Source organism: Myxocyprinus asiaticus, chromosome 36, assembly GCF_019703515.2.
Source record: "Myxocyprinus asiaticus isolate MX2 ecotype Aquarium Trade chromosome 36, UBuf_Myxa_2, whole genome shotgun sequence".
Taxonomy (NCBI): Eukaryota; Metazoa; Chordata; class Actinopteri; order Cypriniformes; family Catostomidae; genus Myxocyprinus; species Myxocyprinus asiaticus.
In genome coordinates, this window is record NC_059379.1 from 39,564,736 (window position 1) to 39,636,824 (window position 72,089).

Here is a 72,089-nt window from a genome sequence, read left to right on the forward strand (position 1 = left end):
TAGCCAATTAGCTTCTGATAGGAGGTGTACTGAATTGGAGGTGTAACTGTGGATGTATTTTAAGGCCTACCTTCAAACTCAGTGCCTCTTTGCTTGACATCATGGGGAAAATTAAAAGAAATCAGCCAAGACCTCAGAAAAAAAATTGTGGACCTCCACAAGTCTGGTTCATCCTTGGGAGCAATTTCCAAATGGCTGAAGGTACCACGTTCATCTGTACAAACAATAGTACACAAGTATAAACGCCATGGGACCACACAGCCATCATACCGCTCAGGAAGGAGACGCATTCTGTCTCCTAGAGATGAATGTAGTTTGGTGCGAAAAGTGCAGATCAATCCCAGAACAACAGCAAAGGACCTTGTGGCTGGAGGAAACAGGAAGACAAGTATCTATATCCACAGTAAAATGAGTCCTATATTGACATAATCTGAAAGGCTGCTCAGCAAGGAAGAAGCCACTGCTCCAAAACCGCCATAAAAAAGCCAGACAACAGTTTGCAAGTGCACATGGGGACAAAGATCTTACTTTTTGGAGACATTTCCTCTGGTCTGATAAAAAGGGAACTGTTTGGCCATAATGACCATTGTTATGTTTGGAGAAAAAAGGGTGAGGCTTGCAAGCCGAAGAACACCACCTTAACCATGAAGCATGGGGGTGGCAGCATCATGTTGTGGGGGTGCTTTGCTGCAGGAGGGACTGGTGCACTTCACAAAATAGATGGCATCATGTGGAAGGAAAATTATGTGGATATATTGAAGTAATATCTCAAGATATCAGTCAGGAAGTTAAAGCTCGTTCATAAATGGCTCTTCCAAATGGATAATGACCCCAAGCACTGGTGAATTCTCAGGGCCAGCAAAGCCTTCTCTGCTGGCCTAACATGCCAAATAAATAAATATTTTTCATCCTTTCATTCTCAATCACCTTTTTGCCTATGTATTTTTAATCGCTTTCCACTCTTAATTAATCTCCATACAAACAGAGAAAAATGAAAAGTTTATCCAGTCAGAATTTATTCCTTGATGCTTACAAGCAAAGTGTGATAACTGTTTCACAAATCGCATGCCCGAAGCCATGCTCCTTAGACGAAGCAACGCGTGAGTCTGAGCTCCACCACCTCAGGCCTTCAGAATTTCCACAGAATCCCTCAACAGTGCAAATGAATGCGCATCTAATGTCAGATTGTCAGATTCATCAGCCAATCAGATTGATTTATTTGTTCTTGGTGGGTGTGATCTTTAGGATATGTCCCAGTCGAGGCCTTCTAGCTGGCCTTGAGTGACGCAATCATGCGTTAAGTGATGTAATTTGAAAGCGAAGAGCGCGAGATCTTGCTGACGAGTCGGCTGTCATCACTGCTGTTATTGCCATTGAGAAAGAGATCCTTATGGATTTCAAAACACCAGATGTTCTGGATGACCATGTGATTGCTTAATTTATTAAACGGGAAAGGAGGACTGATTTTCACTTCAAGCAAATTGGTAAGTGCTTTTTGCATTGTTATAGCAACATCTTTGAAAAGTAGTGCTGCAATACATTCAACTCGGAAAGTTGGATTTTACAACTTCCTACTAGGAAAGTGCAATGGAATGCATCTTTAAGTCAGAATTACAACTTGTAGACTCGTGCAGAAATTCTCAACTCCGATTTCGCCGAGATGCAGGGGCATGATGTCACACAAATGTGTTGACACTCGGAGATATTCAAAGTAAGTGATAAACATTCACTTTATTAAGTAATATCAATAAATGTGTTTGTTTACACATTACATGATATTAAAGCTTGTTTAACAAACACCTGCAGAAACAGGTGTATAAAACATGGTAAATTATAATCTCTTTTGATAATCGTACACCTGAAGCGCAAATGCTAGCACTGCAGCATTGCTTCTCAGTTGGGTTGCTAGGAGACATCTCTAATGAGAGTCAAACCCCTGCTAAGCTAACGGGAGCATTGCAGTTTTGTTTCCTTAAACCTCATCTTCCAAATATCGGGGAATGGAATGCATTTATGGTCGGATATATCAAGTAGGAATATCCCACATATCAACTTAAATGGAACGCAGCATAACCGTGTACCCTGACGAAACGAAATTTATTGCAAGCAATATTTAAATCGCAAATATTATTAGATAGATTTTTCCAGGTATTATAGACCTCCTTGGTAGGTTCATATGAAAAATTATGATTTTTGAATGTCTGTTCGGGAGACGTTCATTTCACAAACAGTCATGCTGCAGTTAAAATTAGGCTTGCTTGAGCATTAAGTGTCATTTCAAGTTCTGGCTTTCATGCGTGGACGTATTTTTACATTGTCAATTGGTATTATTAGTTAGCTGCGACATAATTTATGTCTTATTCATTGTGAAACTGTGTTTTCTTAATGGCATGAATCACACTGAAGTCCTAGACTTTAAATGCACTGCCTGCCACTGACCGCAAGCATACCTCCAAATTTGTGGCAAAATGGCTTAAGGACAACAAAGTCAAGGTATTGGAGTGGCCATCACAAAGTCCTGACCTCAGTCTGCTAGAATATTTGTGGACAGAACTGAAAAAGCATGTGCGAGCATGGAGGCCTACAAACCTGACTCAGTTACACCAGTTCTGTCTGGAGGAATGGGCCAAAATTCCAGCAACATATTGTGAGAAGCTTGTGGAAGGCTACCCAAAAAGTTTGACCCAAGTTAAACAATTTAAAGGCAATGCTACCAAATACTAACAAAGTGTATGTAAACATCTGACCCACTGGGAATGTGATGAAAGAAATAAAAGCTGAAATAAATCATTCTCTCTACTATCATTCTGACATTTCTCTTTTATTTTTTTATTTTTTTGTGATTAACATATTTTATTGATTCATATATTATACAAAGAAAAGCAAAACATATACAAACAGAATTAATACTTAACCCCCACTATTACATTATAAAACTCTGAACCTTCAACCAAAATTCTTGGATCTTAACACACCACCAAAAGACATGGGTTGTGTCTCCATCTTCTGATTGACATCGCCAGCAGGTGGGTGTGTCTTTAAGACCAAGCCAATACAATCTAGAAGGGGTCCAATAGAATCGATGTAAAATCTATAAGGCACACCCTTGCATCTCTAGATGCAGACTTGACTTTTTTTAAATCCTAGCCCACACTCCCTCCTCCAATACCAAGTTTAAATCTTTCTCCCATAATCTTTTGATAGAAGTTAAAGCTTCATCCCCCAGACTCTGAATTAGCAGGGAGTAATACACTGATGCCTCATGACCTTTTCCAAAAGCCGTAATCACCACTCCCAGAGTGTTTGCTGCTTTAGGGGTGTATGCTACCCCCAAAAATAGTACAGAGCAGGTGGCGCAGCTGTAAATACCTAACAAACTGAGATCTGGGAATCCCAAAATGTTGAACCAAATTTTCAAAGGATCTCATATAGGTCACCGAGTGTAGCAACCCCCCCTCACAATCCACTCTGTCCAGCAGAAAGGGGACTTATTAATACATAATTTTGGGTTCAGCCATATGCTCAAAGCAACATTTAAATAAATGTCCAAATTAAACACTCTGGACACTTTTGTCCATACCGAGTGCAAATGCGAGATAACGGGCTGTAACTTAACATCTCTGGTTAGTTTGATGGAAAGGCTTTGCAATGATCAAAAAGGGGCAAGAACTTCCTGTTCAATACAAAACCATGGAGGGGCTCTCTCAGGTGGAAGCGACCAATGAGCCAAATGTCTGAGACCGAATGCCTAGCCCACATTTGTCAATTGGCCTATGCAGTTTACTGAAATTTAACCTGGGACGCTTACCATTCCAAATGAAGGACTTTGCTATGCTATCAAATTGCTTGAAATAAGAGAGGGGGACATCTATAGGGAGAGACTGTAGCAGGTTGTTGAATTTTGGAATAAAATTCATTTTAATAACATTAACCTTCCCAATCATAGATAAATGTAATGAAGCCCACCTGCCCACATCACTCAAAAACCTTTTTATTAAAGGGTCAAAATTAACTCAATTTTAAATTAAAACAAATTTGCTGGTAATAAAATACCCAAATACTTAATGCCCTGTTTGGGCCACTGAAAGGTCCCCGGCTGAAAAGCTGTTTCCTGGCAGTATGCTGTCAGAGCCAAAGCTTCGGATTCAGACCAATTAACTCTGAAAAGGACATAGAAAATTAATTAATAATTCTGTGGAGGCAAGGCATAGATCTAGTAGGGTCGGAGACGAATAATAAAATATCATCTGTGTAAAGCAAAAACTTATGCGCCATACCTCCCGCCACCACCCCTGGAAAATCATCTTCCTTTCTGCTAATGGTTCCAGGGCAAGTCAGAACAATAATGGGAAAAGAGGGCAACCCTGCCGGGTGCCCTTATCCAGGGTAAAATAATCTGAAATTAATCCATTTGTTGTACCGCCGCTACCGGATGACTATAAAGTAACTTAATCCATCCAATAAAAGTATTCTGAACTCGTATATATCCAAAATCTTAAAAAGATAATCCCATTCTACCATATCAAATGCATTTTCGGCATCAAGTGAGATGGCAGCAACCGGGGATTGATCATTCGCTACTGACCACATGATATTGATGAAACGCCTAATGTTACCAGAAGAGCTGCGGCCCCGAAAAAACTCCATCTGATCTATATGTATAAGAATTGTCATAAATTAATCGGTTAGCCAAAATTTCTAGCTGGTCCTTTTTAAGAATCAGACTGATCAGGGCTTGTGTCCTGGTTGGCAGAAGCTTTCCATTCTTTAATGATTCCGTATAAACTTCTAACAAAAGTGGAGCCAGTTCTGTAGCATAAAATCTAAAAAATTCAGCAGCAAAGCCATCTGGTCCCGGAGCCTTGCCTGTAGGCAAGGCCTTAATTACCCTGCCAGGCTCCTCCAAGGTTATCTCAGAATCAAGAGATTTTTTTGTTCAGTCATCAGTTTAGGGAGTTCTAATGGTTCCTCCGTAGATGAAGACGTGGAACTGTAGAGATCAAGATAGAATTCTTTAAAAGCATTATTAATATCAATGGCTGAGGTAAATATTTCACCACCAGCATATTTCACTGAGGGAATGGTAGAAAAAGACTCTCTCTGCTTTATATATCTAGCCAAAAGCTTCCCTGCTTTGTCCTCTGACTCAAAGTATCACTGACTTGCCCTGAATTGCCAAAACTCTACCTTCCGCGACAAAATAGTATTGTATCTGTATTTCAGTTGGGTCAATTCTCTGAGGCCATCAGACGACATTCGGCGCTTCATCTCTGCCTCGGCACTTTTAATATTCCCTTCAAACTCCACGAGTTCTCATGCTTTGGATTTTTTGGTGAATGAGGCATACTGTATGATCCGGCCCCTAAGAACCGCATTAAGTGCCTCCTAAGCCACGCCCACAGTGGATACTGAGGACCAGTTGGTCTCCAGATAAACATTGATTTCAGCCTTTAACATTTGTTGAAATTCAGGATTTTTCAAATGGGATACATTAACGCGCAACAACAGATGAAATGAGGGACTTAGATATTTAAAAAAAAAAAATCTATACTAGAATAAATCTTATGGACTGATGAAAAAAATGTATAGTCCCTACCAGATGGGTTCAAAAGTCTCCAAATATCTGTAAGACCAAGATTTTTACACATCCTGTGTAGCGTGAATGTTGCTCTAGTGGGCTTACACACATTTGCTTCACTATGATCAAGGACTGAGTCCATCAAAAGATTAAAGTCTCCTCCCAATATTATATCATGAGGGGTGCCAACAGTTTGCAACATCCCAACAAAGCCCTGATCATCAGCGTTAGGTGCGTAAACATTAGCCAATATATATATATATATTCATAGAGTGAAGTAACCAAACAGAGTGCCACAATAAAATGTTGTTGATATGTTGAACGTCAAATTTTTCACTAAATTGAACCGTGTTTAATTGAAATCTTATATGTAACTGTAATTGGTTTATTATCATTTCATTTTGTGATTTAAATTGTCCTTTTAGTTATATTTATATTTATATTGCAAGATTTAGTATTTTGATTTTTTTTGTAGCCTTCAATTTGCACATTGTTTGAGGACAACATTCAGCAAGATGTGGAATAATGTTTTAAAATACAGGAAATTAAATTTGCCTTTCAAATTTGAATAATCAAAGGATTATTCCACAGACAATAGCCTATTATCAAAATATTGTTTTATAATGTGTGGTATTAAATCATGAGTGATTTAATGATGTCATACCAGCTGGGACATATTACCCTTGCAGGCTTACTATTGGCTGATTCGGTGGCTGAGGGAGGCCATTTTGGATCAACATCACTGTAGTCCTTATTTCACAACACTTCAGTGTCACCTCAGTCAGCATGAATCTGTCTTAGACTTTGCTGAAAGTTGCTTTTAGCATCTTTATAAAAAAACTCCTACTCTTACACAAGTCCTACTCTTTGTTAAGAATTTTTTGACACTTAATTAAAAGCTTAAGACTATTCTTAAGAGCATTTCTGAGACGTTTTATGCATACGGTCCCTGATCACCATTCAATTGCACCGTATGGACCTTCAGAGCTGAGATATTCTTCTAAAAATCTTAATTTGTGTTCTGCAGAAGAAAGAAAGTCATACACATCTGGGATGACATGATGGTGAATACATGATGAGAGAATTTTCATTTTGGGGTGAACTATCCCTTTATATGGTGTATATATTAATTTTTTATTTAATTTTTGGCCTATTTGAAGTAAAAATGACTTGCTTGCTGTTTTGGACAAGTTGTTTTGCAAACTGGTAATTGAAACTGGCATGAGTTGAGTTTATAATATTGACAAATAAGAATAAATTAATTAATAAATTAATAAATAAGTAATGAGCTGGGGTTAAACATCTCTCAAGCACATTAAACTGCAGAAAGAATCTGTCAAAGCACCTGATACCCCACACTAAACTATGAGCTTATTAAACATTTTATATAGTGCTTGGGTTGAGCTCTATTCAGATGCAGCTCTGTACCATTTTTCAGTGACTTTTTGTTTTTTCATCGAAACATGTTTTCATTACTGTAAAGTGGCGTCACTGACTGAGGTTGCAGTGCTAATGCAAAGATATTCAACTAATCATAATTAAATTAATTGTTGATTATTTTCATAATTGATTTTTATCATTTTAGTTATATTAAGATGTTATTAATTAGTTGCTGCAGCCCTCTGAATGCTTAGGATTGTAACCATAACATTTTTCAAATGCTTAATTCACAACAATGAGTCATACATGTATTCAGTAAATTAAAAAAATGTGCTGCAATTAAAAAGATATATATATATATATATATATATATATATATATATATATATATATATATATATATATATATTCCAAATTCCACTATCTTAAGTCCAACACATTCTTTCTTTGTTGTAGAGTGTGTTGTCTCCGCAAAACATAGTCATCGTGCTACTCCTAACTAGGTTAAGATACTTCACCAGCACTCTTAAACAATTTAGGAGCTGAGACCAAGTCTTAACACCTATGAAACTTTATGAATCACACTTATTCTTAAGTCTAGGAATAATAGTATAATTACATCATTCTTAGAATTTTGACACTCTATGCAGCCTTATGCATATGGCCCCTGATCACCATTCATTTGCATTGTATGGTCCTACAGACCTGAGATATTTTTCTAAAAATCTTCATTTATGTTCTGTTGAAGAAAGAAAGTCATACACACTTGAGATGGCATGAGGGTGAGTAAATGATGAGAGAATTTTCATATTTGAGTGAACTAGCCCTTTATATGGTGTGTTACTTTATCGATGATCGAATTGTTCTTAAGAACAATCCCCCAATTAATGTACATTATTTGGTTTCCCAGCATCTTCTGCACATTTGAGTTCTTCCCAACCATGGTTATATTATACTGACATCCAACTTTTGACACTTAGGACAGCTGATGGGCTCATACGCAACTTGATGCTCAAGAAGGCAACACAAGAAGAACCAAGGGGATGCAAACTTTTCTATAGGATTATTTTTGTAAATTAGAGTAAATTTTGTGTTATATGGCTTTTGAAGGGCAGTACTACATAAAAATAAAAAATAAAAAATATAATCTTTTATCTCTTATATTTGTATAAATTCTGAAAGGGGTGTGAAAACGTAAAAAAAAAAAAAAAAAAAAAAAAGGGGTATGCAAACTTCCGTACATAACTGTATATACACTGATCAGCCACAACATTAAAACCACCTGCCTAATATTGTATAGGTCCCCCTCGTGCCACCAAAACAGCGCCAATCCGCATCTCAGAATAGCATTCTGAGATTATATTCTTCTCACCTCAATTGTACAGAGCGGTTATCTGAGTTACCATAGACTTTGTCAGTTCAGACCAGTCTGGCCATTCTCTGTTGACCTCTCTCATCAACAAGGCATTTCTGTCCGCAGAATTGCCGCTCACTGGATGTTTTTTGTTTTTGGCACCATTCTGAGTAAATTCTAGAGACTGTTGTGTGTGAAAATCCCAGGAGATCAGCAGTTACAGAAATACTCAAACCAGCCCGCCTGGCTAAAAGATAAAAAAAAAAATTTCATTGTTGGTAAGTGATAGGCTGATACATCACATTGTGCATATCAAGGTCACAATATTTGCGCTCTTAGGAACGTCTGAGGTGAATCATGTTCTGTTCTTGCTTTGATTTCTGATGTAGTAGTATGTTGTACCTTCATGACTTCGTGTCCCTCCATTAAATTATCAAACAGGATAATGTGACAGTCAGTCAGGGTTGCACAGAAAAAAAAAAATTAAAAAAAATAACAGCATACAGGTTTGGAACACCATCAGGGTGAGTAAATAATTTTTGGCAGAACTATTTGTTTAATGAAATAAAACGTCATGATACAGCAAGACTAAAATCACCACCAGTATTTTACTTTTCTTTTAGAACTGGGTTTCTCGTTTTGTCTTTTGGCACTTTGGTCAATGAAGCATGAAAGCTGGGTTAATGTTTCTCTCTCTCTTCCTCAGTTTTCAGTTCAGGCTCTGTTTGCCTGACATTCCGGCTGCTGCTGTAATCCAGAACCCCACCCCACCCCACCCCACCTCCCACACACACACACACACACACACACACACACACAATAATTCAGACAGCTACTTAAAAATGATGACCTGCCTGTGGGTGGGCTGCTGTTAATTCTGATTGATCTGGCCACTTATGGACTCAATTTAACAATTGGGGGTAATCTCCGTTTACCTTTTATAGTGTTAATCTAATGACCTGCTAAGCATAATACAATGTTTGTTGTTTGTTGTTTAAGTATATAAAAAGTGATTGGAGAGCAAGCAGTATAAATCTGCTGTGGGCTTTGATGCTGTAGTGATGTGTGCTGCTGGTTGCATGGAAACTGATCAGTGCGCGCGCTCAGTCTCCACGCGTACAGACGCGTCCACAGATCGCGGTGCGTGCGGATCTTCAATGCTAAAAGCAGACGGAATATTCACGCAAATGACACTCAACTCCTGTCAATACAGTAAGTACATAAATGCGAATGCAGATAAGAGCAGAGGAGATCTCAGAAGTCTTCAAACGGGAGAAATGTGAGTCAGTATTGTGTTTGTATGAGAAACGCACTAACGCGAACTATTACACACACGGCTTTAAACGCGTTTAAAAATGAGGAGATAAGACACATTTACAGCTGTACTTTGACGATTTACCGCTCGCCTGAGCGCTGACTGCATGCATTTGAGTGCATGTTTTGGTTTTATTTCGAAAGATATTTCTCCTACGAGTTAATACAGTGTACCTTTTTCAGAACCTCGAATGGAGAGATAACAACAGAAACAGCTGTTGTTTTTGCTGTACTAACAATATTTTTCTTAAATATGTTATATTATATTTAATTATTTATATTTTAATATTTAAATAACAGATTTTGTATAGGCTTTTATTATACATTATTTAATATAGTACTTATATTTTACAATACAATATTTTCCTAAGTATATTTTTAATTATTCTCATAGCATTCCACACTTTAAATATCGAACATTTGCAGTTGTCACCTTGATGATTTTTTTATTTTTATTTCTCACCCCTAAAAATGACTTATGGTTGGTGTAACCCAATATAGTCAGGTTGATTCAGTCATATTAAATAATATTTTTAACGGAATAAAACCAGTCGATAAAGATATTACCACATAAAGCACAATCTTTAGATTAAAACTTTTCCTACAGGGGCATAGCATTGGCTTTAAACAGTAATGGGGACACTTTAATTGAGTTTTGACTAAGTGTCGATTTATCAGTTCACTGATATTTCTGGAGACAGCTTATAAAATCTTCCTCAGTTATAGCCAACATACACCATTTAATTTTTCTATTCACCTTGTGACCTTAAATAATATAATAAGGAAAGAGCTGTATGTTAGGGTGATATATTGTGTGCTTTAAGGTTATTGGTAGGTCGACTTTCTGTGGGTGTAGATTATTGATTTGATCAAACACTGATAATTAAGCAGGTTGGCAGCAGGGACTCTGTAAACGATCACACTACAAGCGGTCCGGAGCACTCAGACATTGTTTGAAATCAATTATTAAAGAAGACTAGAGATGAAGAAATACAACAGTAGACTATGAACTGTTTTCAACATTTGCTGGTTTCATAAGACATACATGCCAATATCATAACAGCTTTGTTTTTTGTAGTTTGTTTTTTATGACCACAACATCCCCAAACCATTTACACCATTACTTTTTACTGTACACTTTAAAAACTGAAAATGTGTCATTATTGTTACCTTATTTCCACCCGATTTTGACCCTTAAAATGTCTTTACAATGTAATGTTACTTAATGTAGTCAGGTTGATTCAGTCATATTACATTTTGACTTAATTTAAATGTTACCACATGAACATTTTAGGTTATCTCACCTACAGTATATTGTTATTCTACTACTGAACATCCTTGGGACAAATTTATGGAGTCATGTGTGGACTTTTAGAATGAATACAGTATGATTTTGTTTGTGACCACTTGACCATCCATGAGTGGAATAAAGTGAGCAGAAACTATATATATATATAAAAAAAGAAAATGCATATAGTGCTAACATCCTCAAACCGTGACTGCAACTCATTCTGTACGTGAGGGCTCTCCAGGGTCACTGTCGTCTGCCAGACTCTCTTATCCCATAATGCTCATGTTCAGCATGAGTGAACAAGAATCACAGTTTAATGAAATGACAAAGTGGCATTAATAGAGCAATCATTATCTCAGTCAAGTTCTGTGTAATGACACGTTATTCAATACAGTCCAATTCAGTTCAGCTGTGCTCTTCCAAAGCTTATATGCTCCAAAAATACTATCCTCCATTTCTGGATTTTGCTAACGTTTTTTATTCTTTTCACAGCATTCTGATTGTATGGCTTTTGTCTGAGAGTCTGGTCACAAATTTCTCGGCAGTTCATTCATGGACCAGTCATAGCAATAGAAGTCAAGTCATTTTTATTTTTATAGCGCTTTTCACAACCATCATTTCAAAGCAGCTTTACAGGAAATCATGCATTAACAAAAAATCAAACTGTAATATCTGTAAAGTCTTAGAGTGATCGTTGTGTAGTTTGATTAAATGTGACTGTAAATTGGGTATAAAAATAAATAATTAATTAAATAAGTAAATAATAATTGTATTTAGAACCCCTGTGAGCAAGCCGATGGTGACTGTGGCAAGGAACACAAAACTCCATAAGATGTTGGTTAGAAAAATAACCTTGGGAGAAACCAGACTCACTGTGGGGGCTAGGAACGCACCGATACCACTTTTTCTCTTCCGATTCCGATATCGGAAATCTCAGTATCGGCCGATACCGATCCAATACCAGTGTTGTTTTTTTGCATAATCAGTTTAGAATATCTTTACATTATTGTGTGGAACTAATTGGGAGTACTCTTTAATATGTAAAGAAACACAAACCTCTAAATACACATTATTTCAATATAAATGTATAGCTTATTAAGAAATACTTTATTATTAACTAGTATTCTGGATAATGTAGCAGCAAAATTAACAGTAATTCCAGTATAAGTCATCAGTAGAAAAGAAGCCGTTTTTGTTTTTGTATCTGGACTTTAAAGGATTCAGATCTCTTTTTTGTTCAATTTAGTTGTAAGATACCTGTATCAGCTCACTTTTCATTCACGCACGTATTTTTTGGAACCCATTCAACTTAAATATTATTATCATTTGTAAACAAATGATAATAATAATAATATATAATAATAGTAATATATAGTAATATATCTCAATCGTGGTGCACTTTATGTCACGGATCCACTGGTCTCTCTCTCTCTCTTTCTTCCTCATTGCCGTCAGTGCTCACTCTCCCCTGAGTTCTGATTACACGCACTTGCATATCATTAGTGGCTAATCAAGGACTGCATATATACCCCGCTTTCACACACACTCTTTGTCTGTTCTCACTGATAGTATCTCTGAGAAAGTACCTTTCTACTATGTCAAACATACCTGTGTCTTCATTATTGCCTGCAAGTATCATAAGACTGTTGTGAGTTTTCTGTTCATCTTGTCTATACCCTGTCTGGATGTTACTCACCTGCTGTTTGCCACTCTGCTCAACTGGATTTACTCACAGCGTTTACATCACTGTTTCAATCATCTGTTCAATAAACCCTGCTACTGAGTTCATATCTCTGCCTCCGTGAGTCTCTCCATGACACCTTTAACTTTTAAACCCTCATGCTTTTATTTTGACATTCTGAACTCTCCAGGAAGTCCTGTATGTGTCTGTCTGTAGGCAGGTTCACAGTGGTTTAATTCGCTTCTTATTCAAATTCTGGTAAAAATCCGTTCTAAATGCATATAAGTGAACCAAACTATTGAGTATCTACATCTGAGATGAGTAGCACTCAAATATTTCGCACAGCGTGAAGGCTAAAAATAGAGCGGTGTGTAAACAGAGCAGCGCCATTCACTGATGCGCTGGAGCTGCGCGTGCATTTTATATATTTACTTATTAAACACAGCCTTTTGTGATTCACAGAGCTATTGCATGTCTTCAAGTAGCTTTGAATAAAATGCACGAGTCATATGAACTGCTTTAATGGTGTTTTTAATGGTTATTTTATGTCATTTTTGGAGCTTGACAGTAACGAACATGACTAACACACAGTATCGGATTTGGATCGGGCTCGTCGGACCGTTACCCGATCCATTTAAAAACATCAGTATCGAAGCCGCTACTGATCCAGGTATCGGATCGGTGCATCCCTAGTGGGGGCCGGTTCACTTCTGGCTAAACAGCATGCATATAATGCCAGTATTAGTTATTTATGTGCAGTGCAGTGTTTAAACAAAGATTTTGTATGAACTAAGATTAATGTCTAATGTCTTTGAAGTAAATCCTGGATTAACTGCAGAAGTTCACATAAATGCATTGTCCTTTGTTATTTGGATGATATAGGCATTTGTTGGCAATTAATTGATAGTCTATGTATTCCATTTTAAGAGTGTAGTCCATCATTAGACTAAGGTGATTCAGCCAGAGTTCAGTGAGGTATATCGCAGTTCAAATGGCAGGACATTTCGGTGAGGTCTATCCTAAGTCCAAGGTTCAGGCAGTGGCACATTAGTATCACATGTCTCAAGTATTTTTCTGTAATTTGTGACCATCATCCATTATGTTGCACCACAGTGTCTGTTAGGAAAAGCACTGACATCTCTCAAATATCAAAATGTTTCCTCCTGAACCTTTTAACCTCATTTTTCATCCTTCTCTTCTTTCTTGTAATGTAAGACTCTCTCCTCAGATTCTCTTGTTTCCTCTCTTGTTCTCTCTTGTTGAATCATGTAAACATCCTGTGTGGTTTCTCCTCACCCCCTGCATGCTTCACTCAAACGTCTTTATTCATCCTTTATTCTGTCCATCCCTACTGCCATTGAGCTTTCATTGATTTCCTTTGGCCCTCTCAGTTATACATCTCCCCATGTCTCTGTTTAGGTTTCTGTTGTCCTCACCTCTCACTGTCTGGCTGTCTATATCCTTATGTGTCCGGCCCACACTATCACTTGCGAAAAAGACATGACAGGACCCTGTTGTGTATTCATAAGCGCTACTGCTTTTCCAGTGGCTCTTATCTAACCTCTCCTCCCCCACCTTTCTCAGACATTTCAACTCGGCTCACCTCTGTCCACTTAAAAAGTTGGTTTACCCCGAAGTGAATTCTGGCATTACTTACCCACCCTCATTTTGTTCCTGTTATTTACAAAAAAAGGAAGAATCTTTACATAGCTCTATTTCATAAGACAACAGTTCATAGTGACCAGGGTCTGTAAAGATCCAAAAAGGACAGAAAAGCTCTATAAAAAGTTTTCTGAAACCATACGACAGCTTTGTGTGATGAACAGACCAAACATCAGGGACAAGTAAGGTTGAACCTGAACCGTAATCTCACATTTCAGTCGTTACTTACTCTCAAATCAAATCATCCTTGCAAATTATGTACTGTAGCTCTCAAATCAAATATGGCGCAGGTTTGACGTAATTTGGTCATGAGACACAGGAGATCCAATGATGTTTGATGTTATTGATGGCCAAACTACAACACAAGCACCATATTTAGTTTTGCTTCTAAAGACTACCTATGAAATACTTTATACCTTTGTTTTTGTATAAAGTTTTTAAACTTTTTAGGTGCTGTCATAGTGCTTTTTTTTTTTTTTTTTTTTTTTTGGACAGCTTATGTTATGTGTGAATTTGTTCATTCGTTGTATGGAAAAGAATTCTCCTTTTGTGTTGCACAAAAAAAAAGAAAAACAGCATACGGGTTTAGAACAACATCAGGGTGAGTAAATAATTTTTGGCTGAACTATTTGTTTAAAGAAATAACACTTCATGATACAGCAAGACTAAAATCACCACCAGTATTTTACTTTTCTTTTAGAACTGGGTTTCTCGTTTTGCCTTTCAGCAGGGGCACACTTTGGTCACTGAAGCATGAAAGCTGGGTTAATGTTTCTCTCTCTCTTCCTCAGTTTTCAGTTCAGGCTCTGTTTGCCTGACAATCCGGCTGCTGCTGTAGTCCAGAACGTCTTATTCCCCACACACACACACATACATGCACACACACACATGTTGGTGAGGCCATCCTTATTAGGACTCTCCATAGGCATAATGATTTTCATACTGTTCGAACTATATATTCTATCCCCGAACCCTAGCCCTACCCCTAACCCTCACAAAAAACATTATGCATTTTTACATTTTCAAAAAAAAAAACTTCATTTAGTATGTTTTTAAGCGATTTGAATTATGGGAACACTAGAAATGTCCTTATAAACCACATTTATATCATAATACCCTTGTTATTACCAGTTTGTAACCTAAAAAAATGTCCTCGTAAACCACCCAACCCCCCACCACACACACACAGGTTTGTTTTACTATATAAGTGTGGACATCTCATAGACTTCCATTGATTTAATAGCAGGCTAATGATATTTTCTATCCCTTGACCCTAATCCTACCCCTAAACCTAACCCTCACAGAAACCTGTGCACATCAGTAGATTTAAAGCTGATTTGGCCGATTTGTGGGCCTGTTTTACTAGTGAGGACCAACTAAAATGTTCTCACTAGTGGGTTTTCTACCAGTTTCACTATATTAGTGAGGACATTTTCAAAAATGTTGCACTCACAAATATAGTGAAACCTTTACACACACACACATACACACACACACAAACACACACACACACCCTTCTTTAGGAGACTCCCACTCGTTATGTGATACTAAGAGGTACTTAGAGATCGATTTCATTTTTAATCTGTGTAAGTGGACAGTGCTGGGTACGCTGCCATTTGTCAGCTACAAACTCAGTGACTTTTCTGGATGTGTTAAGAATTCTGAATTATAGGTAAAAATATTGATGTGCTGAAGTAAACAGAGGACGAGTGATTTTTCTGCTATTGGTAGAATTTGCTGTCTTGTGTAGATCTATAGTAATTTTTCTTATTTTCTACAAAAAAGGCACATTTAATGTCCCGTTACTTTTTCTAAAGAGATCCAGAGTGGGGACACAAGTAAATACTTCTCCATATTCCAGTATATGATAACAACAGGGATGTAAACTCCATGAGCATGTTTTCAGGTGATATTTTTTAAAGGATAAGCTAAATGCACCAATTCCAATGATTTTAATGATTCAAGTATAGCAAATTAACTGCACTATTGTGCAGAATTAGCTGCAAAAATAAAGGGTACTTTGGTGTGGCCTGCTTCTGTTTTACAAATTTGTTCAGTTTACTGATTAGTTCAGAGACCACTTCTGGAGAACACACTGGGAGGGCTTCTCATTTCTGAAATTGTGCATCTTCGCTTCCTTTTCCTCTCTTCCTAACTCCACTGTCTTAGGAAACAAGGAAAGGATGGAAGGAAAGGAAACGAGGACAAAGGAATTGAAGCAAGAAATGTTTGTAAAATAAAATGCCTTGCTCACTCGCACATCACTTCAGAGTGTGCTTTTGCACAGCTGCTGTACATCTGCGTGCTTGACTTTATGTTATTGAAACTTAATTAATATATTCAGAATAAATCCTAATAATTCAAGATACACAGTAAAAGTATGTGACAATTATGGTTTATTTAATCCGCAAAGGTGAAACATGAATTAAAACTGTTGTGTGAGATGTGAAGGGGTAGGAGAATTTATATGTGCCTGTTACGACCCCCTGTGCTCCTACAGGCCGGTAGTGGTAGTACCGGTGCTGTTGGGAATGGTGGGAGGGGTATGGAATTGTCTCATTGCCTACACCGGTATAGGTGTGAGCATAAAAGGAGGTGCTTTTCACCCTCTCGCTCTCTCTCGACACGCATCACTATCTCTGCGCACGATCACACACCCACACACACAGGCAAACACACACACACCTGTACGGAGCTCCACACTAACTCTTAAATGTAAACCCTAGACGCAATCAATAAATTATATTTCTGAGTTTGAACTCTATTGTCATATGTAAGGATACTCGTTTTCCTCTCTCGCCATGAGTTCTCCGGTTAGGCAGTGTGTTTCCTGCTGGATTGTGCTTTGCACGTCCTTCCTTTGCCATATTTTGTTTTTGAGGTAAACCCGGTTGAGGCAACGCTTCGGGTGATTTGACTGTGGGGTTGAGATGAGTAGCCAGGATAAAAAGCTAAAAGATACTGTTTTGAAATGCTTGATGAATGGTTTGGTAAAGAAACAGGTTCTTGTAAAGAGGGTAGTTACTGCTGAAGCAACTCTTCCTTCTGCTGATAGCGATATAAGTGAACTTAAAGAGATCTAGAGTGGAGGCTTGAGCTCAAAAGGATAGAGTTTGATGAATGTGAGTGTGAGAGACAGGTTATCTTACGACGAATGGAACTTGAGTTAGCTGCTGGGGCCAAGGGAGTTTCATTATCTTCTAGTGAGCCTCAGTCTCCTGTGTCTTTGCTCTTTTATTTTGGTAGAAATATCAGATTGGTTCCTTCTTTTTCAGAAAAAGAAATAGAAAAATACTTTTCACACTTTGAATGTGTTGCAATCACTTTAAAGTGGCCAAACAGTGTGGACTCTTCTATTACAGTGTATGTTGACTGGTAGGGCTCAGGATGTTTTTTCTTCTCAAACCATAGAAAAAACAGCTCAATATGTTGTAGTAAAATCTGCAATATTGCATGCTTATGAGTTAGTGCCTGAAGCCTACTGTCAGTGGTTCCGTGATCTAAGGAAGGGTGATAAAGACACTTATTTTGAGCTTGCTCGTGAGAAGGAACTCTCAGGATGTTAATACCAAGGAACAGCTCAGGGAACTAATTATTTTTGAAGAATTAAAAAATTGTGTCTCTGATGTGATTGCAACCTATTTAAATGAGCGGAAGCCCACCAAGTTATCTGATGCTGCTGTATTAGCAGGCAAGTTTGCTTTAACTCATAAAGGGCTAGTTAATAGCAAAAGCAGCGATCAGATGAGGGATAAGTCCTATTTTAGGGGTAAACCTAAACAAGGTGTGGTAGGGCTATTTCGAACTTTTCTCTCCATCTACTAAGCCCCGTTTGCTATCTGAGAGGAAGGCTAAGATAATTTGTTTCTTTTGTAAGAAATCTTGTCATAAGGTATCTGAGTGTTATGCCCTTAAAAAGGAAGATCAGCAAAACCTGTAGGTCTGGTGGTGTTTTGTCCGGGTGTAAAAAATCTGAAGATTCTAAAATTCTTCCATAAAAAACATGCGAGTTAAGTGATAAGAAGATAAGATATTCTCCATTCATTACACAGGGCAGTGTGTCTCTGCCAGGCCAAGATTGTGTTCCGGTTCTAGTTTTAAGGGACACTGGGGTGGCTCAGTCTTTTCTGTTCGATGGAGTTCTACCTTTATCAGAGGAGACTGCCACAGGATCACATGTTCTGGTTAGGGGAATTGAAATGGGTTTTATTGATGTTCCTCTCCATCGTTTCCAGCTCTCTTCTAATCTAGTGACAGGAAGTGTGGTGGTTTGGGGTGTGCCCAAATTTACCAGTTCCTGGGGTTAGCTTTATCCTGGGGAATGATTTAGCTGGGGGAAATGTGTGGAAATTCTTCTGTCTGGCCTCTTCCTGTTGTTGTGTCTGTTCCTTTGGTAGGGGATGTTTCTGATGAGAGCAAGTTCCCTGATGTGTTCCCTGCATGTGCTATCACAAGAGTTATGAAAAACAGGCTCAGTTGGAAGAGAACGGCAAAATAAACCCTGAAGATGAAGGACAGATTGGTGAGGCCTCTTCTTTCATTAAGGGGGAAATACAGGAAAGGGAAAGTTTAAAATGTCCATCTAAGGTAAGGCTAGGGCTGGATGATATGTTTTAAAAAATTATATCTTGATATTTTTCAGCCTATTGACGATATACAATATATATCTTAATAATTATGTATTTTCTCTAAAATGGCTCGAAAGTGTTTTAAAAAAACAAAACAATTATTAGAGGAACCATCATTTCATCCAAACAGCCAAGTAGTTTAAGTATTTTAAAGACATTAAATAAAAATCTAATAATTCGTTTTTCATTAAATAAACACAAAGGAGAATGAAATTCAATCATTTTCATTGATATGCACTTTATATTTATATTTCATACACAATGATACATTGTAGCTTAATAAAAAGCAATATTTACCTTCAAATGTTTTTTGCTCCTTTTCTGTTATTCTGTGCCGCGTTTGTAGATTTGTGTAACATCTTGTAGTGGTTTCTAATGTTTGGAATTGTGCGAATGCTTGAACCTGCATTCATTTGATTTCACAATGCACGTGAACTGATCTGAAATCGGTGCCATGCACGTGCACACAAATCAGCCATCAGCGTGTCACCGGTTTGTTCTGAATCACACACACAGACCACGTTTATTTGTTTTTAAATCACAGCCTTTTGTGGATTAATAATCTCATATGACCAACTTGCCATTTTGATGTTGTTTTGTTTAATTGTGCAGCCCTGAAGGATCGTGAAATTAGTCTACTGATGCACTCTTTATGAAACTTAATGGCCAAATGAAAGCACATTAAAATCATCGCGATATTCACGATATTGGTCAATTTTACGTAGCCAGCAAAATGATCTTGATTATATCGTTAATATTTGATATATCGGCCCAGCCCTAGGTTAGGCCAGTTGAATCTGTCCCTGACTGCAAACCTGATTCAGATAATACTAATGCTGGTATGTTTGCTGCTGGAAACAGTCCCCATGGTGTTCCCGTGTTTGGCTGATGCACAATGTGAGAGGGTGTTTACTGTTGGTGAATGCCAAAAAGATGAGATTGAGGATGCTGACTTTGAGGGGAAGTCTGGTTTTCAGAATGAGGATGTGACGAGGAGGAGGGCAGGGCCGGGCCGTGCGTACTCTCGGCCCGGCCCTGCGCTCCTCCTCGTCACAGAGTATTTGGATGTCTCTTCGATTACCAACCTCTTTCAGGTTCCACGAGATGAACTTGCTAGAGAACAGGCTGAGGACACCACCCTAAAATGTTTGTTTTCACTGGTGACCTGTAGTGGTAGCTCTGATTATGACTCTGATTATGATTATGACCTATTATTTCTGTTACTTTTTGCAGGATGGTTTGCTGTATAGGAAGTGGACTATGGTGAAGGATGCTTTTTGTCAAACCTTTATCCAGGTTGTAGTTCCCCTCAAGTTTAGAGATGTTGTAATCAAATTGTCTCATGATGGTTTAGCGGGACACACTGGGGTTAGGAAGATCTTTAATCGGGTGGTCTGTAGGTTTTACTGGCCTGGGTTAAAGACATATTGAAATATATCAAAGCATGTCATACATGTCATGTCAGGTTACAGGTAAGCCAAATCAGAAGGTGCCTTTAGCTCCCCTACAGCCTATACCTGCAATCTCTAACCCTTTTGAATATCTTCTGGTTGATTGTGTTGGTCTTTTGCCCCGCTTAAAAGCTGGACATTGCTACTTTCTGACTGTAATGGGTCAATCCACTTGTTACCCGACAGTTTATCCACTTAGGTCAATTACCACGAAGTCTACACTGATCAGCCACAACATTAAAACCACCTGCCTAATATTGTGTAGGTCCCCTTCGTGCCGCCAAAACAGCGCCAACCCGCATCTCAGAATAGCATTCTGAGATGCTATTCTTTTCGCCACAATTGTACAGAGTGGTTATCTGAGTTACCGTAGAATTTGTCAGTTCGAACCAGTCTGGCCATTCTCTGTTGACCTCTCTCATCAACAAGGCGTTTCCATCCACAGAACTGCCCCTCACTGGATGTTTGACGTTTTTTTGCACCATTCTGAGTAAATTCTAGAGACTGTTATGCATGAAAATCCCAGGAGATCAGCAGTTACAGAAATACTCAAACTAGGGGTTCACGTGACGCCATGCGAGAGACAGACGTGTGAATGACGAGCTCTGCGAACTTTGCTAGTTTTTTAATTATTTTCATGTTGTGATCTGGTGAGATTCGATACACCCAATTACATACTTGCTCTTTGAGGTAAATATGGCAAAGAAGTCAAAAGTCTCAGACTCTGGAGACATTAAAAAACACTTACGTGTTCAAGCTGAGGCCTCTGACGGGACTGCGAGACGGGGACTCGATTTGGACGGCACGTCGGGAGAAGAAATTCAGCGTCAGTTGTCCAACATGTCGGTGATGCTGACGAAGGTTCTTGCTGACTTGGAGGATCTCGCTGTAATACGTCGATCGATTACGGCGATGGAAACAAAATTCTCCGAGTTGTTTACAAGAGTGACAGAAGTTGAAAAACGAATCGATTATCTTGAGTCATCGGAAAGGGAATTAACTGCTAATCCGCCTGTGTCCAAAACAGATTTGGAATTAATTTAGGAAAAACTGGAATATTTCGAAAATATGAGCCGAAGGAATAACATACGAATTGTTGGAATTCCTGAGCATGAAGAGGGCAGAGATATGGTGAAATTCCTGGACGAGTTTTTCCCGAGTCTGCTCGACATAACAGGCCACAAGCTGGAAATCGAGCGAGCTCACAGAGTGCCTGCTCGCAGAACTGCTGAGGAAGATAGGCCTCGATGCATTCTGGCCAAATTTCTGAAATCATCTAATAAAGATCTCGTGTTGCGCCAGGCGAGGAGCAAAGGGAAGCTTTCTTGGAAGAACCATAATATTTTCTTGTTCCCGGACTTTGCGAATTCCACAAGAGAGAAATGCGATCGGTTCAAGGAATGCAAGAAACTCTTACATCAGAAAAAGATCTTGTTTGCTCTGATGTTCCCGGCCAAACTGAGAATAGAAACGAAGAATGGTTGCAAAGTATTTACTTGTCCAAAACAGGCACTCTCCTTTATAAATACATTGGAGTAAGCCATTTGATGTTTCTTAAATTAGTGGACTGACTCGCAGTTCAGGAACTCTATTATCTGAGGAAGCTGGGTGCCATTTTTGGTTCTTTTTGTGTTGACTCCGCCTAGCGGCTGGAGTTTGTTTTATGGCCTGACTCCAAGAAACTTTTGCATTGACAGAAGATTTTTTGTTACACCGAAGTTTCCGGCCAGATCGAGAATGGACACTTTGGATGACCACAAAATATCTATATGCTCACAAAAATTCTTTGTGCGGCCTCCGAGTTAGTTTGGCTCGTGATCATCCGAGGAACCGGGATGCCGGTTTTGTTTTTCGCGCTGGCTCTGCCTAACGGCTGGAGCTTGTTTTGTGGAATTACATTACTTCGGGACAGTTGTGGTTAAATATGTTTGTTCTTTGTGTTATGCCTCCTAGTAGAATGATTACCTCATCTGCTGCACTCATAACAGCCAGTTCAATGAACAATTGCTTGTCTGTCCGAGGAAACTGAATGGTTTTATATCAGCTGGAGTTTATTTTGAGGAGGAACACACCTTCAAGACAGTTCTGTGAATTAATCTACATGTTTTTTCTGTTATTCTACCTGTTGACTGGGGTATGTTTTACAAAGTATTTTCTGTTATTGTAATTGTGCCTCACAAAATTTGTGCAGAAGCACCGGACTCGAGCAATCCGATGGCAAAGTTATTGCGGGGGTTCTCGTAGGCATACATGGACTCTTTGAGTTTAGAGGGATTGTTGCCGGTTGGCGCTGTCGTGTGCGGGTTTAATGCGCACGTTTTTCTTTTTTCTGTTTGTTTTGTTCCGAGGGAAGTTTGGGGTTTGATTGTTGCATTAATGGGGAATGTGGTCTGTATAATTTTGTTTTTGACACACTTTTTTTTATTTTTTTTTTATTATATCAATATGTCAAATGTTAATGTGAATGGGTTATCTCTCTCCACATGGAATGTAAATGGGTTGGGGCACCCCATAAAAAGAAGGAAGGTTATTTCTGTTCTTAAGCGCAAGAAATATGATATAGTGTTTCTTCAAGAAATGCATCTTTCCCCGCAAGAAGCTGAAAAATTTGGGAAGATATGGGGTGGACATGTTTTCTTTAGTGCTGGCTCAAGTAAGAGCAGGGGAGTCATTATATTGATTAATAAACATCTACAATTCAAATGTCTCAAACAGATTAATGATAAATTAGGAAGAGTCATTGTTGTGTTAGGAGAAATTCAGGGGCAAAGGTTGATTTTGGCTAATATTTATGCACCTAACGTTGATGATCAGGGCTTTTTTATAGATCTTTAAGGGATGTTGCAAGCTGCTGGCATCTCTCATGACATAATATTGGGAGGAGACTTTAATCTTTTGATGGACTCAGTCCATGATCACAGTGAAGCAAAAGTGTGTAAACCCCCTAGAGCTACATTGACACTTCACAAGATCTGTAAAAATCTTGGTCTTGTAGATATCTGGAGACTTTTGAACCCATCTGGTAGGGATTATAAATTTTTTTCATCAGTTCATAAGATTTACTCTAGAATAGATTTTTTTTTTTTATATCGAAGTCCCTCATTTCATCTGTTGTTGATGGCTCAATTGGAAATATCTTAGTCTCAGATCACGCCCTGGTGAGTTTAGAGATATTGCCACATACAGAGAAAAGGAAATTATATAATTGGCGCTTTAATGTATCCCTTTTGCAAAATCCTGATTTTCAACAAATGTTAAAGACTGAAATCAGTGTCTATATGGAGACCAACTGGTCCTCGGTATCCTCTGTGGGCATGGCTTGGGAGGCACTTAAGGCGGTTCTTAGGAGTTGAATCATACAGTATGCCTCATTTATCAAAAAATTCAAAGCACGAGAACTTGCGGAGTTGGAAGGAAATATTAAAAGTGCCGAGGCAGAGCTGAAGCGCCGTATGTCATCTGATGGCCTCAGAGAATTGACCCGATTGAAATAAAGGTATAATACTGTTCTGTCGCAGAAAGTGGAGTTTTGGTTGTTCAGGGCAAGACAATCATACTTTGAGTCAGGGGACAAAGCAGGGAAGCTTTTGGCTAGATATATTAAGCAGAGAGAGTCTTTTTCTACTATTCCCTCGGTGAAATCTGCTGGTGGTGAAATTTTTACCTCAGCCATTGATATTAATAATGCTTTTAAAGAATTCAATCTTGATCTCTATAGTTCCACGTCTTCGTCTACTGATGAGGATATTAGGAACATTAGAACTCCCTAAACTGACGAATGAACAAAAAAACTCTCTTGATTCTGAGATAACCTTGGAGGAACTTGACGAGGTAATCAAGTCCCTACCTACTGGTAAGGCTCCGGGGCCAGATGGTTTTGCCGCTGAATTTTTTAGATCTTATGCTATAGAACTGGCTCCACTTTTGTTAGAAGTTTATACTGAATCATTAAAGAATGGAAAGCTTCCACCAACCATGACACAAACCCGGATCAGTCTGATTCTTAAAAAGGACAAAGATCCAAGCGAGTGTAAAAGTTACTGTCCAATTTCCCTGATCCAGCTAGATGTAAAAATTCTGGCTAAAATTTTGGCTAACCGATTAAGGTTATGACATCTCTTATACATATAGATCAGGTGGGGTTTATTCGGGGACGCAGCTCTTCTGACAACATTAGGTGTCTCATCAACATCATGTGGTCAGTGGCAAATGATCAGACTACGGTCGCTGCCATCTCACTTGACGCCGAAAAGGCGTTTGATATGGTAGAATGGGATTATCTTTTTAAGATTTTGGAAATGTATGGGTTCGGGAGTATGTTTATTGGTTGGATTAAGTTACTTTATAAACACCCTGTAGCAGCGGTACAAACAAATGGATTCATTTCAGATAATTTTACTCTGGATAGGGGCACCCGTCAGGGTTGCCCTCTTTCCCCATTATTGTTCTGTCTTCCCCTGGAACCATTAGCAGCCACAATAAGAAAAGATGATGATTTTCCAGGGGTGATGGCGGAAGGTGTGGTGCATAAGCTTCTGCTTTATGCAGATTATATTTTATTATTCGTCTCCGACCCCACTAGATCTATGCCTTGCCTCCACAGAATTATTAATTCCTTTTCCAAGTTCTCAGGATACAAAGTCAATTGGTCTAAATCCAAAGCTTTGGCTTTGACAGCATACTGTCCAGTAACGGCCTTCCAGCCAGGCGCCTTCCAGTGGCCCAAACAGGGCATTAAGTATTTGGGCATTTTATTCCCAACAAATTTGTCTGATTTAGTCAGAGTTAATTTTGACCCTGTAATAAAACGGTTTTCGAGCAATGTAGACAGGTGGGCTTCATTACATTTATCAATGATTGGGAAGGTTAATGTTATTAAAATTAACTGTATTCCAAAATTTAACTACTTGCTACAGTCTCTCCCTGTAGATGTCCCCCTCTCTTATTTCAAGCAATTTGATAGCATAGCGAAGTCTTTCATTTGGAGTGGTAAGCGCCCCAGACTACATTTCAATAAATTACATAGGCCGATTGACAAAGGTGGGCTAGGCCTACCCAAGATTTTGTTTTATTATTATGCATTCGGTCTCAGACATTTGGCTCATTGGTCGCTTCCACCTGAAAGAGCCCCTCCCTGGTTCTGCATTGAACAAGAACTCCTTGCCCCTATTTTGCCATTGCACATCCTTTCCATCAAACTAAATAGAGAAGTTAAATCACACCCCATTATTTCACATTTACACTCAGTATGGACAAAAGTGTCCAGAGTGTTTAATTCAGATATTTATCTAAATGTTGCCTCGAGCCTATGGCTAAACCCCAAACTATGCATTAATAAGTCCCCTTTTTGTTGGTCAGAGTGGATTGCGAGGGGGGTTAATTCACTCGGTGATCTTTACGAGAGCGGTGTGATGAGACCCTTTGAAAATCTGGTTCAATATTTTGGGATCCCCAGATCTCAGTTTTTTAGGTATCTTCAGTTATGCCATTTGCTCTGTACTATTTTTGGGAGTAGCATACACCCCCCTAAAGCAGCAGATACTCTAGGAGTGGTGATTTCTGCTTTGGAAAGGGCCATGAGGCATCAGTGTATTACTCCTTATTAATTCAGAGTATGGGGGACGGAGTCTCAACCACTCTCAAGAGATTATGGGAGAAAGATTTAAACCTGGAATTGGAGGAGAGAAAATGGGCTAGGATTATAAAAACCATAAAAACTGCATCGAGAGATGCAAGGGTGCGCCTTATACAATTCAAGATTTTACATCGGTTCTATTGGACCCCTTCTAAATTGTATAGGCTTGGTCTTAAAGACACACCCACCTGCTGGCGATGCCAATCAGAGGAAGGAAACATGGCCCATGTTTTTTGGTGGTGCGCTGAGATTCAGGAATTTTGGTTGAAGGTACAGAGTGTTCTGTGTGACGTGTTGGGAATTTGGATTTCGTTTTGCCCCAGACTCTGTGTTTTGGGTGATGGGGCGGTCATCGACGTAGGTGATAAATACATAAACAGTTGGATCCTCACTAGTGCGATGATAGGCAGGCAGATTGTTTTAAGGGGTTGGAAGTCGGTGGGAGCACCCTCAATTCGGGAGTGGTGCGAAGAGATGGGAAGGGTGGCAGCCTTCGAAGAGGTATCATGTAGAAGGCTAGGGATATGGGATTCTTTTATTGGGAAATGGGGTAGATATTTGACATTTTTGGGGGGCTCTCGCAGTGGGTCTGTGGAGAGAGAGGTATAGTTTAGAGTTGTATGTTTATTATAGGTGTATGTGTATGTATATGTGTATGTGTGTGTATATATATATATATATATATATATATATATATGTGTGTGTGTGTGTGTGTGTGTGTGTATATATATGTATATATTTATTTATTTATTATTTTATTCTCTGTAAATGTGTGTACTTATGTAAGACCACTGGGATGTTCGTTTGGTGTGGGGTTCTTGATCGGGGAGGGGAAGTAGTGGGTGTTAATTTCGTGATCACTGTATATATGTTTTGTTTTTCTTTGTTTTGAAAATTAATAAAATGTTAATCACAAAAAAGGAAATACTCAAACTAGCCCATCTGGCATCAACAATCATCTATGCGATTATCTAATCAGCCTATCATGTGGCAGCAGTGCATAAAATCATGCAGATACGGGTCAGGAGCTTCGTTAATGTTCACATCAACCATCAGAATGGGGAAAAAATGCGATCTCAGTGATTTAGACCGTGGCATAATTGTTGGTGCCAGATGGGCTGGTTTGAGTATTTCTGTAACTGCTGAACTCCTGGGATTTTCACACACAACAGTCTCTAGAATTTACTCTGAATGGTGCCAAAAAACAAAAATCATCCAGTGAGCAGCAGTTCTGTGGACAGAAATGCCTTGTTGATGAGAGAGGTCAACAGAGAATGCCAGACTGGTTCGAACTGACAAAGTCTACGGTAACTCAGATAACTACTCTGTACAATTGTGGTGAGAAGAATAGCATCTCAGAATGCTATTCTGAGATGCGGGTTGGCGCTGTTTTGGCAGCACGAGGGGGACCTACACAATATTAGGCAGGTGGTTTTAATGTTGTGGCTGATCGGTGTATATTGAAAGCATTAATAGCTTTCATGTCCACTTTTGGTATTCCTCATTTTATACAGTCTGATCAAGGGTGATGAACTAGTTTTTGGTCATGTGGTTCAGGGATCTATTGCTATCCTTGCAGATGAGTGGAAACTTGCACAGCCTCCAGAGAATGTGCTTGACTAGTGGCTTCAGATTACGTCTCTATGAAGTTTTCGCTGCAGCTCAGAAATCACTTCAGAAGACCCAGTGTAAAATGCAACGTTTATTTAATAGGAAAGTGGAGTACCAAATTTTTAAGCCAGGTGATCAGGTGTTGGTGCTGTTGCCCTTAGTCAACAGTCACTTTTAAGCAAGGTTTGCTGGCCCATATACAATTGCAAGATGTCTCTCTGATCAGAATTACATGATGAAAACCCCAGACCGTAAGAAGAAGGTGCAGGTTTGCCATGTTAATTTACTTAAATCTTAAATTTCTCCTGTGTCATTGGTTTCGGTTGGTGTGATAACCTCTTTGTCTCCTCAGGGTGTGGATCAAGAAAAGTCTTCTGGTGTTTCCCCATTTCTATGTGGGGTAGATGTCCTTGATCCGGACCTTGATGAGGGTTCATGTATTCCGTCACGAGAGGTTGTAGAGGGACGTCTGTGTAATTCAGAGATGAGGGCCCACTTAGCCAACTATCTTTCACACCTCTCTGATAGAGAGAAGGTGGATGTCCTTGAGCTTGACATTAATGTTGGCTCAGCAAAGCCTATTAAACAACATGCTTACAGGGTAAACTCTAAGAAAAGGGAGTTTTTAGGGAGGGAGGTAGACTAACTCTTGGCTCCCCCTGTCTGCTGGTAAATAAGCCTGATGGTACATACCATTTTTGTACAGACTATAGAAGGTTAAATTCAGTCACAATACCTGACTGTTTTCCCCTTACTAGAATTCATGACTGTGTGGATCGTTTAGGCTCTGCAGAGTATGTCATTAAGTTTGATCTGTTGAAAGGATATTGGCAGGTGCCATTGACTGAGCGGGCTAGGGAACTTTCTGCTTTTGTTACTCACAATCACTTCCTGCAGTATAAAGTTATGCCCTTTGGTGTCCGAAATACACCTGCCACCTTTCAACTTCTTGTAAATATAGTTCTGTTTGGGTTGTCTGGTTGTGAAGCTTCTCTGGATGACATTGTTCTGTTTAGCTCGTGCTGGTCAAAGCATGTCCTCCAGATAAATAGCTTTTCCAGCATCTTTCAGAGGCCAACCTTACCATCAATCTTGCTAAATATGAGTTTGGGAAAGCCACAGTAAAATATTTAGGTAAGGTAGTGGGACGTGGTCAGGTCCATCTTGTAGGAGCGAAGGTGGAGGCTATCTGTAATTTCCCAGTGCCTTCCAACCATAAGGAACTTCATCGTTTCCTTGGAATGGCAGGGTATTACAGAGGGTCCTGTGTGAACTTTGCCATAGTGGTTGGCTACAGTATATCTGGGGCCTATAAAATTAAAATGCGAAGACAGAAACTAATAATAAAACTTTTACATTTGCCTTTTTGATATTTTTTATAGTTTTAACAGTGGTATTTGTAGCAAGACCATAGTAAACACATGGAAGCATGGATCTTCTTCAATACTATGGTTAGATGTGACATGATTTCTATAAAACAAACTAGGGCATTTTTGTAAATATAAACAGTAGACCTACTCTAAACACATGTAAAAACAATAAATACAAAATATAAATATTTATAACTTGTAACAAAAATGTATTATATTCCCTCACTCCCTTAATGTAGCCTATGACAAATTTAATAGAGCTGAAGTAGTGATATGATCATATTTATTATCAATCCATTTCTGCCAAAAGTACAGTTAGTGTTACTATAGTAAATTCAAGGGTGGTGATGTAGAATTCTGTGCCGAATTCAAATGGTTTCTGCTTCTCGCAAAGCTGCGAGTTTAAGAGCTCCAGCTTTAAGAGCTTTGCGCTCGCACTGCACAGTCCATTGAGCTGTATCTGTCTACAGAGCCATACAGGTGCATTAGCCGAGGTTGTGCCTCTGCCTGTGTATTTGATGCTACTAAACCAGATACTTCAGATGTGTCAAAATCAGATGAACCACAGTACAAATGCGTTCCAACCCGTATAATTGAGAACCAACCGATATACTCCAAGCCTAGACATTTTAATGCAAAGACGAACTTGACGATAGATTTGATTATTATGACTGATAAACGCCCCCATTTGTAACCTAACACCCCCCTCTCTATTAATTTGCTCTCAGCGCCCCCTGGCATCCATTGAACGTACCCTGGGGGGCGGTTCCACCCCCGCTGAAAACCCCTGTAGAAAGTTGACCCATGTGAAACACAGGCGGAGCCATACAGGTGCATTAGCGGAGGTTACAACTGTGCATGTCTATTTGGTGCTTTATTTTGTTCGCCAAACTTTATGGCGTTATTAAACTTGAGATGAACTGCAGAGCAAATGCTTACCGAACCATGGTTGGCGAACCGTACGGTATTTTACCGAGAACCATTACACCCCTAGTCCTTACCTTCTCCTTTGATAAAACTTGCATGTCTACAGATCTACTGTTTTTAGTAGAATGTTTAAGCTTTATAAAAGCAAAGCAGATCTTTCATTTTCTTGTATCATTTCCAGTATTTAAACTGCTGTGCATGATTTTTATCAAAAAAGACAACAGTAGCCTAATAATAAAAATTATGAGTTTCAATAATGTCCTTTCGTCATTGTAAAGCTAATTTCACATGACTTAAGTTGAGGCATCAATGCTGCAGGTGCTCTGCCCTCCACATGACAAGTAAGCGTCACGGAGAGGTAATTTTACGAGTTTGCCATCCAAGAAAGCGGGAGGTGTGCAATAAACACTGAAAACATGTATTTGGAAGAATAAAAAACTGGCAGTTGCTTTGATTGGAGAAAGTAATAAAGAGGACTTGTTTATGTTCTTAGCGTTTTCTTTATGAATTTAAATTAGTTAAATAACTGTGGTCTCAGGAAAGATAAGGTCATATTGAATTAAATTAAATTATGAGACATTCAATAACCATTCATAAATTTGCACAGAAATATTAAAGATATTACAGAAATATTACAGAAACTCTTCAGATCTGCACAAATCACAAAAGTTACAAATTTTGGTTTCAAAACCGCAAATTTGCATCCCGGTAACAAAATCACAGAAAAAAGGATTTTAAACTATTTAAAAAAAATTTAGTTACAGGATTGCAAAAATTGCAAACCTTATTTAGCTCATATAATGTTTAGTTTGACATCCTAATGTTAACCACCTCTTTCCACTGATCATTTGCTGAAGAAAAAAAAAGTTGGACTTTCAGAGATTTGGACCCTTTATCACAGCCAACCTAGACAGCCTCCTTGCAGGGTGTGTTGCCCTGAAGATTAGTAAGAGGATAGCCACTTCTTATACGCTATTGATTTATTAATGAGCTGAAGTGGGAAGACTGCTATTTTTAGAGGCTTACAGGACAAAATAAATAAAAAAGTGTGAATTACAGGGCAAGCTGTCTTTCACCATTACTTGCACTTTAGACAACACAAGCTATGTCTTGAGTGAAACAATTATTATGGATTACTGACCACAACGCCGCTGGGATTAAATATCCAAAATGGCAACCGCAGTTCAAATAGCAGGCAGTGTTTCTTGCCTGCCCTCTCTTTTACTGTACAACAGATTGGGCTGCTGTCTTTTCCATCTGCAATATTTAGCACCGGTATTTCTGGTAAGGCTAGCTAAGCATAAGCATATTACAACTGATTATGGCACCAAACCAAATACAGATAAGGAGCATGTGTAGCACTGAATGAGTCTGATACTCATGAAAATATACTGTATGTGGAAACGGATTTCAATCTGTTAGAAAATACTTAATACATAAGTGTATCATCCAAGTTCAAACATCCAGGAAGCTGCCTTTCCTATTGGATTTTATGTAGTCAAGAGACATGTCATTCCATTAAAAAGGAATAATGAGTAAGCGATTTGTTGAATACCATGCAGAAATTGTTTCGACTGTTGGCCAATCAGAAAACTTAAAGGGCGCCTCTCTGCCCATCAATAATTTGGCATGCTCAGGTTTGATAACATTGGTTTTGCTGACGCGTCTTTGAAGAGTGGCTCTTTGGTTGAAGAAATGGTATCTTTTAATGGCCAAGTCTGCTGGAAGTTAAAAAGACAGAAAATGTCATGTCTCTCTTTGGCGTAAGCCCTGTCTGATGGTCCGAAGAAGTTGTACTCGGAACTGTCATATCCTGCTGGAGATTGGAGGCAGGGGCGAGGAGCCAATCCCCTGTGCAGGACGGGACTCAACTGGTGGTGGTGGGGTGGTGGAGGTTGCCGTGTTAGCACAACTGAAACAGCAATGTGATAGAATGTGAGCAGACTTATAAAGCAATGGCTTACATGTGATTGGCTAGGAGTTACCTAGCTAATAGTGCGATGATGTACAGCTGCTAGTCTTCCCACTAGAACTACGCTGCACTTACATTTCTTTCAGATCACCTACTGTCATGGCAGAGCAATGGTTTGAAGAGAATCTTGTTGAGTTAGTTAAGGTCAATATGTTTATAGCTAGCTACCTGACATTTAAAGGTAACACCCCCTTGAGTTCTGAGGTTTGCTACCACCAGAGCAATGCAAGAGTGCACGTCAAGTATGCTCAACAAAACTGCACCATTGGAAAGCACTGGCTAAGCATTTGCGTCTCCTTTGGCATACTTGCATAAAGTATGTGGCCTTTAGCCACTGGTCATAAGTTTCTCTTCTGGTAAAACAAAATGCTTAATAACTAGTGACAATATTTCAGTGGATTTCAGCGTTAACTCTCTTGTCAAGATATTCCGAGTCTCACGTAGTCAGACTTTAGACTAACATGGCAAAGGCCTGGAACGTATAACAGCTTAAATTAGCCAAGAACTTCCCACTTTGACAGGAAAAGCCCTCTAACTGACATGTAAATCAATAAATCACAGTCGTTTTTGTCATTACGTGCCATTTAGGGCCAGGGTCATTGGAGATATATCATACCATAATAAAAGACCAATATGAGGAAAGAAATAATTTATAAAATTGTGCGGCAATTTCCATGAGCGGTTGCGCAGGAAACACATGGAAAAATAGCAAAAAATGTGTAGAGTACAAGTATAGCACAGGAAACGTCATCACAGAACCTTTCACAGACATAACTAAATAAACAAAGCAGAATGTGCAGTTATGCATGTGGAAATCCACTTTACTTTCTGCTACGTGCTTCAAACGAAACTCTGAATATCTTTAAAAGATTTGAAGTCGCTAACCTGGTGAACTTGGACAGATCTGGTGATTATTTCCTCCTCAAAAGTATTGTATCAACACAGAACCTTGTGAACACAACTAAGTTTCCAGTTGGACAGATGAAAAGTCCTGTGTGCTTCAACTTGCGGAAGTTCCATTGAACCAGCTAATACTATTTGCGCCAAGTGGCTCAAGAAAGCACTTTCCAATTTTGTTTGCTATGTGCATCCGACTGGTCTGTGGGCATGCCGTCTGAGGCTGAGAATAAGATACTCCTTACTCCTGTGATGTCTTAAAGGAATATTCTGGGTTCAATACAAGTTGAGTTCAATCGACAGCATTTGTGGCAAAATGTTTACCACAGAAATTTATTTTGACTCGTCCGTCCTGTTCTTTGAAAAAACAAAAATCAAGATTCCAGTGAGGCACTTACATTGTAAGTGTATGAGACCAATTCTTGGAGGGTATAAAGGCAGAAATGTTAAGCTAATAATTTTATGAAAGTGCTTACATTAATTCTTCTGTTAAAACTTGTGTATTATTTGAGCTGTAAAGTTGGTTAAATTGTTTTTGCGGGATTACAGGGTTTACGTCGTTACGTCATCATGGCAACAAAGTTGTAAAATTGACCATTTGCTAAGCCCCATCCCTTTTGGTTACGGTCACTCGCTCTGACAAGCTTTGCAGAACTCCCCATAGGAATGAATGGGAGATTGCTGTGAATTGCGCAGTATTCTCAAAAACGGAATGGAAAGTATTATTACGAGGGCTGGAATGAAGAGTGACATTGTTTGGCATATTTATCTGATGTTCTTTTGTAAATGAAATTGTTAAATTACACAGTAATTTGATTAAAAACTGTGCAGAATGTGAATCAGAATAGAGGCAATCGATTATCACAGTCACATTTTGAAAAGAGAAAAGCATCACTTGATAGCGATTACAAACCTCATAACATTAGTGTAAGTGAAAAGAACTGCTAATAACGTCTCTAAACACACTCATTATGATGCTATGAACTCTTTATATAATATCACCTTTACTAAGACCTGAATCAATACGTAAATTAATTAATGTTAAGTTGTTTTTTTTAGGAAACTGTGTTTCCTTTCTAGGTATCTTCTGTAACTATGACCTAGCAACAATTTTAAATTTTTCAGATCATTTCGATAAAATCCAGCTTAAAACTACTCAACCACACATTACTCCTGTAGCTCTCATTGTAAAAAGTCAGAGAAATGCCAGTGGGGCAACAGTTGCTAAGATAGGATTGGTCATAAATGCTTTTAAGGCGGGGCTTAGTGAAGGGTCAGTTGATTTTATTACAGTAAAATCATGATAACACACATATGTTTACGTGTTGTGGTTAAACTTTTGAAGCAGTGAGTATCTTAATGTTTAGGAATTGGCCCCATTAATTTCCAGTGTAAGAGCCTCACTGGAACCCAACGTTGAACTTTTTTATAGAAAAGGAGGGACGAGTCAAAAGAAAACATTTTTGGTAATCAACATAATCACAAATTCTGTCGATTGAGCTTAACTTGTATTGAACCCAGAATATTCCTTTAAGAACCAAAGCAATGGGGGGGCCTGGGTAGCTCAGTGGTAAAGGACGCTGGCTACAACCCCTGGAGTTCGCTAGTTCGAATCCAGGGCATGCTGAGTGATTCCAGCCAGGTCTCCTAAGCAACCAAATTGGCCCGGTTGCTAGGGAGGGTAGAGTCACATGGGGTAACCTCCTCGTGGTCGCTATAATGTGGTTCGTTCTCGGTGGGGCGCATGGTGAGTTTAGCGTGGATGCCACGGTGGATGGCGTGAAGCCTCCACATGTGCTATGTCTCTGTGGCAACACGCTCAACAAGCCACATGATAAGATGCGTGGGTTGACGGTCTCAGACGCAGAGGCAGCTGGGATTCGTCCTCCGCCACCCAGGTTGAGGCGAATCACTACGTGACCACGAGGACTTAAAAGTGCATTGGGAATTGAGCATTCCAAATTGGGTGAAAAACGGGAAAAAAGACTTTGTGGGAGTTGCCATCATTGATCATGAGGACGGTTGCATATATTGAGAAACATGGCAGCCATTGGCCAGTCATCAACAAATTTGACATTGAGCACACCAAGAGCAAGCACTTTTGTCCTGCGGATGATAGAGATTTTAATGAGCAACTAGTACACGCAAATAGAACAGTAGTGTATCTTGAGAAACATGGCCATAGATGTTTGTTTTTTATCTTTAACTCCTACAGCATTCATCAGAATTCTAACTTAAAATGTGTCACGGTGCTTCTTTCACTGCTCATGCTGCCGATAATTGGCTTCTCCACGGTATTGCTGCTTGCAGCTATATTTATTATTATTATTATTACTGCACATTACTACCTACAATATATATATATATATATATATATATATATATATATATACACTGTACTAACATATAGTATACCACTATGTTTTGTATTTATACACGAGCCAAAGACACTAGTAGTCTTCAGTTAAAAGAGGATATTAAAGGTTTTTCAATTTGACAACTAAAGGTATACATACTGATAAATGACAAATAGAATGAAATAATAATAATGTGTACAAGTATAGCCTACATTGTCAGAAAAAAAAAAAACAGTATAAGCAGGGGCGTTGTACCAATTCTTTTTTTGAGGGGGCACCAAGGTCAGCCTCCGCAACCCAATTTCCCCCTAACCCAGTATAAATCATGTGAAACAGTATAACTTTTTTAATATAACAATTGAATTTGCAGTTGTTTAGTTGTTTTGGAGTGTGTGTCTGATATCTTCACATGTTTTACATATATATTAGGGATGTAATGATTCATTGATCGTTAAACCATGGCTCTATCCATGTAGGTGCGTGAAAAGGGCTGCGAGCTCCGGTGACAGGATAGCACAGAGTGGCTCACATGTGCAATTAAAGCGGCTTTCCTCAGTATGGTAGCGCATGCGACACATTTGAATTCTGCATGAGAATTTTCAATTTTAAAGCGCTTTTGGAGCAATTCATCCTTGTCAAATGGCTAAAGAGCCCCGATATTCTGAACAGCTCTGATGAGGGAAAGAGAAACACCTGCTCTGCTGCACCAAAATCATTTACAAGACTTTTCACATCTTAAGATCAACACTCTTACAAACATTTACCACAGTAAACTGTAACAGAATTTTTTAGTACAACTGTGGAAGTTGTAGCCAAGAAAAAACACGGATAGCACATCCTCTTCTGTCGTGGGTATGTAAGTATTTTGGATTGAAAACTTGCTTGACTATTGTAGAGAAGACAAATTGTAACTGTAGTGTTTACCTCATTCCACAAGGCAATGAGCTGTCATCAAATGATTGAGGATCACTTGTATGTGATTGTATGACTTTATTTATATATATTCACTGTATATATACATATATTATACTAACTGAAGTACCTTATTTTGTTGTGGATATCCCAATGTGGATACTGGATTTGTACTTTTCAGGGAGCTCAATAAAATATTCAAATTTTAATTTGGTTGCATTTTTGACTTAATAAATGTAATTGATTGTGTAAAATAGGCACATAATATCGTAATATCAATCGCAGGCCCCGGATTTAAATCGTATCATGGCAGACTTTGAGGTATCAGCAAACATAGGATCACTGGCTAAGAGAATTGATACAAGATCATATATATATATATATATATATATATATATATATATATATATATATATATATATATATATATTTTTTTTTTTTTTTTTTTTTTTTTTGCGATGTTGCCACCTCTTTTGTGGGGATGGCCCCTTCCTGTTCCAACATGACTGCGCACCAGTGCACAAAGCAAGGTCCATAAAGACATGGATGAGCGAGTTTGGTGTGGAAGAACTTGACTGGCCTGCACAAAGTCCTGACCTCAACCCGATAGATCACCTTTGGGATGAATTAGAGCGAAGACTGTGAGCCAGGCCTTCTTGTCCAACATCAGTGTCTGACCTCACAAATGCGCTTCTTGAAGAATGGTCAAAAATTCCCATAAACACACTCCTAAACCTTGTGGAAAGCCTTCCCAGAAGAGTTGAAGCTGTTATAGCTGCAAAGGGTGGGCCGACGTCATATTAAACCCTATGGATTAAGAATGGGATGTCACTTAAGTTCATATGTGTCTAAAGGCAGATGAGCGAATACTTTTGGCAATATAGTGTGTATATATATATATATATATATATACAGACAGTATATATATATATATATATATATATATATATATATATATATATATATATATATATTTTATTTTTATTTTTTTTGCGATGTTGCCACCTCTTTTGTGCAAGCATTGTCCATACACGACAGGAGAGGTTGTTGGTGTAAAAGGTGCCAGCACATATGCAACGATGCCCACAACTGCTTCAGCTCTGTAGAAAGTGAAAACATGTAGCCTATAAATGAGGCAGAAAATATTGTATTCCTTGTTCAGTGTAAATGATAGCTAATAAAACTAAGTAAATTAACTAAATAAAGTGTTTTGTATTTTTCCAAGAGTGTGTTATTTATTTTCCATAAGATAGTTTAACCATGAATAGAACTCACATTGCACTATATAGGAAATATGGAGCGACTGATCAGATCAGACTGTGCTTATGTCAGATGGTCAGTGACATGCAGCAGCCGCAAAAAGATACAATATGTGTATCTTGCGCAGTGTGTGCTATAAGCAGTCATTCAAGACTTTGCTGATGTCATGACATTTCTGCCACAGACAATTTTTTTCATGAAATAATCATTTAATATAATTATTAAAGGTACAAGTACTTTTCTGGAAGTTCAAATAATCCATTCAAAATCCAATTGGCTCAAAAATCTAAGGGGTGATGTGCCCCCTCAGTCTTAATGGGCATGACGCCTCTGAGTATAAGACAGCTTGTGAACAACCTGTCACCCAAAGTTACGTTTACCTCAGGAAAGTTAGGCCTATTATGTCTTTAGCTCATTGTTCAGCTCAAAAAAATTAACTCTATAGAGGGGCATATCACTAAATGTGTAAATACGGGGGAGTCACGTGACGCCATGCGAGGAGCAGACGTGAAAATGGCGAGCTCTGCGCACTTTGCTAGTTTTTTATTATTTTTATGTTTTAATCCAGTGAGATTCAATAGACCCTGCTACATATCTGTTCTTTGAAGTCAACATGGCAAAGGATACAAAATCCTCTGGCTCTGGAGATATTAGAAGATACTTACGTGCTCAAGCTGAAACCTCTGACAGGCCCGCAGACCAGGGACTCGGTTTGGACGGTGCGGTGGGAGAAATTTAGGGGCAGCTGGTGAGCAAGTCTGTGACACTGATGGAGGTTGTTGCTGACTTAGAGGATCTTGCTGTAATACGTCAATCGATTATGGCGATGGAAATGAAATTCTCTGAGTTGGTTACAAGAATCGGGGACGTCGAGAGACCGATCGATTATCTGGAGTCATCAGAGAGGGAATTAGCTGCTAATCCGCTAGCGACCAAGATAGACTTGGAACCCATTTTGGAAAAACTGGAAGACCTTGAGAATCGTAGCCGGCAAAACAACGTCCGAATTGTTGGAATTCCTAAGCATGAAGAAGGCATAGATATGGTGAAATTCCTAGACGAGCTCTTCCCGAATCTGCTCGACATAACAGGCCATAAGCTAGAAATTGAGCGAGCTCACAGAGTTTCGGCTCACAGATCCGCTGAGGGAGACAGGCCCCGATTAATTCTGGACAAATTTCTGAGATCATCCGATAAAGATCTTGTGTTACGCGAGGCGAGGAGCAAAGGAAAGCTTTCTTGGAAGAATCACAACATTTTCTTTTTCCCAGACTTTGCGAATTCGACGAGAGAAACGTGATCGATTCTAGGAATGCAAGAAACGCTTACATCAATGGAAGATCACTTTTGCAGTGTATTCTAAACTGAGAATAGATACTAAGGATGGCCGCAAAGTATTTACATGTCCCAAGCAAGCATTGTCCTTCATAGAAACAATGGGGTGAGTAAACCATTTGGTGTTTCTCTCGCTGTACATATATTTGGCTGTCCAAGGAAACTGAGCGCCTTTTTTGTTTCTGTTTGTGTTGGTTCCACCTAGTGGCTTGAGTTTGTTTTGTGGAATAACACTCCTTCAAGAAACTTTTGCATTGACGGAAGATCGCTATTACACTGAAGTTCCTGGCCAGATTGAGAATGGATACTAAGGATGGACACAAAATATCTACATGCCCACAACAAGTGATGTCTTTTATAAAGTTGATGGACTAAGGAAATCCTGGTGTGTTTCTTATGTGGCCTCCAAGTGAACTTGACTCGTTAAATATACACTTGACCATCCGAGGAACCAGGATGCCTGTATTGTTTCTTTTTGTGCTGGTTCTGCCTAGCGGATGGAGTTTGTTTTGTGGAATAACACTCCTATGGGACAGTTGTGGATGAATCTGTTAGTTCTTTGTACTTATGCCTCCTATTGACTGGAGATTGTTTTGTGGAATATTTTTTGCAGGACATTGGAAGGATTAAGTCATCTGCTGCACTCATGAACAGCCAGCTCACTGAACACTCGTTTGACTGCCTGAAGAAACTGAATGGCTTTTTTTTTTTTTTTTTTTGCTGGTTCTGCCAGCGGCTGGAGTTTGTTTTGTGGAGGAACACACCTTCGAGACAGTTCTGTGAATGAATCTACACGTTCTTTGTGTTTTTTCTGCTTATTGGCTGGAGTTTGTTTTACAAAGTATTTTCTGTTATGTAATTTAACAGCACGGGGTTAATGCACACATTTTTCTTTTTTCTGTTTGTTTTGTTTGGGGGGAAGTTCGGGGTGTGATTGTTGAACTAATGGAGAATGTGGTCTTTATAATCTTGTTTTTGACACACAATCTATTTTTTCTAATATATTAAAATGTCAAATGTTAATATGAGTGGATTATCTTTCTCCATGTGGAATGTGAATGGGATGGGGCACCCCATAAAAAGAAGGAAGGTTATTTCTTTTCTAAAGCGTAAGAAATATGAAATAGTGTTTCTTCAAGAAACTCATCTTTCCTTGCAGGAAGCTGAAAAATTTGGGAAGATATGGGGTGGGCATATCTTCTTTAGTGCTGGCTCAAGTAAGAGCAGGGGAGTCATTACAGTGATAAGTAAACATCTACAATTCAAATGTCTCAAACAGATTAAAGATGAATTAGGAAGAGTAATTATTGTTTTAGCTGAAATTCAGGGGAAAAGGTTGATTTTGGCACATATTTATGCACCTAACACTGATGATCAGGGCTTTTTTATAGATCTTGAAGGGTTGTTGCAAGCTGCTGGCATCCCTTATGATATAATATTGGGAGGAGACTTTAATGTTTTGATGGACTCAGTCCTTGATCATAATGAAGCAAAAGTGTGTAAGCCCCCTAGAGCAACATTGACGCTTCACAGGATGTGTAAAAATCTTGATCTTGCAGATATTTGGTGACTTTTGAACCAATCTGGTAGGGACTATTCATTTTTTTTCATCAGTTCATAAGATTTATTCTTATTTTTTTATATCCAAGTCCCTCATTTCATCTGTTGTTGATTGCTCAATTGGAAACATCTTAGTCTCAGATCTCGCCCTGGTGAGTTTATGAGGTGTTGCCACATATGGAGAAAAATAAATCATATAGTTGGCACTTAATGTATCTGTAGAGCCGAGGAGGGCGGGGCCGGGCTGGAATGAGACACACCCGGTCCCCAATCAGCCTGATGGGGCGCGCGAGGGATAAAGGCGGCCGGGGACGACAGTTCGAAAGAGAGCGAGAATTACAGACAGCTGTACTGTGTGTTTGTAGTTGTGTGTTTTGTTTAAGTTGTTTATTAAATTATTATTTAAGTTGTCAAGCCGGTTCTCGCCTCCTCCTTTCCACTGAACCCCCTTACACTGGTGCCGAAACCCAGGAAGGAGGAGGGATTCCCGTCGCAGAGTCCTCGACACTGCCGTCCACCCAGGAGAGTGCCGCCGACGGGGGACGGAGTAGCCCGACCACCCGGACGTGGGGAACGGCCGCCGTCCGCGAGGCGAGTGGGGACGGGACTCCCCGACCGCCTGGAGCGAGGGAGCCGAGGGTGGAGGAGTGCGCTGCCGTCCCCCGGGAAGTCGGAGGGGTCGAGAGAAGACCGCCGTCCACGGGGGGAGGAGGGAAGCGACTCCCCGACCGCCTGGAGTGGTAGGGCTGCTGCCAGGGGCGGAGGAGTGTCCCCACGGGACGCCGGGAACGCGGAGGGGCGTTCTGTCCGCTGGGGGTCGGAGGTCTGACTCCGGTCCGCCCGGGGAGGAGAGGCTGCAGTCCGTCTGAGAGGGTGGAGTAGCGATCGAGGACCACGCGACGGCGCATCAGAGAACCGGTGAGTTTCTTTTTCTCTCTCTCCTCTCTCTCTCTCTCTGTCGCTCCGTGTTGGTCTTTCCCTCGCCATTTTGTTTTGTTGTTTTTCCCCTCCTGTCTCCTCCCAGGTCGAGGAAGGCGGGGATGACCCGCCGGCAGTCGGGGCGTAAGGCACGCCCCCCCCGGAGAGGAAGGGTGGGGGATGTACGTCATGCCGGGGGCTCCCCGGCCTGAGGCAACGCCGGGAGGAGTGTAGAGCCGAGGAGGGCGGGGCCGGGCTGGAATGAGACACACCTGGTCCCCAATCAGCCTGATGGGGCGCGCGAGGGATAAAGGCGGCCGGGGACGACAGTTCGAAAGAGAGAGAGAATTACAGACAGCTGTACTGTGTGTTTATAGTTGTGTGTTTTGTTTAAGTTGTTTATTAAATTATTATTTAAGTTGTCAAGCCGGTTCTCGCCTCCTCCTTTCCACCGAACCCCCTTACAGTATCCTAAATATACAACAGCAAAATTCAAGAACTACAATATGTGCAAGAAAAAAGAAAATATGCTGCAAGTTCATCAACCTTATGGGTCTTCCAATCTTTCCTCACTGTCTGGCCACAACATTTCATCTACATCACACCTGGTATACTCCCTTGCAATGCAACGAGGGAAAAATCTTTTGGCGTGACACAGCCACCCCCTACAACAATCTTCTGTGATATCCTCACAACCAGCATCCATTGCACCAAAGTCAGGAGACGTGGCCATAATATTATTGGTCACTGAGCCACTGTTGATGTGCCAGGCCAGCGTGGAGGGAACATTACAGTGTGTGCTGCCACATGTGGGAATGGTGTACTCAGCCACATTCCCATCATTGGGCCCTATAACACACAACGTCTCCTCAATTTCCTGGAAACTCTTTACAGGGATCTCATTCCTGAGAATGAGATGGGGTTGGTAAGAAATGACTTGCCAATGTATGTTATAGTTTGGGACAACGCAAGTTTCCCTCGTTCAAATACAGTCAGGGAATGTTTTTTTTTTTGTTGCAAAAAACCTAGGTGTGATTTTTGACTCAGAGCTAAATTTTGGAAAACAGATAAATGCTGTGGTGAGGAGTAGCTTTTTTCAACTAAAGCAAATAGCCAAATTAAAACCTCTGCTCTCATTTAAGGATCTGGAGATAGTTATCCATGCCTTCATCTCATCTAGACTTGACTATTCCAATGCACTGTATATGGGTCTAAATCACTCATCACTGTATCGCCTGCAGTTGGTTTGAAACGCAGCTGCTAGGTTGCTTACTGGTGCTAGGAAGAGGAAAAACATTTCACCGGTTTTAGCATCTCTCCACTGGTTACCGGTGCAATATAGGATCCATTTTAAGATCTTGTTATTTGTTTTTCTTATTAGTCTTTTATTCCTCTGTATCCTGTTATTGTTTTATTTGCATATGTACAGCACTTTGGTGCTATGAGAGTGCACCAAAGGGCAGATACTATGAGAGTGGTGATTACTGCTTTTGGAAAAGGTCATGAGGCATCAGTGCATTACTCCCTGTTAATTCAGAGTCTGAGGGATGGAACCTCGACCACTCTCAAAAGATTATGGGAGAAAGATTTAAACTTGGAATTGAAGGAGGGAGAGTGGGCTGGAATTCTAAAAAACATCAAGACTGCATCTAGAGATGCAAAGGTGCACCTTATGCAATTCAAGATTTTACATTGGTTCTGTTGGACCCCCTCTAGATTGTATAGGCTTAGTGTTAGAGACACACCCACCTGTTGGCTATGCCAATCAGAGGATGGAGACATAACCCATGTCTTTTGGGGGTGTGTTGAGGTTCAGCAGTTTTGGCTAAAGGTTCAGAGTCTGGTGTGCGATATATTAGGCACTTGGGTATCATTTTGCCCCAGACTCTGTATTTTGGGTGATGGGTGGTCATTGACATTGAAAATAGACATATAAAGAGATGGGTCTTAACCAGTGTAATGATCACCAGACAGATCATTTTAAGGGGTTGGAGGTCGGCTGGAGCACCCTCCTTTCAGGAGTGGAGCTCGGAGATGGGAAAGGTGGTGGCCTTTGAGGAGGGGTCATATAGAAGAATGGGGAAGTACAATGGGTTCGTGGAGAAATGGGGCAGGTATATATCATTTATGGATGTGATTATTTTTATTATATTTTTTATTTTTTTATTTTAATTTGATTTTTTTGTGTCTGTGTGTCTATATAATTTGCGACCACTGGGATGTTGTTGGGGCCAGGGAGGGGTTGGGTTTTGGGAGGGGGATGGGGTAATATTGGGGGTTAAAATGTATTCTGGGTATATATGTTTTGTTTTTCTGTTTTCATTTATGAGAATCAATAAAAATAATTAATCTGAATTTTTTTTTATAAATACATACTTTTCTCCCCAATTTGGAATGCCCAATTCCCTCATGGTGGCACGGTTACTCACCTCAATCCGGGTGGCGGAGGACAAGTCTCAGTTCCCTCCGCTTCTGAGACAGTCAATCCGCGCATCTTATCATGTGGCTCATTTTGCATGACACTGCGGAGACTCACAACATGTGGAGGACCACGCTACCCTCCGCAACCCACGCACAACCCACCACGTGCCCCATTGAGAACGAGAACCACTAATCGCGACCACGAGGAGGTTATACCATGTGACTCTACCCTCCCTAGCAACCGGGCCAATTTGGTTGCTTAGGAGTCCTGGCTGGAGTCACTCAGCACACCCTGGATTCAAACTCGTGAATCCAGGGGTGGTAGTCAGTACTCACTGAGCTACCCAGGCCCCGTATAAATACATTATTAATTTATACAGAATATATATATATATATATATATATATATATATATATATATATATATATATATATATATATATATACACACACACACACACACAGATCAGCCACAACATTAAAACCACAGGCCTGATTCAGTGTGTGTATGTTCTGTTTGTGTAATCCTGTTTTTCAATAAAATCAATAAAAATGTTAATATAAAAAAAAAAACACACACAGGCTTAATATAATGTACAGTACTGTGCAAAAGTCTTAGGCACATAAGATGTTTCACAAAAGCATTTGTCTTAAGATGGTTATTTATATCTTCAGCTTTAGTGTGTCAATAGGAAATATACATTTTAGACTCCCAAACATTACTTTTGAAAATAGAAAAGATTAGAATAGAAGAACAGGGAGCCCTGTAACAGATGTCATGGACCCCACAAAACCCCCCACTGAACATCGTGTCAGTCTGAGATTACATAAAGAGACAGAAGCAATTGAGACAGCCTAAATAGACTGAAGAACTGTGGTGAATTCTCCAAGAAGCTTGGAACATCCTATCTGCCAACAACCAAGAAAAACTGTGTCCAGGTGTACCTAGGAGAATTGGTGCTGTTTTAAAGGCAAAGGTGGTCACACCAAATAATGATTTCGCTTTTTTATGTTTACTGGACTTTGTATGACATTAAGTGATAAATGAAAACTATTTATGTCATTATTTTTTAACACATTCTCACTATGCAACATTTTTCACAAGTGCCTAAAACTTTTGCACAGTACTGTAGGTCACCCTCGTGCCGTCAAAACAGCAAGGAAATCAGCAGTTACAGAAATACTCAAACCAGCCCGTCTGGCACCAACAATCATCTATGCGATTATCTAATCAGCCTATCATGTGGCAGCAGTGCATAAAATCATGCAGATACAGGTCAGGAGCTTCAGTTAATGTTCACATCAACCATCAGAATGGGGAGAAAATGTGATCTCAGTGATTTTGACCGTGGCATGATTGTTGGTGCCAGATGGGCTGGTTTGAGTATTTCTGTAACTGCTGATCTCTTGGGATTTTCACACACAACAGACTCTAGAATTTACTCCAGAATGGTGCCAAAAACAAAAAAACATCCAGTGTGCAGCAGTTCTGTGGATGGAAATGCCTTGTTGATGAGAGAGGTCAACAGAGAATGACCAGACAGGTTCAAACTGACAAAGTCTACAGTAACTCAGATAACCGCTCTGTACAATTGTGGTGAGAAGAATATTATCTCAGAATGCTATTCTGAGATGCGGGTTGGCGCTGTTTTGGTGGCACAAGGGGGACCTACACAATATTAGGCATGTTGTGGCTGATCTCTGTGTGTGTGTGTGTGTGTATATATATATATATATATATATATATATATATATATATATATATATATATATATATATATATATGCATTTTATTATACTTAACTGTGATTGATGTCTATAAACTATTTAATGTAGCCTGTGTTTGAATAAATCTCCTAATTCTGTCAAATGTACAAAAATTGTTTGGAATCTTTTGAGTCTTTTTCTTTATGACAGCCAGCATTTAAATTATTATATCTCGTCAACGGTTTGGGGTAGAAATATCATTTTATAATTAGACAGCTGAGAATTTTGACTGTTTTGTGTTTTACATTATTTTGATAAAAACGAAGTCACAGCTTTTAAACTATATCAATTTTATTATGAAATCCAAAGAATCAGTATTGTTTTTGACACACGTGGTGTGTGACAGATCGCGATATCTGCCTCATTTCAAATGGCAGCACAGAGTAAACTGATCATTTTCTGCACTTTAATAAAGGTTATAATACAAAATAAAACATGAATGAACATTGGAGGGGATGTTGAAAGATGCAGTACAACTGTTTTTCATCTGTATGTGTAATTGCCTGTCTGTGTTTCTGTTAGCCATGTGTGCTTCCCTGTTCCCGCCTCCTCATTACCCTTGACACTCTCCCTGTTTAGTCCTTGTTAAGTTAATTGAATTCACCTGTTCCTCATGTGCCTTGCCTACATATTGTGCCCTCTTCCCTCTTGTATTTGTCAGATTGTTTTGTTACTAGTCAGTCTGTTCCTAGTTGGTCTTAGTTATTATACTTTTTCTAGTTTATGTTTAGATTTGTTTTCTCTCCCCTGTGAGAGTTTTGTGTTACCTGTTAAGTTTTCAGTTTTAATAAAATGATTTTTATTTTCACTCATTCCTGCGTTTGGGTCCTCATTTCTGACTCATTCCGTGATACAATCACTATTTAAATGATTACACCTAGAACATGATTAGAAACATAATTATATAATCAGAAAGCTGGGAATTTCTTTTTTAATTTAGTGTATACAGCTCAAAATGTGTTTCTGGTCAAAGCAACTCAAAATGATGGAGCAGGTCACAATCACAAAAGTAAATTTTTATGAAAATATGAGTTCACAATGTAGCCTAATAAGCATACATTTCTCAATGTAATATTACAAAAATTATATATATATATATATATATATATATATATACTCTATATTATTCTTACGTTTTGTTCTCATAACGTTATGTTTCATCTCTACATTGTGCTGTTATTACATGATGTACCGTGATTAAGCTACATATTGAGTTGCTACAGTGAGTTCATAATGTAATACATTTCCCATAAAATAACATTACATTATGCGAAAAACGTTATTTATACATTTCTGTTCCTGTTGCTGACTGCACACTGCACGAGTGTTTGTAGCCTGCTTAGCATTGCTTATTCTTATTCTCATACGTTCGTCTTTTTATCCTTTTTCATTTTACAGCGTGTTTCGGGTTTCATCTGTGTGTATTTTACCTGTTGCTGCTGGAACCTAGCTCAGGTCTGTGTTTGTAGCCTGCTAGCTTTTTTAGCATCACTTATCTATTTGCTTTCAGCCTTTAATCCTTAACATCTGCCATTTTTCAGCGCACATCAGGTTTTCCCCCACATTATTCTGTAATATTCACATAATCACGATTCAACTGCGTGCATTTTACACGTGAATCCGCTTTCTATATTTATCGTGATTAAACTGTATGCATTTTACAGCACGCACCCGTTTTTCTCCTCTGTGTTACACATTATTGCATCCATCTCAAAGCACCGCTTATCAAGAACAACTATAACAACAAACAACTGTGTGAGGGATTCACATCGATCTCAAACCCTCACCACTCAGGAACAATCAACAACAACAACAACAACAAACAATTGCGGTAAGTCATGGCATCCACTCATGTTATTTCTTCTTGCATTGCATGTCACATGTTTACAATAGCCTCTTCTGTCAGCAGTGAGGGATTCACATGTGATAAATGTAAGGAATAAGTCAGGCTGACGGAGAAGGTTCATGAGTTAGAGGCACGCATCCGAACGCTAGTGGAGGTCAGTGAGAAAGAGAAGCCAGTAGATACTGTTTTGGATGCGGGCAGTACAGAGAGCAACACACATACTTTGGTTCTGGCTGTAGAGCCCCCGCAGCAGGGCGTTTGGTTGACGTATCGGCAGCATACTCGCTCAGCAAAGCGACACCACTCTCCCGTTCCTGTTAGGGTTTCCAATCGATTCTCCCCACTCAGTGATGCACCCACTGAGAATCATGTTGAAAGAGCCCTTGTTATTGGTGATTCTATTGTTAGGAATGTGGAAATAGAGACTCCAGCCACTATTGTTAAATGCATTTCGGGTACCAGAGCATCTGACATCAAATCAAATTTACAAGTGCTGTCTAATGTTAAATGTAGATTTTCTAAAATTGTTATTCATGTCAGCACCAATGATGTCCGGCTTCGCCAGTCGTAAATCACTAGAGATAATGTTAAAGAGGTGTGTCAATTTGCAAAAATGATGTCAGACACTGTAATATGCTCTGGCCCCCTCCCTGCTCGTCGTGGTGACGAGGTTTATGGTAGATTAGTGTCACTGGATGTCTGAGTGGTCTCTGGAGAACAGAATAGGATTTATAGACAATTGGAAGAGTTTCTGGGGTAGACCTGACCTGCTAAAGAGAGACGGACTCCATCCCTCCAGGGAAGGTGCCGCTAACCTCTCTAGTAATTTGGCTCATAGTCTTAATAATGATAGTGTTTGACTAACTGGTTCCCAGGTCAGAAGCAGACAAACTGGTTAATCCGAACATCTGCTAGCTGCCTTGAGATGTCACACAGGTCACATAAACTACAACACATAGAGACTGTATCACCTAGATATCATATAGAGACTGTGTCTGTTCCCCGAACTACCAAACACAAAACCCTCACTAAATCATTTAGAAAAAAAATTTGATTAAGGTCAAACTTGAACAAAACAAACAAATTAAAGATAAACACCATATAAAGATAGGGATACTAAACATTAGATCTCTTGAAATTATTACAGATCATTGTTTGGATGTGCTCTGTTTGACTGAAACCTGGCTTTAACTGGATGAATATAGAAGTTTAAATGAATCTTTTCCCCCAGGTTATTGTTATAAACATAAGCCTCATCTGATGGGTCGAGGCGGAGGTGTTGCTACAATTTACTGTGAAGTTTTTTGTGTTAATTGGAGGACAGGATATAAATATAAGTCTTTTGAACTAATAATGCTTAATGTGACACCGTCAGATATAGATATAAATAAAAAAACTCTGCTGTCTTTTACCCTTGCTACAGTATATAGATCACCCGGGCCGTTTTCTGATTTCTTTGGTGAATTTGCAAATTTTTCATCAGATCTTGTAGTTACTGTAGATAGAGCTTTAATTGTTGGTGACTTCAACATTCACATAGATAATGAAAATGACACATTGGGATTAGCATTTATCGATATTCTCAACTCTCTTGGAGTCAGACTAAATGTAACAGGACCAACTCATCGCCATAATCATACGCTAGATTTAATTCTGTCATATGGAGTTGATGTTAATATAGAAATTCTGCCGCAGAGCGATGACATCTCGGATCTTTACCTCGTCTCTTGTATGCTGCGATCAGCTAATGTTACTCAATCTTCACCACACTATCATTCAGGTAGAACTATTCTTTCGACCACTAAAGATAGCTTCACTAATAATCTTCCAGATCTATCACATACACTCAGTAAACCCCAAAGCCTAGAAGAACTTGATGAAATAACAGAAAATATAAATACACTCATCTCTAGCACTCTTGATAGTGTCACCCCCCTTCGATTAAATACAATTAAAGAAAAAAGCCCTGCACCATGGTACAATGATCACACTCATGCTCTCAAGAGAGCAGCTCGGAAAATGGAGCACAATTGGAAGAATACAAAATTTATCGTGAGATTTCACAGTTCTCCAAATTAGCAGCGTGTATCAATGAAATAAAAGATTGGTGGCCAGAAATTTCCTTCTACTCAATTCCGACAAAACGGAAGTACTAATTATTGGACCAAAAACCTCTAAAAATAAGCCCCTAAAATATAATTTGACTCTCAATAGATGTACTGTTACATCATCTTCAACAGCGAAGAACTTAGGTGTTATATTTGATACCAATCTGTCCTTTGAAAATCAAATTACCAATGTTTGTAGAACAGCATTCTTCCACATAAGAAATATTGCTAAATTACGACACATGCTCTTGGTTGCTGATGCCGAAAAACGAATTCATGTTTTCATGACCTCAAGATTAGATTATTGTAATGCATTATTGGGAGGATGTCCAGCAAGATCAATAAATAAACTTCAACTGGTTCAAAATACAGCAGCCAGAGTGCTGATGAGAACCAAGAAATATGATCATATTAGCCCCATTTTATCATCGTTACATTGGCTACCTGTTAAATTTCATATTATTTTTAAAATTCTGTTAACTACATACAAAGCTTTGAATGGTCTAGCTCAGCAGTACTTAAGTGACCTTCTACCATGCTATATTCCATCACGTTCATTACGATCACAAAATTCTGGCCTGTTAATAGTTCCTAGAATATCAAAATCCACAAAAGGAGGTAGATCCTTTTCCTATTTGGCTCCTAAACTATGGAATAGTCTCCCTAACACTGTTCGAGATGCAGACACACTCACTCAGTTTAAGTCTAGACTAAAGACTCATCTATTTAGTCAGGCATACACCTAATTTATCCTTCAGCTCACAATTAGTGTGCTTTAGTTAGGTCTGCCGGAACCAGAAACAGTGATCATGATCTATAACTCTGCAATAAATTGAATGGCATCTATGCTAATATTATTTTATTTGTTTCCCTGTCTCAACCTCAGGACTCCTATCCTGAGGTCACCAGAACCGGCTGGATCCAGCTCCATTCCTGCTTCGTGTTGGACTCCACTGCTATGTGTTGCTGTGTGATGATGACTAATTGCAGCCGGTGCCAGCCAAACATCACTTCAGTCTATTACAATGGACTTCAGAGGATGAACTGATGCCAACTACAACCATAAGACATGGGATACTTCATATGCCATAGCCTGAACCTTGGATTTAGGATAGACCTCACCAAAATTACCGGCCAGGTTGAACTGCGATGCACCTAACTGATCTCTGCCTACATCACCTCGGTCTCTTGAAATGGAATACATAGACTATCAATTAATTGCCCACAAAACCCTTTATCAGCCAACTAACAAGGACAATGCATCTATGTGAACTTCTGCTGTTAATCCAGGATGAACTTCAGAGACATTAGTCATTAATCTTACAGTTCATAAAAAATATTTGTTTTAAACACTGACCCTTAACACTTACTTAGTTTAATATTTTTAAACCATGACTTGCACTATACATAAGTAATATTGGCATTATATTTAAGATGTTAGTCAGAGGGGAACTGGCCCCCACAGTGAGCCTGGTTTCTCCCAAGGTTATTTTTCTCCATTAACCAACATCTTATGGAGTTTTGTGTTCCTTGGCACAGTCGCCTTTGGCTTGCTCACTGGGGTTATAAATACAATTATTATTTAATTATTTATTTTTAAACAATTCACAATCGTATTTTATCAAACTACACAATGATGACTCTAAGACATTATAGATATTACAGTTTTATCTTCTGTTAATTCCTGTTCTTCTGTAAAGCTGCTTTGAAACGATGTGTGTTGTGAAATGCGCTATACAAATAAAAATGACTTGACTTATTACATTATGCACTTAGAATTGTATTACGTTTTAAGAAAATTATTACATTATGAACATTTACCTTATTACATTGTGCAGTTGTTACAATATGCTTTGTTATTAGATTACGAGTTGCTACACCCCCTTTGCTTTGAGCAACTACAGCAGATAGCTTCCATCAGTACATTTAAAAGGAAAGATTAAATCAACTGCTTGTTTAAATTCTGTAGTGTATGTGTTCATGATTCTTGTATGTAGGGCTGCACAATTAATCGTATTTTAATCGCGATCACAATTTCTGCCTCTCACGGTTAATTAAGCATAATCATCTGCGATATTAGTGAGATAGCAAAGAGAAATGATCAGCCAGCTAAAGTTGCAAATTGTTGCTATTTTTTTATAATAGGCTGTGTCTAAAGACGATAGGTCAAATCACAAGCACTTTTGAGTCTATTTTCACCTCAGCTGACCAATCAAGCTCTCTTCAGAAGTTCGCCACTGATCAATCACTTTTCAGTTTGGAGCATGCACTGACATACAGAACCGCAGATGTTTAACAGTATGTTTCATATATCTCTTTGATTGATACAAAGCTCGCATCAGAAAGCTGGAACATCCTGTCTTCGGAGACTATGTGGAGGTAGGATGAAAATCTGGTGCCTTTCAAACTGTTCTGAGACCAGTCATTCGACAACTCTGTCTGTTCAGCCATTAACTGATTATGCAGCAAGTCAGCTGAATAAACTTTGGTTGCAGTGCAGTGTTACAGCAGTTTTAGAGCGGTTCTGTGCTCAATAGCCATGAATTTCATCTTCTGCTCTCATTATACACCAGCAGCTGTGCTCTGAGTTCAGTTCGTGCGCATCACTAACGTGTGTTGAACACGCTAAAGAGCGCTCCAGATTTACCTCATTGCACATTTGCGTAATTTCAGGTTTGTTTGGCCATTACAAGTGTCGAAAAAATCTAAAGTAACCCCATGGCACCAGGGTTTTTTGTGGGTCGAGGAGGAGAAAAGAGCATTTCAGCATGTTTGGATGGAGCACCAGAGCCTGCCAAAATTTTTTTTCAAAAGTTACTAAGTAAAGGCTTGAGACCGTTTAGCATTGCCGCCTGCTAAATTATTACAGAAATATATTACTACTGTTTATTGCAATAATAAAGTAAATCTTTTAAGAGAAGTGAGAAAACCCTTAAATTGGAAGTAAAGAATAATTTACTTGTTTGCACTTTTAACACCTTGTTCAACATGAGAGCTGCTGTTTAATGTAATTACATTTTTTATTTAAGAAAAAAATATCAAAGCTGTGGCAACAGTATTTCTTTCTTTGTTTTTGTTTTTCTTTGTTTTTTTTTGTTTGTTTTTTTGGGTCCAAATCGTGCAGCCCTGCAATAAAAATTAATAAATAAATAAAACTTCAAAGGGAAGAATAATCGTGATTAATAACCGTGATTAAAATTTTAAGCAAAATAATCACGATTATCATTTTAACCATTATCGTGCAGCCCTACTTGTATGCATGGTTGTGTGTGTGTGAAATTGTGTTTTCTGAGCGTATACTATGCATAGCCACTGGAAGCTATAAGGGATGTAATTTATTTAGAGTTAATTAGGGGCAACCAAAGTAGATTATGTACACATCCTTAAATCACTACAGATTGATGAGGGCTTGCTGCAAGAGATAGCAAAATAAAAAAAATATTTGACTTAAAGCTTTTATATGCAGTTAAAACAATGGTTTAACTCCAGTTATGGGTATTCAGGAAGACTAATGGATTAAAAATATTAAATTAGACTGAGCTAAAAAATAAATAAAAATCTTAATAATGTTCACCATTTTGATGATGTTCGATCATGTACACTGTATACTGATATCTATGTATTTGCCTTTTTTCTCAGAGGAACCATCATTTCAACCAAACAGCCAATGGTGAAAAGTAGATTCAAAATGTTTAAAGCAAGATGTGAAATACAGTAAAAATCTAGTTAAAAATAATCAAGGTATGAATGTTTTTCCACACTGTTTCCCCCTAAATGAATACAATGCTGAATTATATGTAAATATTTTTTTTTATATGCATCGATATTACAATACAGAAATAAACAGCAATATTCACCCACATATATCTTTACTAAAATATTTTAAAGCAAGTAAATTGCCACACAGAGACTTCTGAGAACATAATATTAAACTATGTTAATATATCTTGTCAGCACAGTGGCATTCCAAAAAAAAAAAACAAAAAAAAAACATCTCACTATACAGTATATTCCCCATTAACTGATTGCATCTTTATTTTTTTTTATTTTATTTTTTTCAATCTCCTAGGATGTTGTGGAGTCTGATGTTGGCTACAGCACCCTTGATGCTTTCAGCACTGGCGGTACTCTAAAGGGATTATGCCCGTTGTCCCACGATGCCCTCAGGTTGGCTACTACGGCACTCCGTGGTCATGTGGTTGCTGTTTCACAGCTTGGTGCTGATGACACTGTGTTTACACCACCCCGCGACTTCTTGCTCTAAACGCTGTTACTGTTCAGACAGCGAGGGCTTGTTTGGCGGTAAGACCATGCGCTGCAGCAACCTGCATCTTACAGAGATCCCTCAGGACATTCCCAATGACACTCAACGCCTTTACCTGGACTACAACCTTCTGAACAGCATCCCTGCAAATGCTTTTCATGATCTTCCATTGCTAACTGAACTGGACCTTTCCCATAATGAACTGGCTCTGCTTGAACCTGGAGCCTTTAGAGGCTTGGCCGCCTCTCTACAGTTTCTGGATCTCTCATCCAACCAGCTCACAACGCTGGACCCAGATGCATTTGAAGGCGTCCAAGCAAGGTCCAACCTCACTGGAAACCCCTGGCACTGTGACTGCAGGCTTCAGAACGCTCTTCCACACCTGGACCTGGAGACTGTGTCTTTGACTGGCATTGTCTGCCAGACCTCTGATCCTGTGGACTCTGGAGCCCAAGGTGTGCCCTTCCTGCTGGCCAAAGACCTGGACCTGTGTGTGGTGCTCAGAAAGACCACGGACGTGGCCATGCTGGTGACCATGTTTGGATGGTTCACCATGGTCATCTCCTACCTGGTCTACTACGTGAGACACAATCAGGAAGATGCCAGACGCCACCTGGAGTATCTCAAGTCTCTGCCCAGCAGGCAGGGCAAGTCTGAGGAGTCTTCCACCATCAGCACTGTGGTGTAGCATAAGGCCACATGCTCATGACATGTGGAGGAAGCTTCTCAGTCTGCCGTAAGGCAATGGGCACACTGGGCATTGGGCTACCAAGATGAAACCCTTGGTAAAACAGAGAATCTAGGCTTTGTAACCCATCAATCATCGCCCACACCTCACTTCAAAGCACTGCTCAGTATTGAGCAGTACCCTACCAAAGATGCAGGATGAACTTTGGAAACAGGATACTTGATCAATGAAGCGCAATGTCCACAATGGGGCCATGTGAAACGTATCACGCCGAGACAGAAATAATCCACAGACATGTTGTCTTTTCTGATGGGACCACAAACCAGTAGACAGAGATGACCGTAGAAAGTTGGAGTGAAATCACAGGGAACATCTAATCCAATCCAGATGAATAATTGATTCAGAAATGGCCCAGCTTCAAGCACATCTTGACTGAAAGGTCTGTCTGCTCTGCACGCTTTTAAAGGAGTCGTTGTTGTTGTTTTCCAGTCAGATCCCTGTTTGGCAGGCAACACATGTAGCATAAAGCACTCATGCTTTAGGGCATTTACAAAAAGTACTGTTGTTTTCCCTGCAGGCAACATCAAAATTTTGCAGAGCCACATATTCATGCATGCATCGGTAATTTTTCAGGTGTCTCAGTCAACACAGACTGTGCATGGCAGTTTGGTTTTATACACAGTGTTTGGGTTTTTAGGGGAGCAAAAATGGTGAGTTATTTATTTTCTCATGACTTGTGCAGTGATAATGATGTAGGGACTTAAAAGAAATGAAGTTGGCTTGTTATTTTTGTGACCATTCACTGTATGATAAATCACTGTTAAAGCAGTTTAAAGGGAAATATCTCCAAGGCACTTTGTTGATTTTCATCATTATGACTGAAAATGTTTAGAGACTTTTGATGTTCAAAAATAACAAGATGTTCCACCACAGGAAGTGTTTGCGCTGAGTGAATCCTGAACTTTGTATGTCACATCCAGTACTGTGTGAGTGTGCAGTTTCCTACATAGAGTGCCAGCAAGAATTTTGTATGTTTGCCAAGATAAATCAAATCAAATTTGGTCAAATTCTTAGCAGCATTGCATATATCTGTTGTGGGGAAGGCAAGGCCAGAATGCATTGCGACAAACTAAGTGGAAAAAAATGTATTCAAGATGTCAGAGAAAGTATCGAGAGATATACAGAGTTTCTGTTTCATTCAATACTGCAAAAATTGTTAAATCTAATTAAAAATGTACTATTTTACCCAATATTTGTGTGCTTCGTATTTTTCATGCTTATAGTATTGTGTAGTTGACTTAGCAACATGCTAACATCAAACTCTATTGGAATGAGTCACTTGTGTGCTTTACACGAGAAGCACTAGTTGTGTGGTGTGCACGGTTTCTGCCTATGTAGGACATTTCTGCTAGAATGGTTACATAGACAATAGACAGCAAGGCAGCTCACTTTTGGAACAGAGTTTTAATTATCTAAAGTCAGGACATGGTTTTTGCATAAATTGGTTAATAAACAACAAACAAACAAAGGAATACTGTGCTAGTCACGCATATGTTGGATCTTCTGCTTCAGTCTAATCTATGGAAAATTATGCATTATGTTTGTAAGTGTTATCTGTTTTTGAGTGCCATTGTTCTGTAGGTATCAGTGATTACGATGTGTATTCATTCCATTCATCCTATCATTGATCAAGAATTATGTAAATGTCATGCTAAAAATGAGAGGTTAACTGTTTTTTTTTGTTTTTTTTTTTACTTTAAATACAGATTGTGTACTTTGTTAATTTCATATTTTACCAAACAATAAAAAATAATAATAAGAAGAAGAAATTAAAAATAAGAAAATAACAATCACAATAAATTAAACATTGATGAAAAATTGGTCATTTACAAAAGTCTCCAGTCTCTGAATCACTGGTTCTCAACTGGTGAGGTCTGTTCCGATAGGTTCATGGACAACAGGGAAAAACAATGCAAAAATGCACATAATAAAATACAATTAAACATAGATCAATTTATCTGTCACTTGGAAATATGGCTGTTACAAATACATTATTTGGATCATGGCTTGTTCCATGTTAGGCTGATTAATCACACTTCGGCTGTTGTTTGTGCATTTACAACTTTGTCAATTTTCCTATTTACCGTGTGTTATGTCAATAATTTTGCAGATGGTTGGGCCCGGGTAATATTAATAAATGTCAATGTTTGAATTCAAGAATATGTTTGTTCAAATTGAGGTCATGAAGCAAAACAAGTTGAGAACCACTAAGTCCTAGAGTATTCTCATAAGGTTTAATGGGTGTAATCAGGCCCAGTTCTACAGGGATGCTTGAGGGTGTTAAGCACCGTCAAATGAACATTAGAGCACCCTCAATTGAATGTGTAAGCCTAATAATACTGTACATTTGCAAAGTAGATTATCTTGAATCCCAGCAAATACATACACAAAATCCATGCATCAAAATGGAGTTTTATAAACTAAGTTCGGGAGGAGCAAGGTCATTTAATCCGACCAATCACATCGCCAGTGTAAGCGTATATAAACAGCCGCTTACCTCTACATGGCATCGAGTCTTCCGGCATCCCTCCACCTCCCCTTTTCAAGCCTCGAACCCTTCGCCCAGGACAGCAAGCCACACACCTTTACACTCTCCTTTAAGCAGGATTACAGTAATTTACGAACTACTAAAACTAATAAATGTGTATTATTTTGCAAATCAGTGTCCTAATTTGCAGCACAGCATTCTGCTTTCAATGTACTCATACGCATTTAATTGGTTATGACCTCCGCTCGCACTTACAGAATTCATCACGGAATTATCACACTCAATCCACCACATGTTGCATCCAATTTTTGCTCTGGGATAAAGTGGCCCATAACCTTTGGTCTAGAATCAGTTTCCCAAAGACAAATCCAAACATGAACTATTAGTGAAACGTGAAAAATGACTGTAGATCAGTGGTTCAGATAACATCTTTCTTCCAACATCGCTTGCTGCATTCATGCGCAGTGAAAACATACTGTAGCTATTAAAAAAACGTATCTTGAACAAATGCAGTGTATTTTGTGTTTGGTTCCATTATACAAAAAAAAAAAAAAGCTGTTTTGGTAGCATTAAACATGATTTCATGTAAAAAAAAACAACAACAACACTGTGGGGATGGGGGCGGGGTCGTGTGTCTGTTTGCTGGAGAGAGGGAGTGGTGTGGCTCGTCAAACTGGTTGGCGTAATTTTTTCTTGTTACAGTGATAGCAGAGAGAGACCTCAAAAAGCAGCCAAGACACGCCAGAGAGGAGAGAGAGCAACATGAGAGTGTAGTGCAAACTTCTGTGCCTGAGAGTGAAAATTGTTAGAGTTTAAAGACTATGTCTGAGAGTTTTATGTTTGTTTAAGTTTGAGTGAAAAGCCCTAAGACTAAGAGTGTGCAACGGGACCAAAAATAAAGACTGACCTATACTGCTTCATTGTCTCACGACTCCTGCTATGTACGAACATCGAGACGTATCACACTGGTGCTGAAACCCAGGATTCTTGGAAGGAGTTACCTCGTCATGGAGTCTTCACCACTGCACAACGTGATCAAGACCCTCGCTAGCATCCAACAGAACCAGCATCAAGCCCTCGTCGAGCTGTGGCAGGAGCAGCGTTTTCAACTCCTGCTCCAGGCCCAAGCGGAAGACCAGCAGGCGTTCCGGAGCCTGATCACACACAAGGAGGCTGCTGCTGCGACCCCGGAGCCCACACCGAGCATCCCACTGGTTACCTTGGTGAAAATAAGTCCTGCCGACGATCCCGAAGCATACCTTGATCTCTTCGAGAAAACGGCCGAGGTGTGGAGAAGGCCACCTGATCAGTGGGCGGCCCACTTGCTGTCATTGCTCTCCAGGGAAGCACAGCTAGCGGCCCAACAACTCCCCGCCACTAACCTCCTAATGTACGCCAATCTGAAGAGAGCCATCATGCAACAGGCCAGCCGTAGCCCAGAACAGAGCCGCCAACACTTCCATTCCCTGAGACTGGGAAGGTTCATCTTTGCACAGCAGCTCCGAGACGCCTGCCAGAAATGGTTGCTGGCTGAGGGGACCAGTGGCGCCCAGGACTTCTTAGATCTGGTGACACTGGAACAGTTCATCTCCCAGCTTCCTTGGGGCATATCCGAGTGGGTCTAGTGCCACCGTCTGGCATCACTGGAGGATGCAGTCCAGCTGGCAGAAGACTACATGATGGTGTTTCCAGGTAACAACGAAGTGGAGTCTCTCTCTCTCCTCTCGGTCTCTCCTCCCCCCAAACACCATCCCCTGATTTTTTTTCCATCCCATCCCCGCCCCCAGGATACAGGTTGGTACCATGCCCAAATCTCTTACCCCTGCTAACCCTGTCTCTCCCCACTATCCCTCCCAGGTTAGCGAGCCCAGTCCCATGAGGTGCAGTAGTGAAGCCTGGGCCGGTCTGTTGGAGCTGCGGGGAGCCAGGATATTTCCAGGACCAGTGTCCAGTAATGGAGGTGGGCACTCTGGTCTGGGTCCCTGACGCTCTACAGGCCACCCCCGATCAGGCTGGGGCGTATCGGATACCGGTGAGTACCCAGGGGGATACATATCATGCTTTGGTGGATTCTGGCTGTTCCTAAACATCCATCCACCAATGCTTGGTACAAGATGGGTCTTTGGGCACTATGCTATGGCTGGATAGGCGGTGCCAGGGCTGTCTATGTCTGCTCTGCATCAAAGTGACGCAAGGCAGGGAGTCCCCGCCCTCAGGGAGTTCCCTGAAGGGTATTTTCCTCTAGAGCAGTCATGTGACGAGTCCCTCAAACATGCATTTGACCAAGTGAGAGTAATCGATGGTCAACAGCTCCAGCCTACCGTCGCACTCACATACTCATAGTTTTCAATTATTAAAGATCGGTTGTATCGAGTGACGCAGGACACTCAAACAAAAGAGAATACAACCCAGTTATTAGTCCCGAAGAGCCATCGGGAAGCTCTCTTCCAGGTGGTTTACCATAATCTAATGGCCAGCCATTTAGGACAGGAAAAAACACTCAACCGAATAATGGGCCGGGTTTTTTTTTTGGCCGGGCATTCACTGGGACATTCACAGGTGGTGTGCGGCATGCCGTGAATGTCAGTTGGTGAATCCACCAGTCACCCCAAAAGCACCATTGCGCCCTCTACCGCTAATCGAGGTACCCTTTGAAAGAATGGGTATGGACCTTGTCAGGCCATTAGAACGGACCGCACGTGGGCATCACTTTGTATTAGTTCTGGTGGACTATGCAACGCGATATCCGGAAGCAGTGCCCCTGCGCAACATCTCAGCACACAGTGTTGTGGAGGCACTCTTCAGAATAATCTCCCGAGTGGGGATTCCAAAAGAAATCCTCACTGATCAAGGCACTACATTTATGATCAAGGCATGAACACTATGTGAACTGTATGCGTTATTAGGTATTAGATCGATTCGCACAAGTGTTTACCACCCACAAACAGATGGGTTGGTGGAATGATTTAGTAAAACCCTGAAAAATATGATTCCTAAGTTCATACACGAGGATGCTAGAAATTGGGATAAATGGCTCGAACCCCTGTTATTTGCAGTTCGATAGGTCCCACAAGCCACAGGGTTTTCCCCATTCGAGCTGCTATATGGGCATCGGCCGTGCAGCGTGCTCGACAATATATGGGAAGCTTGGGAGGAGAGACCTTCAAACAGCGAAAGTGATATTCAGTACATTCTTGATCTTAGAGCAAAACTCCACACTTTGGGTCAACTAACACAGGAGAATTTGCTCCAAGCTCAGGAAGGTCAAAGCCGACTGTATAACAGGGGCACTTGACTATGTGAATTCGCACCAGGAGATAAAGTGTTTGTATTACTGCCCACCTCAAGCTCTAAATTACTCACCAAGTGGCAAGGGCCCTTTGAGGTCACATGGCAAGTCAGAGATCTCGATTATGAGGTTAAGCAAACGGATAGTGGCGGGGTACCTCAAGTTTACCACCTCAATCTTCTAAAATCTTGGAGGGAGGCAGTCCCTGTGGCCTTGGTAATGGTAGTCCCAGAGAGGGAGGAGCTAGGGTCGCAGGTGACTCTCAAACCTAATCAGTTCACCCCGGTCCCGTGTGGAGACCACCTCTCACTGTCGCAGCTCACGGAGGTGGCCAATTTGCAAGCGGAGTTCGCAGATGTGTTCTCGCCTCTTCCCGGTCGCACGAACCTCATAGAGAACCATATCGAGACCACCCCGGGGTTGGTGGTTTGTAGCCGCCCTTACCGCCTTCCTGAGCATAAAAAAGGTAATTTAGAAAGAATTAGAGGCGATGCTCGAGATGGGCGTAATTGAAGAGTCACAAAGCGATTGGGCCAGCCCACTGGTTCTGGTGCCTGAGAGCAACAGGATGGTCCAATTCTGTGTGGACTATCGAAAAGTGAACGTGTGTCCAAATTTGACGCTTACCCAATGCCCTGGATTGACAAATTGCTTGATCGGTTGGGCGCGGCTTACTTTTTATTTTTGACACTGGATTTGACAAAGGGTTATTGGCAGATCCCCTTAACTCCAATCTCCTGAGAAAAAAACTGCTGTTTACACCAATTCGTGACCCTTCCATTCGGTTTGTTCGGGGCCCCCGCCACATTCCAGCATCTCATGGGCAAAATTCTCAGGCCACATACGGCATATGCCGCCACTTATTTAGATGATATCATCATTTATAGTAATGACTGGCGGCGGCACATGCAACATCTGAGAGCTGTCCTGAGGTCGCTGTGACGGGCGGGGCTCACGACCAACCCGAAGAAGTGCGCAATTGGGCAGGTGGAAGTTAGGTTTCTGGGGTTCCACTTGGGTCATGGGCAGGTGCGACCCTAAATTAACAAAACCGCAGTGATTGCGACCAGTGATAGCAGAGAGAGACCTCAAAAAGCAGCCAAAACTCGCCAGAGAGGAGAGAGAGCGACACGAGCGTTTAGTGCAAACTTATGTGCCTGAGAGTGAACACTGTTAAAGATTTTAAAGAGTATGTCTGAGAGTTTTATGTTTGCTTATGTTTGAGTGAAAAGCCCTAAAACTAAGAGTGTGCAGCAGGACCAAAAATAATGACTGACCTAAACTGCTTTGTTGTCTCCCGACTCCACCTGTGTATGAACTTCGAGATGTATCACAAACATACTCATACACAAACAAGCTGTGAAAGTCACCCTGGTACAAAATGACCCGTAGACAACAATTATAATTCACAAACAGTTATTTATAATTGTTGGCTCAGTGAATATGTACAGGTGCATCTCAATAAATTAGAATGTCATGGAAAAGTTCATTTATTTCAGTAATTCAACTCAAATTGTGAAACTTGTGTATTAAATAAATTCAATGCACACAGACTGAAGTAGATTAAGTCTTTGGTTCTTTTAATTGTGATGATTTTGGTTCACATTTAACAAAAACCCACCAATTCACTATCTCAACAAATTAGAATATGGTGACATGCCAATCAGCTAATCAACTCAAAACACCTGCAAAGGTTTCCTGAGCCTTCAAAATGGTCTCTCAGTTTGGTTCACTAGGCTACACAATCATGGGGAAGACTGCTGATCTGACAGTTGTCCAGAAGACAATCATTGACACCCTTCACAAGGAGGGTAAGCCACAAACATTCATTGCCAAAGAAGCTGGCTGTTCACAGAGTGCTGTATCCAAGCATGTTAACAGAAAGTTGAGTGGAAGGAGAAAGTGTGGAAGAAAAAGATGCACAACCAACCGAGAGAACCGCAGCCTTATGAGGATTGTCAAGCAAAATCGATTCAAGAATTTGGGTGAACTTCACAAGGAATGGACTGAGGCTGGGGTCAAGGCATCAAGAGCCACCACACACAGATGTGTCAAGGAATTTGGCTACAGTTGTCGTATTCCTCTTGTTAAGCCACTCCTGAACCACAGACAACGTCAGAGGCGTCTTACCTGGGCTAAGGAGAAGAAGAACTGGACTGTTGCCCAGTGTTCCAAAGTCCTCTTTTCAGATGAGAACAAGTTTTGTATTTCATTTGGAAACCAAGGTCCTAGAGTCTGGAGGAAGGGTGGAGAAGCTCATAGCCCAAGTTGCTTGAAGTCCAGTGTTAAGTTCCACAGTCTGTGATGATTTGTGGTGCAATGTCATCTGCTGGTGTTGGTCCATTGTGTTTTTTGAAAACCAAAGTCACTGCACCCGTTTACCAAGACATTTTGGAGCACTTCATGCTTCCTTCTGCTGACCAGCTTTTTAAAGATGCTGATTTCATTTTCCAGCAGGATTTGGCACCTGCCCACACTGCCAAAAGCACCAAAAGTTGGTTAAATGACCATGGTGTTGGTGTGTTTGACTGGCCAGCAAACTCACCAGACCTGAACCTTGTCAAGAGGAAAATGAGAAACAAGAGACCAAAAAATGCAGATGAGCTGAAGGCCACTGTCAAAGAAACCTGGGCTTCCATACCACCTCAGCAGTGCCACAAACTGATCACCTCCATGCCACGCCGAATTGAGGCAGTAATTAAAGCAAAAGGAGCCCCTACCAAGTATTGAGTACATATACAGTAAATGAACATACTTTCCAGAAGGCCAACAATTCACTAAAAATGTTTTTTTTTTTATTGGTCTTATGATGTATTCTAATTTGAGATAGTGAATTGGTGGGTTTTTGTTAAATGTGAGCCAAAATCATCACAATTAAAAGAACCAAAGACTTAATCTACTTCAGTCTGTGTGCATTGAATTTATTTAATACACGAGTTTCACAATTTGAGTTGAATTACTGAAATAAATGAACTTTTCCACGACATTCTAATTTATTGAGATGCACCTGTATATGCTGGAGCATATCTGACATTTACAATATTGCAATAGTAACATTTTATTCAAAGTATAATCATTTTGAAAATATTATCTCTCTAAGCACATTTGGAGAATGTCTTTTAAACAAGTGGCAATTAACTCAGCAGAGCCAATTAAACTTTCACAGCTTTTTGCATAGCTGCAGGCCTTCTTGTATGTGAGTGAGTGAATGTATGTCTGGGTGTAAAAATGGCCCAAGGCTGTTCCAATAGCTCAACTGGTAGAACATCACATTACTAGTCAGACCTCAGACTAAATGGCAAAAGATCTGCTCCACATTACAGCTTAGTCCAACCGACCACAATTCATTTTGTTTTCAGGTTTTGTTTAGGGGCAAGCTTATCTGAAAAAGATTATACCACAATAACAGGCCAGTGCGAAACAATAAAAAATGAAACAACTGGTGCAGCAGTCTCTATGAACGGATGTACAGAAAACACCAGAAAAAAAAATCTGTATTGATCTGTCCATACAAAATAAATACTGACTCTCGTATTAAAAATATCTAGTATATCTAGTAGTATTTGCTAAGTGCCTTAAACAAAACTCTGAACTTCTTTCAACGATTTTGTGACACTTACTTTGACAAACCCAATGACTAGTTCTCTTTCAAAAGCACTCAAACCAGTACTTTGCAAACACTACTTAGTTTCCAAGCGGACTAATTAAAAACCCTTCATGCCCTTAGTTGCATAAAGCCATCCAATCAGATTAGAGCTTATCAGATCGAGAAAGCATTGTCCAGTTTTTTGTGCAAAACACACATGTTTTGCGTAGACATAACATAAAACTGCTTTTCAGCACACAGACACCGGCACACACACACACATGCAGCTTTGTGTGTCTCTCTCACTGTTGGCTTCTTCAGCCCAACACGGAACGCACACGTTCTGTTGGTTGCATGCAACTCGCTCTCTCTCTCGAACTGGCGTCTCCGGCTCCTCTTTATCCCCCTCCCAGCTGATTGGGGTGACTCAGCGCCAGGCATCCATCCTTACGGCCCGGCCACGCCCTCCTCCTCTTCAAAATATGCATCAGACAGTCAGTGAGGCTGAGACTGTGGGTTTGATTCTCAGGGAATACATACACAGATAAATGTATAACTTGGCTACATTGTAAGTTGTGTCAGGGATAAAAGTGTCTGCCATATGTTAAAAATAATAAATTAGCTGATAAAAATTAACTCTGTTTACACAAGTAAACAGAGTGCAATGAAAGCATGCAATTCCCCCGCTATGCATGACCTTTAAAGTTAAACTTGGGTTGAGAGTCGGTTCTAATGCATGTATAGGAACCAGATCACAGATTTCTGACCTCCTCTTCAGGGCATTCCAAATCTTTGACTGATATTTGGTTACTGAGGAAGAGATTGTTATGATACACCTGGCATCTGCTCGAGATTGCAGCTCCCGTCAGCAGAGCCTTCATTGAAACCATAAACAGCCTCTGGAATTACTTTCCAAACACCATTTTAAAGGTGCAATTGATGTCATACATCAGGCATGCAATGAGGGGTGACATTCTGACATGCCAGTCATGGTCTGAAGATCAGAGGCCTCAGAGGTTACCAGCCCTCCTCCTAGATGTGTTTTCCTTCCTGGCTTGCTTTGAGGTAGATTTCACCACCATGGGCTACATTTCCCAAAAGCATCATAAGCTAAGTTGATCATAGAGACTAGGGCTGCACAATTAATCTAACTTTAATCGATTTCTGCCTCTCACAGTTAATTAAGCATAATTGGCTGAAATATTAGGGGCCGTTTACACGACAACGTTTTTAACTAAAAACGGAAAACTTTTTATGCATTTTGGCTGTTCGTTTACACGACAACTGCATTTTGGGGCCTGAAATTGCAAACATTTGAAAATGGGTTTCAAAGTGCAAGTTTTTGAAAACGATGCCATTATCGTCTCCGTGTAGACATACAAAAACGTGAATTTGCGAAAATGATGACGTCATGTGCACGTGTATTACGTTTTATATAAAGAAAGATGGATTGATAGGCATCAATCTGAGATGTATAATTATCAGTATGAATACTGGTGTCTGTGCAAATAACTAATCAACAATTTATTCATTTGGAGTGTTTTGTATAGAGTGTGAACATTGTACAGCAGGCAGAACCTGCAGTTTGAAAATCTTGAAATTAATGTATGAATTCAGATGGGAAAAATATATTTGTATTTTAAATGTTATTTATTTATTTACTTAATTTTATTTGATGTACCTTTACCCTGCAATTTATTCACCCACCGCTTATGTATATAGCCTATAGACAGAGATGTGATGCCATGTACAGTATTCAATGATATGCTTAGAATATGAAAATATGAGGCAGTGAAAATGCATGTTAGATCCAGTGTACACAAGACCTCTCTCTCCGTCAGAAGATATCCATATATCAGAGTTCTGTCTGATATCCAAAACCAGCCCAAGAGCAGCAGGGGGAATACAGAAGAAGGCAGGAGACTTATTTATTGAATAATCTTGAGAGTTCAGTCTATAGGCATGCGCGCGAGTACTTCAAAACAACCCGCAAGACATTCAAAACTACAATGGTGGACTACAGGACTGTGTTTGTGCTGCTCAAGATTTTGAGTTTATTGACGCTTCTCCAGCAAAGTAATTGTAGTAATAAAGCAACCTCATCGTCCATCCAGACAAAATTGCTCGATGCTTTCGCCATCTTCATTGTTTGTATTCACCGCTCTGTGGAAGAATGCTTATGTGCGCAGGCGCGTAGTGTTTCTTTACAAAGTGACATCACCAACTACTGGCCTGGCATGCATAATACAGCGTTTTTAGTCGTTTTCACGGATCCGTGTGAACAGGGATCGTTTTGACAACATTGTCGTCTGTATGTGAATCTTTTCAAAAACGCAAAGGAAAAACTTTTCAGTTTTTAGTACATCGCTGTCGTGTAAACCTACCCTTAGTGAGATAGCAAAGAGAAATGATCAGCCAGCTAAAGTTGCAAATTGTTGCTATTTTTTTATAATAGGCTGTGTCTAAAGACGATAGGTCAAATCACAAGCACTTTTGAGTCTATTTTCACCTCAGCTGACCAATCAAGCTCTCTTCAGAAGTTCGCCACTGATCAATCACTTTTCAGTTTGGAGCATGCACTGACATACAGAACCGCAGATGTTTAACAGTATGTTTCATATATCTCTTTGATTGATACAAAGCTCGCATCAGAAAGCTGGAACATCCTGTCTTCGGAGACTATGTGGAGGTAGGATGAAAATCTGGTGCCTTTCAAACTGTTCTGAGACCAGTCATTCGACAACTCTGTCTGTTCAGCCATTAACTGATTATGCAGCAAGTCAGCTGAATAAACTTTGGTTGCAGTGCAGTGTTACAGCAGTTTTAGAGCGGTTCTGTGCTCAATAGCCATGAATTTCATCTTCTGCTCTCATTATACACCAGCAGCTGTGCTCTGAGTTCAGTTCGTGCGCATCACTAACGTGTGTTGAACACGCTAAAGAGCGCTCCAGATTTACCTCATTGCACATTTGCGTAATTTCAGGTTTGTTTGGCCATTACAAGTGTCGAAAAAATCTAAAGTAACCCCATGGCACCAGGGTTTTTTGTGGGTCGAGGAGGAGAAAAGAGCATTTCAGCATGTTTGGATGGAGCACCAGAGCCTGCTAAAAAGTTTGTCAAAAGTTACTAAGTAAAGCCTTGAGACCGTTTAGCATTGCCGCCTGCTAAATTATTACAGAAATATATTACTATTTTACTATTTTTATTTTACAAATTACTGTTTATTGTAATAATAAAGTAAATAATTTTTTTTTAAAGAGAACTGAAGTGTGAAAACCCTTAAATTGGAAGTAAAGAATAATTTACTTGTTTGTACTTTTAACACCTTGCTCAACATGAGAGCTGCTGTTTAATGTAATTTTTAAGAAAAAAAAAGCTGTGGCAACAGTATATATTTTATATTTTTGTCCAAATCGTGCATCCCTGCAATAAAAATAAATTCAACTTCAAAGGGCAGAGTAATTGTGATTAAAATTAAGCAAAATTATCATGAATATCATTTTAACCATTATCATGCAGCCCTAGTAGAGACAATTGACACCATTTTTTGAACAATCTACTTAGGCTTACAAAGCTTTTGGGATACACAGCCCTGGACCATTACTCAGGAACACTTTTTCTTTTTTTTTTTTTTTTTTTTTTTTGCATTTACACATACAGTGTCATGTTTGTGTAGTAGAGATGAAAGGCAAGGATCTATTTGCAGGCTTTTAATGAAGGTAATGATGAAGAGACAAAACCAGGAGAACACAAAGAACCAAATAAACTCTAAACTACACATAAACTGACAGATATTCAGGAACCAATAGGTATGAGAAATACATTCAAGAACTAACAAAGCATGATAGAAACTAAAGGGTATTTATACAAACTAGGGTGATGACCAAACACAGAACACCTGGGAACAAAGATGGGGAACACATGGCTGTGATGAGGGCAGTGAATCATGGGAAACGTAGTTCGGGGGAAACTAAAGACAAGGACCAAAAAAAAAAAAAAAAAATCAAAATAAGAGTCCTTGAAAACATAACGGTGATTAACTGTGACATAAAGAAAGACAAACAAAAGTGTACTACAGTGAAGAAAATTACAAACATATTGAGGGAAAAGAAAAAAAGAGAATACATAAATAAGTAAATAAAAGTGAACAAAAAAGAAGGGAAACACAAGAGATTGATAAATACACGTCATATGTCAAAATGATAAGTACAAATAAAGAACAGCAAATATATGTGTAGCAAAGCCACATTAAACCCAGAATTAATACTTAAATTATATGGCTTATTTAAATTTTTAGCCCTTCTTATCAGTCAAACACCAATGTCAAAGAATCCCTACTAATATAATGTATACACCTAATGATCATTTTGTAAAGACTTGGAAGCTTTTAATTTTTTTATCCATTGTCCCTTGTACCTGCCGTTATTGTCGTGTGGGCTCGCTCAATCGTCAAAGTGGGCAAATGAACTATGCTCTAGCACAGTTGTGTCACCCACTGTGATCCAGTGTTGGATGAAAAGAGAGAAGAAATTTGCGTGTATGCGCAAGTTCTGATTGCGCGCATAATTAAAAGAAAGCTTCTTCCACTTTCCGATTCGAGATATCATACCATAATAATATCATAGATCATCATCAAAACATGAACAGATGCCAAATGACAACTTACATGGCTTGACATCACAGTAAAAACATGAGTGGAAAGTATTTTGCCACATTGAGTTTGTGACCAATGACCGGTGGCTGCAGATCTAGCCCAGATGACTGATGTGGTTGCCATGGAAAGGGACTGGCCAGTAAATTTGAACGTTTACAAACAGCGTAAACATATTTGCCCTGCGAAAAAGTGCAGGGAGCGAATTTAGGTTTTATTGAAAGAGAGGGGGACACGTCTCTTTGCTCTCTGCTTGTCATGGTGACAAGGTTTAGTAGATTAGTGTTACTGAATGGCTAGACGTCTGAGTGGTGTCCAGAGAATCCCCTCCAGGGAAGGTGCAGCTGTCCTCACTTGTAATATGGCTCATAGTCTTAATAATGATAGTAGTTGACTAACTGGGGCCCAGGTCAGGAAGCAGACAAACTGGCTAATCCAAACGTCTGCTAGCTGCCTTGAGATGTCACACAGGTCACATAAACTACAACACATAGACAATGTATCACCTATATATCATATAGAGACTGTGTCTGTTCCCCAAACTACCAAACACAAAACCCTCATTAAGAAAAAAATTAAAAATTTTGATTGATGTCAAACTTGAAAATTACAAAAAAAACTGACAATAAAAATCATATAAAGGTAGGGCTACTATACATTAGATTGCTTTCATCCAAATCACTAATTGTAAATGAAATTATTACAGATCTTAGTTTGGATTCACTCTGTTTGACCGAAACCTGGATTAAAACAGATGAATATATTAGTTTAAATGAGTATACTCCCTCAGGTTATTTTCATAAACATGAGCCTCGTCTGAAATTTCGAGGAGGAGGTTTTGCTACAATTTACAGTGATATTTTTAGTGTTCCTCAAAGGTCAGGATATAAGTTTAATTCTTTTGAACTGATAATGCTTAATGTAAAATCATCAGATATAAATAAAAAATCTTTGTCGTCTTTTGTTCTTGCAACAGTGTATAGACCACCAGGGCCATATTATGAATTCCTTCGAGAATTTGCTGATTTTCTCTCAGATCTAGTAGTTGCTGTGGATAGAGCTTAATCAATATCCACATAGATAATGAAAATTATATTTATCTACTGGGATAAGCATTTATCGATATTCTCAACTCTGATGGGGTTAGACAAAATGTGACCAGTCCAAACCATCACCAAAATCATACACTAGACCTAATTTTGTCATATGGAATGAAAATATTCTGTATTTATTCCATTTTGAACATTATGAACAAACACAATTATGACACAGTCACACAAGTTAAGAAAGGGTGTGGTGTTAAACTGATTTTCTATTTTTTTATTAGTTATATTTATTTGTTTACGTCATGGAGGTAAATGACCTACTCTAATGTATTTACATTATGTGTATGACTATTGACTTATCTTCCTAATCACTCATTTAACTATAGCTTCATATTCATATTTCATATTTTTGGTTTAATAATAATATTCTCATTGATAGTTGCTTAATGACCATGACCAGTTATGTTCCCTTTCATAATTGTCCCAAACGTATCATTTTGAGGCCACTACAAAAGAGTTCCAAATTGTTGTGAATGTCATTTCTATTGGTGTTATGATTCTTTAAAAGTAGAGCAAACTCTATGTGGTCCAGTGTCTTTAAGTTAAGTTTAGATCTGTCTTTGAGTTAAGTTCTTATTTCAAGGAACCCCTGTTACTGATGACAAGTTTATTAACCACTTTATTTATAATTGTTTCATTAGAAAAGCTATTAAAGCATTTACTTTTCTGTGGATAGATCATGTATTTATGAGGTCAATTAGAATTTGGTTTGGCATCTTCCCCATACATTTATTGACTAATAAAGTTACAGAGATGTCTTTTAAAATATTACACAAATGCTAGCCCTGTAACAGTATGTTTTACAGTTGAAGGCAGAAGTTTACATATACTTAGGTTGAAGTTGACTAATTTTTTAACCACTCCACAGATTTAATATTAGCAAACTATAGTTTTGGCAAGTCATTTAGGACATCTACTTTGTGCATGACACAAGTAATTTTTCCAACAATTGTTTACAGACAGATCTGACAGTCACATTTACTTGACTATATCACAAATCCTGGGTCAGAAGTTTTCTGGAAAATTCCAGAAAATGATGTCAAGCCTTTAGACAATTAGTCAGTTAGCTTCTGATAGGAGGTGTACTGAACTGGAGGTGTACCTGTGGATGTATTTTAAGGCCTACCTTCAAACTCAGTGCCTCTTTGCTTGACATCATGAGAAAATCAAAAGAAATCAGCCAAGACCTCAGAAAAAAAATTGTGGACCTCCACAAGTCTGGTTCATCATTGGGAGCAATTTCCAAACACCTGAAGGTACCACATTCATCTGTACAAACAATAGTACGCAAGTATAAACACCATGGGACCATGCAGCCATCATACCACTCAGGAAGGAGACGCATTATGTCTACTAGAGATGAACGTAGTTTGGAACGAAAAGTGCAAATCAATCCCAGAACAACAGCAAAGGACCTTGTGAAGATGCTGGAGGAAATAGGTAGACCAGTATCTACACTGGCGGCCAAAAGTTTGGAATAATGTACAGATTTTGCTCTTATGGAAAGAAATTGGTACTTTTATTCATCAAAGTGGCATTCATCTGATCACAATGTATAGTCAGGACATTAATAATGTGAAAAATTACTATTACAATTTGAAAAAAAAAAAGTCAGAACTTCTTAAACTACTTCAAAGAGTCAAAAAAATCCTCCACATGCAGCAATGACAGCTTTGCAGATCCTTGGCATTTAGCTGTCATTTTGTCCAGATACTCAGGTGACATTTCACCCCACACTTCCTGTAGCACTTGCCATAGATGTGGCTGTCTTGTCGGGCACTTCTCACACACCTTACAGTCTAGCTGATCCCACAAAAGCTCAATGGGGTTAAGATCCATAACACTCTTTTCCAATTATCTGTTGTCCAATGTCTGTGTTTCTTTGCCTACTCTACTTTCTTTTTGTTATTCTGTTTCAAAAGTGGCTTTTTATTTGCAATTTTACCCATAAGGCCTGCACCCCTGAGTCTTCACTTTACTGTTGTACTGATGTACTTATCCTCTTGTTTAGTTGTACATTTGGCCTTCCACATCTCTTTCTGTCCTTGTTAGAGCCATTTGTCCTTTGTCTTTGAAGCATTGTATAGCCTTCATTCCTCAAAACAATGATTGACTGACGAGTTGCTAGAGAATGCTGTTTGCCATTATATCAAACAGAAGCATGAGGTGAAATGTCACCTGAGTATCTGGACAAAATGACAGCTAGAATGCCAAGGATCTGCAAAGCTGTCATTGCTGCACGTGGACTATTTTTTTGATGAGAACTCTTTGTAGTAAGAAGTTCTGAACATTTTTTTTTTTTTTTTTTAATTGTCATAGTAATTTTTCACATTATTAATGTCCTGACTATACATTGTGATCAGTTGAATGCATTTTTGGTGAATAAAAGTACCAATTTCTTTCCATAAGAGCAAAATCTGAACATTATTCAGGCTGCCAGTGTATGTATTAATGTTTTTGATATTTTTTATTTCAACAAAAACTCATTCAATATACTGTCTTTATTTATTATTTTTGGATAAGTTTTCATTTATAACTGTTTTTAAGCAAGAATCCACTCCTCCCACTCTATTTGGTTGATTTCCGAAATTCCTTCTTTAATTACCAGGTTGAACTCCGTAAAGACTGAAAGGCAAACCTCAACCCGAACAACACGGGCAACCAACAGAGTAACATGACAGGACCAGCTTAAAAAAAAAAAAAATAAAAAGAAGAAGAAGAA

The 72,089-nt window shown here is 39.5% G+C and overlaps 1 protein-coding gene across 2 annotated transcripts; it reads left to right on the forward strand.

Annotated features, from left to right (window-relative positions):
- The first annotated feature begins 9,393 nt into the window (after positions 1–9,393).
- On the forward strand, positions 9,394–55,437 carry lrrc3ca (leucine rich repeat containing 3Ca). Of its 2 annotated transcripts, XM_051674561.1 has the most exons (3): positions 9,394–9,524; positions 52,875–52,976; positions 53,305–55,437. In XM_051674561.1, the coding sequence occupies exon 3, from the start codon at positions 53,393–53,395 to the stop codon at positions 54,185–54,187; it is 795 nt and encodes a 264-aa protein (XP_051530521.1). In that variant the 5' UTR covers positions 9,394–9,524; positions 52,875–52,976; positions 53,305–53,392; the 3' UTR covers positions 54,188–55,437. The 2 variants fall into 2 exon arrangements, with proteins under 2 accessions (XP_051530521.1, XP_051530522.1); XM_051674562.1 differs by lacking the exon at positions 52,875–52,976 and having other exon boundaries at positions 9,461–9,524.
- The last annotated feature ends 16,652 nt before the right edge of the window (positions 55,438–72,089 follow it).

What these genes read in the sequence shown, in the direction of transcription:
- lrrc3ca (XM_051674561.1), top strand. Translation starts at nt 53,393, where the DNA reads ATGCCCTCAGGTTGGCTACTACGGCACTCCGTGGTCATGTGGTTGCTG.